A 64,049-nucleotide genomic window follows, 5' to 3' on the forward strand; every position below is an offset into this window, starting at 1 on the left:
GTGTGTGTGTGTGTGTGTGTGTGTGTGTGTGTGTATATTGACATTAATTTAGCTGACACTTTTCTCCAAACTGAGTTACAGTGTTAAGCTACTTACAATTATTTACCCATTTATACAGCTGGGTATTTTTACTGGAACAATTTAGGGTAAGTACCTTGCTCTAGAGTCTGACAGCTGGAGGGGGGGGGATTTGAACCTGCGACCTTTGGGTCCAGCTCCTGTGCTACCAGCTGACCACTATATATAGTATACGCTATACACACACATAAACACACATATATAACTCTGAAAGAGTCAAAGAGATGGTGTATTTATGTGGTATACAGCAGATACCGTGTTCTGTACTGTTCTGCTAAGCGTCTGAAGCCAGAGCAGCTCTAAAAGGATGTTTTTTTCTCGAAGTTTAGCCGTTCCTCTTTAATCATTCAAATTCCGTCTGTGTGGTTTGGGGCAAAAATAAGTTTTTGCTTTTGAGATCATTAGTCGGACATAAAAATGTTTCGAGCATCAGTCTGGATCCAGGGAAACGTGTGGACGCCGCACCGTTCGGGACCTATTCAGAAAGCGTCGGCGATGCGGTCGCGGTGACTAGGAGCCTTACCCTACCGGCGTCAGACACGAGGACCTTCCGTCCTACACTGGTGGAGCACTCAGTCATCATCCCTCCGCTATCCACTTCCACAGAGAACAAGCAACGACTAGACCTCAGCTGCGTACGACTAGACAGAAAAACAGAAACACACTGAATAATACAATCACTCAGCATATGCGCACACACACACACACACACACACACACACACACACACACACTTAGACACTCGGATACTTTTACAACAATATACTCCCCATATTCTTGGCAAAATACATGAAAACAGTTTGGACGAACAGGTGTGCACCTACTGCATATCGATAAAATAGATGTCTTTTGTTTTAACAATGCATTGCACCCACCATCGACGAAATAAACCAAAATATATACATATATCATATATAAATCTAATCGTCCGGCTACGGTGTTACATAAACTAAAACGGAGTTTTATTTCATCATTTTTAGATGTTTATTCTTATTTTTCAAATGGCTAAATCAACTGGTTTCACAACTATAACACCACTTTCAGGGTTTCTTCTGTATGTATGCATTTTTTCTATATATAATATAGTACAGTGTGTTTTAAAAAGACCAAAGTTAGACGTGTGGAATTTGCCTGGACTGTGCTGTGCTTTGCTTGCTCTGCGGGACACCTGAAGTGGGGGGTCATTTGTGCAGGTGGCGATTTGTGAAACAGGGCTGTGGGGGTGGGGGTGGGGGTGGGGTCGGGGTCGGGCATACTGCTGTTCACACACTTTACACCGGTGACATCAAGAGAAGAGAGGAAGACGAAGATGAACATGGGAATGAGGAAGAAACACAGTGGTGAGGATGGAGACACCCAGGAGGTGTAAAAGGGGGTTTTGGGCAGGAGCTTGAGGACTGCACATGTGTGTAAGCAACACACACACACACACACACACACACACACACACACACACACACACACACACACACACACACCTCAGTCCTCCTGCAAACACAGCATGGACACACACACAGAAGTAGGCTGAAGATCCAGATCACGGTACACAGCTACAGGGAGGACATGTTCTTTACCGCAGTATGCATTCCTACACGAGAGCCACACTGAATGAATAAATGTAAAAGACTGTACAGCTCAGACACTGAAATTCCCTTAATTTTAAGTTTCATGTAAAAGGCTGCTAACTGTATGTAATTAATTATACTTATGATTCCATGAATTACACAAATGGCCTTGTACTTCGCAGGACGCGCTGTTCTCGACACACGCGACATTATTTGTCCATTATTTGAACGTGTGCCGGAGCTCAAGGTTCGCTCGGAATGTAACGACACCCCCCCTTCCCCTGAAGATCGTTAAGGGACGCTTTGACGTGGCAGTGAGCGGCCGGAACACTTCAACCAAAGAACCCCTAGTCCAAGACGGCAGAAAATGGCTTGGCGAAGAGCTGGACGAATGTCACACGGAGGCTCGGCGACACTTCGGTTTGTCACCGCCTGCCTCTATAAGCACTTCCGGAACCCTCAGCGACCAGAGAAATGATTTCGGCGACGTACAAACCCTTCGGGGCCTCTAAAACGACTTCGCCCTCTCTGCTGCCCTTTTTGTGGTTCGGTTCGAAGGAAATCCATTGACGTGAAAACTACTATTTACACCCACGCCCTGATGGAAGCAGAGCTGGAATGTTCTAGATCTATCAAATGGCAGTATTTGTATTGTCACTTATTCTAGTGTGTACACAGTATTTATTTCTTTACCCTGGTGCAGAGGGGATGGGCTGGGAAAGGTGGGTTTGGACCTAGTCTCAGATCAGTCAGCTTGGCCCCGCGAAGGACATAGACCTTCAACACCCTACAGTCAAGGCCAACCACGATACAAGGGGACTGTCGACTCAGTCTTGAAAGACTACTTTAAATTCCCAAAAGCTGAGGAAAGGGGTGTCCACAGACTCGTTGGTCAAAGACATACTGTATATGGCGCTTTCTTTAGGTAGCTCTCCCAGGTGAAGGGAAGTGTGTTTGTCAAGAAAGTCAAGCTTGCATGGCTTGAGTTGAGGCCACCAACCCCAGGCCATAGTTCCAGAGACCATGTCTGCTTGCGTCTCCCCGAAGGGCGCTTACATATTTAAATGACGCGGCGGATTTGCAGCGACTCTCAATGGCTACAGAAGACTGGTGACTTTCCCACCTGAAGCTTTGTGCACCATCTCGTTGTTAACGGGAGACCCTGAACAGAACATGGAGACGTAACTTAATAATGGAGCTCTAACGGGGGCACAGAGAGACTAAAATGGGCAACGAAGGTCTGACTAGAGCGAGACGTCTGACGAAACAAGTGGAGAACCTTTCGGACCTCGGACGTGGGGTGGCTTCCACGTCCAGACGCAGTGCAGCGAACCTGCAGATCTCACATAACCGATAACAGGGTTCTGAACACGAGAAGACGCCCAAATTCAAGGGTGATTTCAGATTTGAAGCCGCGAATACAGGATTGTCACCATTATTAAATACGATAGGGGATGTTTGCGTTTGGTTCGAGGAAGGCCTTGCTACGAGCTCCCTCTTTTGGTCACCTGGGATTACGGGGTTGGGGTTGAACTGGCCCTGGTCACAGTGCGGCCGCTCTGGCTCCGCTCTGCTGGCGGAGGGGCGCTACTGCAGCACCTGGCCCCGTGTTTCGGGCAGCTTGAGGGCCAGGAAGCTGCCGGCGGCCAACGCCCCCGAGGCGAAGAGGATGGGCACGGCCTTGGTGATCCCCACGAAGGAGGTGAAGATGCTGATGCCGAGGACGGCCGCCAGCTTGCAGAGTGCGTTGAGGAAGCCAAACGCCGTAGTGCTGCAGGGACACAAAAGGTTACGTGTCACTTTACATCGTCAAGGGAGCTTTACTCACAGTGAGACATAAAACAATTAACGTAGGAAAAAAGAGGGAAAAAAGCAGGAATGGATGGAGAGAGAGGGGGGGCGCGGTGGTGCAGTGGGTTGGACCACAGTCCTGCTCTCCGGTGCGTCTGGGGTTCGAGTCCCGCTTGGGGTGCCTTGCGACGGACTGGCGTCCCGTCCTGGGTGTGTCCCCTTCCCCCTCCGGCCTTACGCCCTGTGTTGCCGGGTAGGCTCCGGTTCCCCGTGACCCCGTATGGGACAAGCGGTTCTGAAAATGTGTGTGTGTGTGTGTGTGTGTGTGTGTGTGTGTGTGTGTGTGGATGGAGAGAGGCAGAAATAAAGGGGACGGGTTGCAACATGACGGTCGTCACTCACTTTTACTGTGTTTTTTGTCATATAAAAGGTCCTGGAAAAATACGAGTCCTGCCAGTTTTGAACAGAATCTCTTCCTGTGGCAGTCCTGCATCCATTAGTTGCAGGAAACATACTGTATGCAGCCACCAGGTGGTGATGTGACAACCCCCACCCCAACATGTGGCTGCTGTCGTGACAAGCATGCAGTGTTGCTACACAGTGTTCTCTGCAAATGCCTACAGCTAAACACGCCCCCCTGCCTGCCGCTCCCGTGTCCTCAGCGCGACGATGGCCAAACTGGGGCTCAGGACTAAAGGACGGGAGGAATACAGTGCTGCTCGAAAGCGTGTGAGCCCCTAGCGTCCCTTAGTTTTACCACAAAACGGTTATTGAATGAGAATCAGTGTTTCTCATATGACACAATAGGTGTGCAATGACCAGTTCCATATGTTACTTTACAGGAAATCATGTTTGTAGTAGAAACATGGTAGTAGAGCAGGTGGAAAAATAAGTGAAGCCCAAGTTTCACTGGTTAAACCAAGTAGGTAAGTAGGATCAGGTGTGTAAATCATAGTCATTCATTCATTACTTATTTTATACAGGAATAATGACCATCCCTAGAGGGTTCACATACTTTCAAGCAGTACTGCACATATCCAGTTGTCAGTATTTCGTGCACACATGTAAAAGTGGATATACGAGAGACATATTTGACACATGCTTTTCCTTGAGGTGTAATACAAGCATATAGAGTCTGCTGTGTTATTTTTAATTAAGTCATGTTGTACAACTCAGGCCCTAAGCCGCTTTGTGACCAAGACGGAGCCTAAGGCGCGGCGGAGTCCGGCGGGGTTACCGTTTGTCCGAGGGGTACAGCTCCACCGTCAGCACATCCAGGGAGTTCCAGGACGCAATGCTGATGCCTCCAAAGAGGCAGAGCAGGGCGATCATGGCCGACTCGTTGCTACCGAAGGACAGGAAGAAGCAGCTGATGCACGACATCACGCTGGAGCCCGCTGCAGTGAGGAGAAGGAGGAGGAGGAAGATGGAGGATGGAGGAGAGACGGAAGGTCAGCGATGTTAAGGGTGGTAATGACTTATAGCTTGTTTTCACAGAGGACAGGATGGACCTGTTCAGGAACACCTGGCTGACTGTGCTCACGGTACTCAGTGGCGCTCATGAAGGAGAGAAACTGCACCCTGATGGAGATCCGTGCAACACACTTAGTCCTAACGCTATTTGTGGATGGGCAACGGATGTACCAGGAGGTAGTAGCAAAACCGCTGCGTTGATCTCCAAGGCGGAAGCTATGACTCATCAGAATAACCGAGAGAACGTTGGTGGGACAGGTTACGGCTTCTCAGCGCGGATGGGAATCGTGGGCCAGCAGCAGCATCACCTAGCATCCGCAGACGTCCAATCTTGTCCATGAGCAGCGCAGACACGATGTTGCCGGGCAGCACGGCGAGTGTGCCCAGGAAGCTCACGAAGTAGATCATGTAGGCATTGTTGTCATCACTGAAGTCCAAGATGCAGCCCTCCTTGTTGTGCAGGAAGGTGCTGTTGACCAGTTTGCTGTTGATCAACCTGTACTTGAACAGATCTGCAGTTGTACACATGGATAGGGAGAGTGAGAGAAAGCAGCGTGAAAATAAGGGCAACAGGGGCTACAACCTCAAAACTGGTTGTGGAACAGCAGAAGTGGAGATCTCAATGGCTTCTAGCACCTCTGAAAGCTCCCAAGGAGGCTGGATGAGAACGTGAAATCAAACATCATGAGCATGTCCAACAAACCTGTGTTATAGAAGAGGGTGGAGATGAAGGTGCAGTTTCTGAAGAAGGTATTGCTGGAGGTGATGTCCTCGAAGTAGCACTCCTCAAACATAGAGTCCTCAAACACCATAGATTTCATCTTCAGGTTGATGAACCTTCAAAAGACAGGAAGCGCACGCTGCAGGTGTTCGGAGCAAAAAACCAACTCCGTATCTCCACAACATTTTGAGAACTGGGGCTGAGAACATCACATAGCTGATTTTAGATTGTACTGCCCTGGTTCACGCGGAGAGTGTCATCTACTCACTTGTCATTGAAATACAGGCCGTTGCGGTGAACCTGGTTCTCCAGGGTGAAGTTGAAGGTGACGTGTTCCACCCGTTCCTTGATGAAGACTTTGGTGCGGCTGGCATATTCCTGCTTCTGCAAGTACTTGATCATGTCGGGGAACCACACCGTGAGTCCATAGTAACTGGGAGAAGATGGGGACGGAATCCCATGTGACACAAGTGACAAAGTTGTGTTCACACACAACACACCGTGCAAGTACAGCAGATTCTGTTCTCCAAGTCGACTTACCATGACCGATATGTAGTATTTCGCCGACAATTTCCATCCAAGGTGACTTACACTGCTAAGTACACTATGGTACAGTACCTTCAGTAAGTCACTCATCAATACGCCAGGGCGATGTAACACACTCTCACACAAACACACACTCTATGGGCAACTTTGAGTCAGCACTTCACCCGAAACTCATCTTTGGATGGCGGGAGGAAACCCTTGCGAACAAAGGGAGAACATGCAAACTCAACAAGGTATTGTTCAACCTCTTCTCTGCAGCTGGTCAACATCATCCTTCATACCTCTACAAGTTAGGAGCGCAGAAAGGAAAGTGCAGTAGTTATGGAATCCAACTGGCTTTAGACCCATGAGCTGCCAGCAGTGTCCTGGTCTCTCTCACCTGAAGGACATGGTGAACCACACGGCCATCATCATCAGGGTGGTTCGCCGGTACTCGGGGGAGAAGCAGGCCTGGAAGTTGCTCCACACCTGCAGTGGAAGAAGACGTCTGCTGCTCAGGATGCTCAACGTGCGGCACTTGCCATGAGCTCATCGCCCAGCTGAGTGCGACATCCCAGCATCGCCGTGACTCCATCGTCCCTTAGTGACCTGATCACCTGCGGCTACTCGACTGGTACAGCCACCACGAACCTCTCTCGACCGCAACACTCGCCGAGACTGACGGCTCCCGCCCCACCCCCGTGCCCCCTCCACCCCGCCCCCGCACTCTACCTGCTGAAACAGGTTCACCAGCTTTATCTTCCAGCGTTTGTGCCAAGCAGCCGTGCTGTCGCCCATGTCCACCAGCTCATCCACTGGCTTCACGGTCTTGATGGAGGTGACCTGGGGTACAAGAGATACCGTAGTACAGCGGACGGTGGTCAGCGGGGGCCGAGCTCAACTCCCGCAAACGCTTCAAGTGAGCCCGGTGCTCAGCAATCCTCGAGAGCCTTCTCTCACAAGATGCAGCAAAATAACACTGTGCGTCGATTCATCTTGTCCCACAAACCAAAGCAGGCAAAGTTAACAGAGAAAATGAAGGAAATTCCAAAGCAGAAAAGCTGTCATTTCAATTCCTCCTCAGAAATAAAAGGTTAAAGGGCTAAAGGAGGTATTGCAGCAAACAGAAATTAATTTCGTTACAGAATAATGGAATTTCTTGCTGCTCTACTCTACAGCTGCAGGACTGATGACGGAAAAAGACGAAAGACTCCCGAGCCGTTCGGGAGCTCGGCGCGTTCGCCGGAGCGTTTGGGCGCACTCACAGAGAACACTCTCTCCGGGTATCCCTTAGCCCTCATGTTGGTGTCGTGGACCTGTTTCAGGATCATCCAGGCCTCGTCGTGCTTCCCGTTCTGCGAAAACACACTGTGGTCAGCAGCGTGGACGCAAGTTCACACCTCACACACGGTCAAGAGAGTAAAAACTGGGCTTCATTCACAACAACAAAGTGTCTCAGACTGGCACTGTAACAGCACGCGCGCACACACACACACACACACAGCTGCTCTTTACTCAACTTTCTCTGTGGTTCACATTAATTTGATAATCATAATACTAATAAAAACAATTATAATAAAATTCATTCAATATCTCAGCTGATGCTTTCTCTGAGTGATCTATTATACCCTAGTTATTCCAGGTAAGAACCATACTAAATCATAACCTAAATCATATTACCTCCAGTTGCTTAAACACACATCCTCTGTCACTGGACCTCCTTCACACACACACACACACACACACACACACACACACACACACCAAGTGAAAGCCCAGCTTGCTCATTCCCTGCGCCTGCTACCGGACACCTGCCTCCCCCCAAGTCTCGGGGAGCTGCCCGACAGAGGCCGTTAAACGTCCCGTTAGTGACCGCAGGTCTTTTTCTGGCCCTTCGCCCCCTCCGTCTTATTAGGAGCACTTCTGAGAGCAGCCAGGAAGCGTCAGTTCATTACACACACCGGCGTGCGGCGTGAGGTTTGCACAGCTGATTAGGAAAAGGAACACACTCATTAGGACGTCTGAGAACTGGGGCCAGCATCGCATGAATAAAAGATACCTAATTAAGTGACATTAGTCTGGGTAATTAGGGCTCCGGTGGAGGGGGAGCCGGTACAACGAAGTCACCGCGGAGGGTTTGCGGAACGAGGCCCACCGTCAAACACGACGCGGCCGATCCGACCTCGGGATCAATGTCGCGGGGACGCCGGCGATCTCGGAGCGAGTCCGTCCCCAGCATCCCGGTGCAGGATGGGGGGGGGGGGGGGGAGTGCGATCTTAAAGCGGCGGCTCACGTTCGCCCACCTCCAGGAAGAAGCGCGGGCTCTCCGGCATGGTGGTGAGCGCAGCGATGGCGGCGACGGACGGGAAGGCGCACACCAGCACAAACACGCGCCAGCTGTGGAACTGGTACGCGGAACCCATCTGGAAGCTCCAACCTGGGGGTGGGAGCGAGAGGCAGGATGGGAGGGATTCATTTCACACATATTAACATTAACACATTGCTTTACTCTACAATTTTACCAAGGTAAATTATGTGGACTGTAATGAACAAAACTACTTCTAACTTACCATATTAACAAATGTAATATGGCTTGGGGGGGCAGCCTTCACTGGATTTATATAAGAACTATGTTCATCCCTTCAAGGTAAATGACACACAGGGGTGGGAGGGGGCTCCTACCGTAGTGAGGGATGATGGCCCAGGCCATGGCCGAGGCATAGATGCCCCCAATCATCCAGAACATGCAGAGCCAGCTGAGGTGCTCCCCCCGCTTCTCCTGGGCCAGGAACTCCGAGTAGTAGGAGAAGACGATGGGGATGGAGCCGCCAATCCTGGAGAGTGCGATACAGGGAGGTGGGGGTTTGCGAGATTCACAGCGACTGGGTGGGTCTCACTCTGAATTTGCCCTCAAGCCTGTTCTTAATCCCCTCCCACCAGCCTGACTGACACAGTCTCCGCCCACAAGATGAATCACTGCTGACGCCTGGTACCCTGCAAAAGCTCCAAGACAAATGAGAATGACACAGGAGCAGAGCCGCACCACCACAGCCCCACGCTGAAGAATAACTGGGCTCGGGTTCCTGCAACAGACCGGTACTTACACCAGTTCCGACCGGTCATCTGCCTTGTATGGTGATGTATATACAGTAATCCTCCAGAATGCGTTACTGCTACCTGACCAGTTCCACTAACCGTTAACTGTAACTAAGTCATCTTGCTGTACAGCGATTGGCTGTTGAAGGCGTCCGCTCTTACCCAACCCCCGAGAGCAGGCGGCAGAAGAGGAACGTGCTGTAGCCCTGGACGAAGGAGGAGAAGAAGGCGAAGACGCTGTTGATGGACAGGGAAATCAGCAGGCACTGCCGGCGGCCGATCCTGTCGGCGAGTCCGCCCCATACGAATGCCCCCACCATCATCCCCAGGTACACAATGAGCCCTGTGGGAGGTGCGCACAGGAAGGCGAGGGGCATCACGGAGAGAGCACACGTCCTGAAGGAGCTGGAACGTCAGTACATTTCACATTACGGTGGCTTCCGAGCGAATGCGGTACATGTAGCATTTCCTTATACCATCTTGGTAAAGACACGGTACTTTCTATGTAGCGCCTTGGTAAATATCCATCTTATTAAAAGACATAATTATTTGAGTATCAACCATAGGAAACAAGTTATTAATCCGTTATTTAGCTGCTGCTTTTGCTGACAGTCCACCAGCTGAATATTTGGACAAATTAGGCTGATTCTGATGGGTGCAACAACGGGACCCCAGTTAAATGCTGCAGCCAGGAACCTTGAGGTGCCAAGTTTGTGTTGGGAATCAACAAACTGCCTGCTGTGCTGGGATGGGAGGAAGATCGGGAGATGAGACCTGTCCCTACATCGCATGTGCGCTGCAGGTTCCGAGAACCCAGGTGCAGCAGCCAGAGGACCTGCGGCGATCTGCTGCGGCACTGCTGTAGCGTGGCGTGAACCCTTGTACAACAGCACAGGGGGCTCGAGATGTTCCTGCCAGCGCCGTCATGGCAATGTGTCCCACCTGACACCCGCTGCCTCCTCTCGAATCGGGGGGGGGTTCACAGCCGGTCCTGACTTCCTGGCGCTGTGATCACACACTCGGTGCATACTTAATGAGGTGGGATAAAGTCTACTGCTGTCTCTATACCGGATCTGCAACAGGGTTCACAACGTCCATCTCCAGGGCTGCAGGGGCTGCTGCTTTTTTTAAATTCAGTCTCCGTGCATTAATTACTCTACTGAAGTTGACTGGATCTGGCCATCATCTATTGGTTAGAAGATGATAAATTTATAGAGCTGATTCAGTCTTGACCGCATCGTCAGCGGTCGATAAGATTTACTTTCTACAATGTAACCACAATAATAAAAACTGTGCGCTGTGTTTTCCACTGATGCACTAAAGAGGGGCTACTCTGCACTTCCGATGGCTATGAAATGGCTTTGTGATGCCATCCAAAGGGTGCACATCACCGAAAGACCATGCTCTACGTTCCTTTACGGCTTCCGTCTATTCACGGCACCCCTCCCAGCAGGTTTTTTCCATATTGCACATGGAAGACGCTGCGTATCAAGGGGGTTTTGATTGTACCCTGTTGTGAGTAACTACCATCAAGTACTTGATCAAGAATACTTGGTACGAATGCAAAGAATATTAGCACCCAGCAGACCGCAAGGAAAGATCCAGGAAAGGTCCTTGCACGTGCTGGTGTTTCTACAAGAATGGAAGTATTAAAGACACGGAATCAACAGTACTTTCTGTAACACAAGATTGGAAGTGAAAACTGGACGTTGAAGAAACAGGAGTGGAAAAACGCGGGCTCACTTGAACTGGGGGCTGAAAGAGACTTTTAAGGACACTTTGGACAGCCAGGACAACAAACAGATGGAAAATAAATCAAACAAGAACTCTCACTGGATGCACAAATGATGAGACCCAGGTCGCCATACTTCGGACACATCTCGAGCAGGTTGGGTTCTCTTTAGAACATGGCAATGATTGCGAAAGCTGGAGGAAAAAAGGACGAGCAACAGCCACAAAGATGGACTCGGTCACAGAGACAGCGGACACAACCCATTCAGCATTAAGAACGCAAATGAAGAACAGAACATCTTGGATGGACTCTATCCATGTGGTCTCCAAGAGTTAGCATCAGCTTGACAGAGCTTAACAACAATAACAAAATCACTGAGAAAACAGCCTTGCAGATGGTCCCCGTGACGACCTGCCGATTGGTCAAATTCTAATGCCAAAAACTAGTCTGGTCTTGTTCTTCTCCAACCTGCTGGACTGCGTTTCAGAGATTTGATCTCAGGATGACTGAGATATGAAAACTGACTAAGAGGGAGGGACCACTTAACACCATTTTGTCCAGTTATCAGGTCCACCAGGTACGCAAAGGCTCGAGGGACTCAGAACACAGCCGCATGGTAAGTTGTGCTTCGCTACTCGACGCTAACGGGCATTCCATCGAAAGTAGAGGAACACGTCAGGAGAACCGGGGCAGGTGAAAATCCCGGGGGGGAACGGTAAGCGACAGCCGCAGAGGAAGACGCTCGAAGTTCTGATCCCTAATCCAATGTGTCAGTGTCACCTGTCATCAGACCACCATTCGGTCCTGTGGGACTCGTAAGTGCAACTCCACAGCTCAGCCCTCCATCAGGTCCGCGTGAAAATGCCCGGTTCTGCAACTCACAGCTCCGCAGCGGCGTGTCGACTCAGCACACCATGTTGAACCATTTCAGTCTGTGGTCTTTCATATGCGCTGAAGCCAGTGCTTGTAAGGTTCAAAACCAAGCCGGGGGAGGGGAGAGAGAGCACAGAGCCCACTGTACAACAGAGTCCCTGCGATGGCAGAGTGGGGGAAGGGGGGCAGAAATTGAGATCCAGCGCTGTGATGGAGCTGGGAGGCTCCAGGGCTTGGGGGAGGGAAGCGGCCAAGGCTATTTATAGGCGGTTTCCCCGTTTCTGTCTGAGAGATCGTCCTACGCTATTGCCAGAGAGAGAGAGAGAGAGAGAGAGAGAGAGAGAGCGTCCCACCGCCCTGCCACACCTGGCTCCTCACCCCGAGAGGCCAGCAGTCAACGGACAGCTGGAGATGGACACCCACTCAGCTAGATCTGTTTGGCTGCGGCGAAGGAACTGGGCTTGTAACCAAAACATTGCATATTCAAATCCCACCAGGGCTTGCTGTCGTACCCTCATTAGAATAAACTTAGTAAATAAATAGTAAATATGTTGTCTCATGAACACTTGAACACAATGCAGACTGCTCAGAATACTGGCATAGGGAGAAAATACTGTACGGTGATTTTTGTGAGCTCCGTCAGGCAGGAACACGACTCTTTGGAATTTTATATCCTTGGTCATCGAGTTTCCCTTCTGTTTAGCAAACCTGCGGTGCAGCAGCCAATCAGAGCAGCTCACGGTTCGCCGCCCGTGACGGAGGAAAGATCAGAGGGAACGCGGCTGATCGGACTACGCGTCCCACACGGGGTCTCTAAGACACGCTGCCAGAATGCAGTGGGGACGGGCAAGGGACCAATCACAGCGCGCTTTCATGCCCCGCCCATAACGCATGCAGTATGGGCTCCACCCCCTCCTCACTCACTATGGCCATGTCAGCTTGCTTTGCCTGTCAGTGCAGAGCGGGTGTTTCCACCTCGGTTGACCAATACAGACGTACGAAAACATTGAGATGTAGACACGTGCTTCGCAGGATCGTGTTCTTCCTCCGTATCACACACACAACCTGGTCCTCATTCCTTCCAACCAATTTCACACTGACATCTCTCAGATCCCTACAGCAGCTCTGCACTCGTGATGCTGCAGCAGTCATCTCTGAGGCGATGCAGCGTGACCCTGCGAACACATCCGAGCGGTTCTCCTCGCGGTGGCATTGCGGAACGACGCGTCCCACTTCCGCGTCAATGTCAGTCGCTCTGCTAGAGGTCAACGCCCAACTCGCTGCGGACAGAGGCGAGAGCCTTCAGCTCCCAGTCAAACACAGCTGAGCCTGTCCCTGGCTATGGCGTGAAGCGAAATACAGGCATGCACCATAAACACTACGAACATAATCATACACACAGGAATGCAGGCACAAAAATAAATTAATTGTGTGCGTGCTGTGTATGACCATGTGTTGCCAGATGAAGAGAAGAAGGTTTGTACCACTTTTCTCCCATCTTCTCAGCTCCTGCCTCTGTGTCACCTCCCGAAAGCGAAGCGAAGCGCTTCAGCCTTTATTCGCACACCTTCCACAGGGTTCATGTTGAACTCCCCCACCGTGCGGGGCGTGTGCTAGGACCCTGCAGGCTCGCACTCGACCACGTGTGTGCGCGAGGCCCTCCGAGGCCAAGTCTGTCATGTTGCGTAATGGGGCCGCTGACATCACAGGCGGGCTGAACGGCTGTCACGCACATGCACTTATGGGTGCGTACACCCACACGCACAAGCTATAGATGTACTGAAACAGTATCAGTTTTACATGTATTCATTTTGCTGACACTTTTCCCCAAGGGACTCGGAATGCCAAGCTACTCACAATAATTTACCCATTTATAGAGCTGGGAGCAAATTTTACTGTATCAATTCAGCATAAATACCTTGATCAAGAATACTACGGCAGAAAGTGGGATTTGAACCCAGGTCCTTAGGATCCAAAGGTTGAGGCTATAACCATTAGGAAACCTGCTGCCTGCCTTTCACATAAAAAAAAAAGTGATTTTACCCCATATCTGAAACTGACACGTGTGAATAAACCACCTAAGACTCCTAAGAGTTTCAAAAGGGAAAACCTAAAGGTGCTGAGGGGACTGCACACAGGTCATCGACAGATTCCAGCATCAGTGTTTTTTTAGAAAATCTCACAAAGGCTGCAGTGGAATTAAGAATTCAGATCGAATGTGACAGAAGGATCATAAAAGGCACTCATGAGGAATGAATCATTGCTCACTTTCTCCTAAAAAAGGAAAGGCTACAATCCTGACTGTCCCGTTAGCAGGCTTGTTAAAGGGACAATTATCGGAAAGGGATGCTTATTAATGATTCGTCCAGAGAGCCCCCCCGTGCCACAGCGTTGACCTTTGTGATTGCAACATCACCGCTCGAACCATCCTCACGCCGCCCTGCGGCTCCACTTCCAACACTTATCGTCCCATTATCAAAGTAGAAGACAATAAGTCAACGCGCCGTATTCAGCTGCTTTTTATAGGTGATTTATATGAGCGCTGGGGTGTGATGTGGAACGCTGCCAGCAGGACGGCTGCTAACAGCTTCCTCGCTCAGCTCAAGGTGATGCATTGTGTTGTGACCTGGGAGCATTCGTTAGCTGCCAAGATGTTACTGGAAGGCGAGCTGCACAAACGGAATGTGCTACCCTATGGTTTGCACCGTGCCCCGTTTGGCTGATCCACTCAACACGAATGAGAAAATATGAGAGACTCAATGACTACACGATGAGACCTCTTTATCTGACCTTTAGGGGATGTCTCGGGTGTCAGGGAACGCTCTGTGAAATCAAGGAACTCTGGAGTGACTTATTGTGTCTGTTTCTCATTTAAGGAAATGAGCCACAGGTGAAACGTTACACTGCCCAGAAAAACCGGGAAGCTCCTCCATACCGAGTGTCAGTGTATTAATAGCAGCCTCTAGCTTCCATCAGACCTAAGGCTGACGCACTTGTAGTTCGTGTACATTCATTCATTTTGCTGCTGCTTTTTTCTTCCGATGTTTTTAGCTACTTAGAACAATTTACCCATTTTTACAGCTGGTCAATTTTTACTAGGACATTACAGGATAGATATGTTGCTCAACGGTACTACAGTACAAGGGTGGAACTGAACCAAGGTCTTTTTGGCCCAAAGGCGGCAGCCGTAACGCTACACGAGACTAGTGGTTGGTCCTCCGTAGCACTAAGATTCTGTGGCAGAAATGGGGCAGAAAATAGCGAACGTGACTTATAGATAACGATTCAGCACCCAAGAGTGTCTACTGTTGTTTGAATATCCATGCACAATAACAACACTTCTTCACTGCCATATTTTGTTCAGTCAAGAAGATATGCACGTTAAAATTAACAAATTTAACTGGTTGTTACTATAAATGTATTCAGGAGCACGGTATCTTATCTATTCAATGTTTCATGGCTTAGGCTGTGGAGTTTCATGGCTTAGATCGCCAGAAACAGGGTTTCAAATGAATAAGTGGCTGAGAGTGGACAGGATTCTTACCCAGCATGCCCTTGTTGGGTTCGGAGAGACACATGTCCTTCTCAGCGCTGGGCAGCACAAATCCTACCACAAAGATCTCCACGCCATCGGCCATGAGCGCCAAGCCCAGCACAAAGTAGAGGGTCCACTGGAAGCGTCCGTGGCCACACTCCTGCAGGATGGTCTCGTACTGCTGTGCCAGTTCCTCGCGGTCCTTCCGCCGCTCTCCGGCCAGCTCGCCGAAGTCACGGAACTGTGCCCCTGTCGGCACTGGCCCACTGCCCAGCTGCCCGTCGGCCTTGCTCGAGTCGGCCCGGGGGATGCCTTGGTACTCGCCCTCGTAGATCTCGTCATCTTCGTCATGACCCTCGGTGGAGTCACTGTGGGCGCCCTCGTCATCGTTGGCCCGGCTGTCACTGCGGTAGTAGCCACCATCCTGGCCCTGCACGGGGAAGTCATCGTCGTCGTCCTCCTCGAAGCGGGTGTACGAGCGCTTCGTGTACTCGTCTGACATTCTGTCCATGCCCCGACCCACCTTCTTAGCTGCCTGCCTCTTCACCTCCTTGGCAATGTCCTTGGCGCCTCGTATGAAGGCGGTCCGGTCTCTATAACCATCATCCATATCGAAAGACGGATAGAAAGCCTCACCTCAGGGAATGCACCTTAAGAGCTGTGGTGGCCGTGGACCAGAGGAGCTCCGAAAGCACGTGTATCTGGCTGGAGTCCCCTCAGAGCGCGGCCGCCACGTTCAGCACCTTGGAGAGTGACCAGAGGATCAATACCAGCCTCAGTGAGAAGGGGGCCTGGGAAGAGAAAACACAGACTTTGTGAGACTGCTGTTTCCAAGGGTGACGTTCAACAAACTCAGAGAAACAACAGCAGCTTCATTACTCTGCAGGCAACAATCCAAACCCAAATTTTCTTGCAGTGTTGTTCTTTATGTGACTACAACTTTGTCAGATCCCTGCAAACAACAGCAAAGAGCTGGGAATAAGTTCCACTGAAATTAGTGTGGGAGGTGGGATGTGTGTGACTAGGTGAACAAAATGAGGACCAGCCAGGAGGAGGAATAAAAGGAAAGTATTGCTCCGGGAGTGTAAGAGATTGATGGTTTGTGGATGAAAAGGTCAGACTGAGGAGAAGATGGAACTTGTGTTTATGCCTCTCCTGCCTTGACAAGAAATAAAAACTGTGATTTATCTTGAGAAGAGAGTAACCTTTCTGAGATTACGTTTTGTGCTGTAACTGCTGACCGCAGTTGGAGTTTGTTAATCGTATCGTCCTCTTCTGGAAGGATAAATGGATGTGAACTCTGTGCCAGATGTCCAACCCTGCACACATACTGAAATAAAGACTCAAACAGGAAGTACTACTGCGTTTTCTTCTAAACTGGCATCTATCAAAGCTGTTAGTTCAGAACCAGAACGAAAATAACTGAAAACCTGAGAGAAAATTAAAAAATAATAAAGTCTCCCAGACAAAGTCCTTTCTGTGGCAAACTTTTTGAGGACTTCCATCCTTCAGTACGACCATCTCCTAAACACCCTGAAGTTCTCGTATCAACCAGCTCTAGACCTCTCCCTGGCCTAGAACCCGTCACTTGAGTTGGAAGTGGATGTTAAGGGATCCAGGATGGGCGTGAGGGCAAGTGACAGTTCTATGAATGGGTGAAACGAGTCTTGACATACGACTCCCTCGGCAGGTTTTCCAAGCACATGAATGGCTATCGTAAGCACTGTGGCTGTGGCCAGAAAGATGGACGACCCTTGTGCCGAGCCCCTCTAATGGGCCCTTTGTCCCACCTCAGAGAAATGTACTGTGGCGTGAGCAGCACACCGCCACTACACATCTCTCACAAATCCCTCGGGGACATCGGGGGTCTTTTATTAGACTCCTCTTAAGAAAGCAGTGCATATTATCAAGCTGTATATAAAATGTATCCGAGTCTGAAATAACAACCATGCTCTCCTTTGGCCTCACATTTCCGACCTTATCCAATATTGGATCGGTGTTGCCACCAAAACGACCATGCGAACTCAGGAGATCTCCAAAAAAACCCAGTTTTGGCACCATAATCCTCACCTGACTGCATGCGGCGAGTGTTTAACATTCCTGAACAATCACCACTCAACTGCAGACCCCCACAGCTGACAATATAAATCCAGCTGAAGCCCCTTTGTGAGCAGCCTGCAGGAGCTCTGAATGTCCTTCCCGAGGAAGAGACGGGATGGACGCTCTTTACCGACGCAAGGTTAATGAACCGTGAGGAGACAAGCCTCCCTCCTGCTCCCCACGCTGAGAGCATCCTGCTCCCGAAGAGCCGGGTGGGAGGGGTTCCGTTTGGACACAGCGGGGGTCCGTCTAGCGCTCGTCCAACCCAACACCCAACCCCCGCTTCACTCGGTGCCACTACGTCAGCAAGCTGCTGGAGATTCCCATCTACACCCTGTTCTTCTGCCGTCCCCTGCTGCCTGTGACAGTCGAGTGCTGTCACAGCATCCCCGGGAAGGGACGGGAGAAATGACGGAGCACATTGGAAAACAGCAGCAGAGCACACAACAGGGTAAACATTATGTTCCTGTGATTTTGTTTGCACTCATAAGCAGCGCACAGTGGAGATGAAGAGACTGAAACCGGTCCTCCCGTCACGTTTTCTCAGCATCGCCTCACCTGTTCTTGCTGTCCCTCTGTGCTCGGCGTACCCCCCGGTCCACAGATCCAGTGTCGGTGGAACTACTCACGTGAAAAATGGTCTGCGTGTCTCTGCATTGTGGACAGGAGGCTGCGTACTGGTTAGAGATGCCGCCTCCTGCAGCAGTACCCTTGATCGAGGTGCTTACCATAAATTGATATTGTAAAAATTCACCACCTGAATAAAGGGGTAAATCACTGGAAATGGCTTAGTGTGTAAACCTTACATCACAAGTTACCACAGACAAAGGTGTCTGCTTTATAATAATAATAATAATAATAATAATAATAATAATAATAATAATAATAATAATGTAGATGATGTACTAGCAAGTTCCAAAATGGTTCAGCACATGAAGACCTGAGAGACAGAAATAGCATTTCATTCAGTTTGCTCAGCATCCACTGGACACCTGTCCATGTCCATCCACTCAGCCCTTCACATGCCCTCTGCCCCAGCTCACCTGTGTCCTACTGGCTCTGTCCTTCCATATTTCCGCATCCAGGATGCTGAGATGCCACAACGAGCGCAATTTTCTCTAAGCTCATAAAAAGGGCTCGGCTGAGGATATCCAGAGCGTGAGACGGGTTTCGAGCCTTGCTTTCTCAGGACCCAGCTGGAGGATGATGACTGACCGCTGCCGGCAGCTCCGGCTGGGTCTAGCCCATGCGGTTAATCTGTCGGAACGCATGCCATCTCACGCTCGTACCGACATTTCGCCGCGGCCGTCCTCCATCCCGCCCACGTCAGCCGCTCCCATTGGCCACGGACACACATACGGCTAAACCAGTGACTCAGACGGCTCAGCTCTGCGAGAGCGAAGGAAGGCTCTTTGTAGAGGACACGCTCGCTCCTGTTAGTCCCGTGAAGAGGTCACACAGACACACACAGCGATAAGTTCAGTTTACTGATCGCCACAGACAGGGGCAGAGGAGATACAAGATTCAGCTAAATGAATTAAAGCCATTTGAAACATATCAAAGGGCGTAGGCTACATTAATTCATTTAGCCAATGCTTTTCTCCAAAGCAACGATGTACCATTTATACAGCGGGGGGTTTTCTAGCGGACATCTCCAGCGGTTAAGTGCTTTACTCACGAGAGGATTTGAACCTGGGCCGTCCGTGCCCAAAGAGGCGTCTCTAACCGATTCGCGACCTGCCATCCTGACAACAAACCTCTTTCGGAAAAAGGCACTACAGAGATCAGGGCTTTAATATTGACAATGCGGGAACTGCTGGCTGCTGGTCGTGAACGAAACAGAAGCCTATCAGACCTATCAGACCTGTCGAAACGGGGCTGGAAATTATGCTCAGCTCCTTTTCAACATGAAGAACACGCCACCGTTTAGCCACAGCCAAATAAAAGACCCCCGAGCGCCGGCGCTCCCATCGGATCTCCCAGAACGCGTGTTTTCTGGGCTCTTCTACTGAAGACAGGCATGACGGCACAGTCAGCCTCCTCCGTCGGAGGGAGGAGATGTAGGAACAAGCCGGCGGTGGCATTTCTCCACTCCATCCCCCATCCAGCCGTTGTCCTCGCGCCCCAAACCGCCACCAGCAGATGTGGGGGAGGCTCTATTTTTAGAGGCGGGCACCATGGCCCCCGCTGACGCATTTTCCATCGGGAAGGCGTTGGAGGCGCTGGGGGGCGGGGCTGGCCAGGCCTGGCTCATGCGTGACTGTGAGCCAACGCAATGTGCGAACGCTGACGTCAGCAGCTCGTCTTTCTGCATTGCGTGGGCTCCCGGACGCGGTGCTACTACACTTCGGATGCATGGGCTTGAGACAGTGAACAGGATTTCTGAGATGTGCTTTCGGCGGTAGGGTAAAAAAAACACTGCGGGACACACCCCATTGGGTCCTGAGGCTGTGAAGCAGCCTTTCTGGACAGGAAGTGATCAGTTTTTGCAAATCAAAGCATCATGATGCAATGGCAATGCAAATGCTAATGCTTCTGAATGGAGATCATGCAATATTGACACAGTAATAGAGAAACTGCAGGGCGGGGACAGCCATTTGGGCTCTGGCAGTAGCCATTTTGGCTCTGGGTTCAGCCATTCGGGCTCTGGGGTTGCAGAAGTCCAGGATGTAATGTAGGTGTGATGTGGTCCACGAGCATCATACTCCTCGACACAGTGAGCCGTTTGACACGTGCCCACAGGCTCCTCGATGCCGCTCTGAATGACTAGCAATTGTAACCGATATGATGAGTTGTATAATCCATCCAGGAAGTGAGAAATAGGGGCTGCCGGGTAAATCAATAATAGAGACGCTGACAGCCCTGGTTCTCGGTGTGTTTGTAAAAACCTGCTTGCGTCCCCAGTGCTTTCCCGGGTCCCCAGACTAACTGAGATGTCAGCCCGACATAGACTGTGTGCCTTGAATAATTATTCCGACAGATCGTCATCCTTCCACACGACGGCATTTCAACCTGTCTGCCTCATCTGCTGCTTAATGTCACAGAAATCAAAATGAAAATGACCATATGAGACAATTTCCAGGCCCATTTCGACTGGCCAAGTCCTCTTAAGGGAGCCCCAAAGACAGTAAATCCCGCTAATTCAATATATGACTCAGGTTCAAATACTGCTCATCGCTGTGGTACCCATGATCATACTTACTCCGAATCGCTCACCTAAAGGTTGCCCCTCTGTAAAAATGAGAGAATAATTGTGAGCAACGTAACAGTGTAAGCTGCCTTGGAGAAAGGCATCAGCAAAATAAGTAAATTATCGATGAATTTATCTAGCGGCGCAAAACAGCTCACTGATTTTACCGGGCTTTTCTCAAGATCCAGTACCTCCACGTCAGCTTGTGCCATGTCATCGCCACGAACAGGATGGAGTTGTAAAAAGGCAGAGAGATCGTTGCGTGTGATGATGTTATCAAGGCTTGAAGGGCAACTTCTGCAGTGACCTTTTCGGGTTTCTCTCGTTGTTTCGGATCAGTGTACAGAGGCATGGAAACCGACCTGTCTGCTGCTTGTGGCAGTAGGAGCCCCCGTTCAAGTCCTGCTCATAGCCTAGGATGTGACGTGACACTTGGATGGCATGGGACTCCACTTCCTCAGCACAAAACCACCTGTCAGCAGGATCCCATATCGGCAAAGCCGCGTTTTTAACTCTCACCCAGTTCCTTATATCCGCCGGACTGCACCCCCATTAACATTCCTTCTCCGCCAGCCCAGCTAATGACGGCGAGGGCCACGGTGCTGCCGTAATTGCAGGTGCTCCATCTTCTTCGCTGTGTCGATAAACACCCACCCAGCCCTGCCCGTGCGAAGCAAAAGCTCTGAAATACGAGGACAGGTGAGAAAAGATGACAGTGACATCGAGAAGACTCTCTGATAACACTACATCGGGAGGGCGGGTTTGGTCCCCGGAAACCCCGTGACGTTCGGGGGTTGTGTGTTTGGAGACCGGGGTGCTGGGCGGACCGCGGCGTCAGAGCAGCCTTTCTTCCCGGAACGTGAGCGAGCAGGTGGCCACGGCGCCTGGGTAATTAAGAGGACAAAGGCGAGAGCGGCGCCGGCTAATGTGCGAGCCGCTGATAAGTCAATCAATCGGCATGTGCCCAAAAAACATTTGCAGCAGGACAAATAGCAGCACAATGCTTGGTGTGTTGCCCTGAAGCTCGTTTTAAAGCGTCAGCACTAATCGCTTGGCCACTGCGGTGTTTACTCAAAGACACTGCTTATGGTAGATACCCTATATACACACCCTACCTGCGACTGACACTATGTGTTACACAACACGACACTACCAGACACTAGCAGTCCACTATGTCCAAATACTGACAGGCCATTCGAATATTTATGGACACTAATATTTCCCTGGCCTGTTTTTGCAGATACGGTATTTCATGCTTGCTATGAAGTTACGCATCGTGGCAACAACTCTGTAGGAGCTGAACGAGAATGAGTTTTTAACAGCGAACAGGAGGGACAGAAGCTGGTGGAGAAAGCATTGGGTCATCGATGAACTGTCGATAGAATGGTAACACCCCCCTCGAGAGCAAGAAAAATTATAGGTCTGTGAAGGGTTACATGGTGAACACCTAAGGATGCAGGTTCTGTTCCCAAAAGGAAATCATCAGTCATCATGCTCAGCAAGGTGCCTGAACCACGTTCGGTCTAGTAGACATTCGGCTGTCCAGGACTATGAGCTACACAAGTCTGGCCAGCAGCTCTCGTGAATTAGATCTCTCACACACACACACACACACACACACACACCATCTGAACCACTTGTCCCATACGGGGTCGCGGGGAACCGGAGCCTAACCCGGCAACACAGAGCGTAAGGCTGGAGGGGGAGGGGACACACCCAGGACGGGACGCCAGTCCGTCGCGAGGCACCCCAAGCGGGACTCGAACCCCAGACCCGCTAGACAGCAGGACCCAGCCAAACCCGCTGTGCCCCCGCACCCCCCTTTTTAAGTTGAGTACCGATTTAATTTCTTATCGATGCAAAATTAACCAGTCCGCTTGGCTCCGCTGACGTTTTAAATTCATTCGGTTATTCAGGTGACGCCTGGTTAATGTATGAGATGCGAATCTGCAGATGGGAGCTGGTCTGTAAATGAAGGAATTTCGCTGCTTTTTCCAATCAGTTTGGTACAGGTGCCAATGGCGATAAGGCTTTCCTTAGAAACAGCCCATGAACACATCTTCCTTGGCAGCGCCGGTGGTTACCTTCTCTCCTCGGCCGTCAGTTTACATTATGCAAATATTTAATTACTTTTCAGGGGCTAATATCATGTTATTAGCTTGATAAAATAATAGGTTGCCAAACAGCGCTTTCAGGTTCCCATAGCAACTCGGAACCTGGTCAACAGGTTGTGTAGATTGTGTTTCTTCCCCACAGAGGAGATAAAGAGTTTGCCCACGTAAAAATAAATGAGGTTATCTTTAGCAGTGCTTTCATGCTCGGAATTTTAAGTGTGTTGAATTCTGAAAAAAAATGTTACTATATAAAGCTATATAAAAATTGTGGAAAATTGTATCGCACTGAAATGTGTTCATTACTCTCAATGGAATTGTTACAGTGCTTCTAAAAATGAGCTATTTTATAACAAAAAGGCAAAATATTAACGACATAGATGTGTCTAAGAAAGTGAGCAGGAGGTTACAAATAAAATATTATGTTAATATACGTACAGTATGTATAGTACTGGTGGGTGGCATTGTGTTGCAGCAGGGAGCACATGTGCCTGGATTGTGCGATACATGTTTAATCTCTGTTCAGCCTGTGTGGAATTTGATTGTTCATGTGGGTTACATCTGGGTGCTCTTGTTTCCTCCCACAGTCCAAAAACATGTGTTTCGGGTGAACTGGTAATTCTAACTTGCCCATAGTATACATGTATGTGAGTGGATGAATCTGTTTCCAGGCGTTTTGACATATCATAACTTAATATACTCAATCCTCAACATATTTTACTTATTCTTAAGGTCTCGACATCCAGAAACAGAATTTAGGGCTCCCACCACAGGGTAGATTTGAAAAACCACTACAGTTACCATAACCGCTGAAACGTTTGGAAGGATATTTCCAAAGCATGCACAGATAAGTCATGGACTAAATGTCGCTATGTCATTCTGGAACCATCTGCTCTGTCTTGTAGGGGAAATTCTCTATAAGTCCCGGGGGGGGCGGTTTACAACATCAAATGGGGCCACCGGCATGATCCAAGAAAACAGCCAAGAGATGCTTGGCAGGCATTTCTTAATCTGTCAGTAAGAGAGCTAAATTCCTTCTCCTTTTTCAACGACTCACAGCACTGCAAGGTGCTCCATCTCCCTGCTGGTCCGCTTTATCTCGCTGTCCCAACAGCGCGGACTCTGAGGTCCACACAGACACATCTTTTGGCAGCCACAAAATGCCACAGAGCACCTTGGCCTGGGGTCATGTCCTAAAAAAGGTTCAACAGCATCATGTGGCGTAGAGCCAGGGGAGCAAGAAGCTTGAGGGGGTTGGGATGGTGTCAGAAACCCAGCAATTACACAGCAGCCGGACTGCGATAGAAGAAAAGGTGGGCATGACCATCCCGCTGAAGCGGTATCGAGAGGAAAAGTACCAGTGTGACGGCAGAGCAGGCATGCGGTGAACTGCTGCTGCGACACCAACATGGATCCAAGAGCCAGAATGCAGATGTGAAGCCAGCGACTCAAGATGTTCATCACACACCATCACAGCCGCAGTTCCTCCGGAAATCTGCTGTCTGCTGCTGGGAGGTGACTTAATTTGTCTTTTCCTGGACTACACGGCTGAGTAAAAAGGCCCGTTTCAAGCACACGGGCATGAATAAGAACCTCTTTACGTTTGCCGCGTTCAGCCACAGCAGCGTTCGGCCGAGATCAGCGATAAGCAGATAACTTTTATTTATGTGTTATGCAGCTTTTACAGGGTCTTATTTGGCAGCCACATAAAGTAGCTAATCTGAAGACATAATCCTGATGGAGGGTGCTGGGATTATGGTATCAGGGGTCAGACAGTGGATGGGATTGGGCAGTTTTGTACAGCATCAGTTTAAATGGTTTATTAGAGAAAGTAAGAGCAGATGGAGGAGAGTGAAAGAGAGCGAGAGAGCGAGAGAGAGAGAGAGAGAGAGAAGCAGGGCTGTGATGTGCACCTCGAGGGATTCCGTCCAAATACGAAAAGGAAGGGGGTATGACAGAAAGGACAGAAACAGATTGGGCCATTAGCTGGCAACTGAGCGAGCCCATTAGCTTGGCAGGAGAGCTGATGCACCTGAGTCCCACCTCCACGGTGCTATGGAGACAGCCAGCCAATCTCAGGTTAAAGGGGGGTGGGGTCTGAGCCGTCAGGAATCCCGACGTCGCTTTCATGTGCGCGTAACCTGATGTCTCGGTCACCGCCCTCCTGAACCTCTTCTTCTGCAAGAAGCCTGCCTGCTGTTTCATTAATGAGAGTGCTGCCTTCAGATCCTTCCATACACACTCCAGTCTTTTTAATTGCTCCATAATAAGCCTCTAGTGTGTATTTCTGAGTGTATGCTTGTGGGTTGGGATGGAAGGCCTAATATGCGTACTGGAAGGCATAGCCTATGCAAACAAACTCCTGTATGACACCTGCACATTTAATTATCACTTGTTAAATACTTCCTGAATATGAAACATATCTAAGAAGTGCAGGAAAACACACAAACATTCAGGCAGGGTGGGACTGGAGGAAGGAAGAGAGGAGTAGTGTGAAATGCTCAGGTCTGCACCCCAGCCACCCCACCTTGGCTCAAGCCTATCTCAGTGGTGCAGAATTAACAGTGGGGGGAAAAAACCCTCAGGAGGAGAGCAGTGACGTGAGCTGACTGCTGAGCCGAGAAGAAGCAGCATTCTGGTTGTCAAAATCCCGACTTGCTGACAGGGACCACGGCTCTGGGAGCCCACCTGCATTCCCATCATTATTACTCATTGCTAGTACACCTAACCAGACCTTGAGAGCACCCTTTACATGAAGCATCGACGGTTCACCGGGCCCTGGATGCGGGGATGGCCACGAGGAGCATCAAGCAACCCAAACGGGAGGATGCCGAACACCATCAGACAGCAAGGAAATCACTGAACCGTCGAGACTCTGGAACAGGCAAACCAGAACAATGACCGGGGTACAAAGGCAACGGGACACAAGGTGAATCCTCAGCAACTGAAGGTCATGATTTAAACAAGTCACCGGTGGAGGGTTCCCAATGAGCCTGAGTGCGAGAGCTGTGCGGTAAGCATGGGAGAGCCCAACTAGGTGCACTCTTTTCAAGACAAAACTGTTATTTCTGGCTCTGGCTGCTCAGTCTTCCAGATCGCTGACCCCAGTGGCATGCTGGACACATGCCCCGGCACGGTGTGGTCCGAGCACGCAGACACATAGCTTGTCATAAGGACCTTCTATCACTCCACACAAAAGCCAATGGGAAAAACTCGATTTTTGACCCCAGCTGATGAAGTTTTTGTCCCATATGGCAGAATTTAAGTGCCCATGAGAACAGAACCAGCGCAGTAATGAGCCGAGCGTCCCGACCCCTGTGGACCGGTGTTAATGTCAAATTAGCTTTGAGTAAATATTTCCTGTTTCATCACATGCAGGGTTAAAAGGACAAGGAGAAGACGTGGAATTTTCCATATAGACACGATCAGTTTCAAAAAAGCCTCTGCACATGAGCAGATGAGTGAAGGTAGCAGGTAGAGTTGTGGTTAACAAGCTTCCTGCAGGAGGGATAAAGACAAAAAACATTGTTTACCCTACAACTGTACCCTTCAACAGAGGTTATTCTCTTACCACAGAAAGAGGACTATTCGCTGCTGCTGTCATTCACTTCGACAGTCGTCCGTGTTCAATATTTACTTGGTTGCAGCACTTGATTTTGAAAGCGCAATGTTTCCTTTTCAGAGTTGCTCAAATTTGCTGTGTCTTCCATCTAGGGTGGGGGGTCTTTAGCTTCTTCTCCTTCAGCTGGACCAGTCTGTCACTGAGGTTCAGGCAAAGTTTCCACTTGCAGAGACAACGTGGACAGCGGCAAGGGGTCCTTCATCACGATCAGCAAACATGGAAGGATTAAACCTTTGTACAACCGCAACGGGACGGAAGTCAGAGACAGCGAGCAGCAACGCTGGTGGCCAAATGGAAAAAACACTACCCCCCCTTGAATAAACAGAGTTAGCCATAGTTAACATGTCCAACCCTTTCACCAATGGGTATGACAGACAGTCAGCAGTGTTGCTACAACAATAACTCAGAATTCTGCGTAGTGTATCCTGCTCAAGAGTACAACACTACAATTCCCTCGGTGGATCTGAGCGAACCGTGTTCCGGTACAAAGTACTTGTGGTGACAACTACTTATGATGCACACAGAGGAGGACAATGGAAAGGGCGTAAAGTAGTAGGTGGGGGGGAGTTTTCATTACCACTCACTGTACGTGGCTTCTGCAGCTTGTCTCCAGTTGGCAGCGGTACCCACAGCCAAGGCGGTGGCTTCCCATCATCAACGTGGACGAAAAAAAAAAGAGTGTATTCCTCTATCCCAACATCCCTCCCCCTGAAGAAACACACGATGGGAGCAGCCCGAGATGATATGAAGGATTTAACCAAACACTGGATGGTGCAGAGTAAAGCGAGCATGAGTCACTCGGCACCCAGTTTGATGGCTTAATTATACATACGTCTGAAGAGCACTGGATTTGTAGGTTGTCGTGACTACAAAGCGAGCACTTTAAGATCCTGACCCACTACAATTTTCTGTATTCTGCAGGAACTGAGCTGTGGCTTCCGGAACAATGTTTCCATCTGATTTTTTGCAGAAGCTTCACATTTCCATGTTGTGTTGTGCAATGTACACATATTTATCACGTCATATTAACAGCTAGAAATTATGAGAAAAGCCACGGTTACATGGAGAGTGTGAATGCAGCTATAAACAGCACAAACTCAATTTTTTAAGACAGCTGCTCAATGAGGAAAAAAAAAACGCTGTGGACCGTACCATTTTTGGGGACAGAGGGACCGGATGGGTTTACCCAGAGGCAGACAGCGGAGCAAGCGAGCTCCAAAAAAATCAATGCACCAACAAAAACATGTCAACAAACATACTGCTTGTTCTTTTCACAGGCTGATCGATGCAGTGACGCAAATTAAATTAAATTCTAACAGTGCATCTTCTCACGCGATTCGTCACGAATTGGGAAAATGCGTTTGACCACGCTCTGCCGGCCGCCACGAAAAAGGCATCGCAGAGAGGTAGTACCTGAAGACTACAGGACTGATCTCATGGAAAAGTCACGGGTTAAAATGTAAATGAGTGTCAGCGCTCTACTGCGGAGACAAGAACACCCTGGACTGTTATTCCACTGCGTTGCTTCTCTGGAGGTTCAGCTGAAGCCCCACTGAGATGAAGGAGACTCGAAAGCACATCCCAATCTCACTCCATTCCTGTCTGTTGCTCTGTGCTCTTTTACCGCATTAAAGCAGCCATTTATTTCTAATATCCACCATCCACTCTTCCAGGGCACCACATGCAGCATCTCACGGAAAGTTCATACTTTCGTGTTACAAATACAAAGCGGGGGAGTTACAGTTCACCTTAGCTTCCTCCTCAAATGCCGTCCTTGGTTCATTCAGCATTGCGGCGGCGAACAGGAATTGCATTTTACATGAGTGCATGAACAAATATCAGAGGATGGGCGACTATGCGCACCTTGATCGCCATTCGTGTGGAGAACACAGGTAAAGCTGGGTCTGTAAATTGTGACTGAGTAAAGTGCAACACTGGTGCCTCGACATTAACCTTTGAGCCAAGCAGGGAACGGAGAAGTTGGAACACGAGAGCTATGCCATATGACTGCAGAACATAAAGTCACCCAGGCTACACTGTCGGAGCTGCTCACCCCATCATACCGCAGCTCTAAGTCCTTTTCACCGTCAACCGCACTCCTTTACCAATGCACCACCTACCCGAGACTGCCTGGCACATCAAGCACAGAAGGGTTTTCCCCAAGCTGGATCGGAAGAGGTCTAACGTTTCTCAGATTCCGTGGTGATCGGGTTTCTCCATTGTGCTCAGTTCCACAGTTCTGGCACGATGCGATGCGAATACATAGAAGGAGTGAGGACGAGGAAGGACTAGCCCTGGGATGGCGGAGAGGTCGCAAGATTTGAGGGACCAGTCTGTCGCTCGGGGGATCAGCGTTGCAAACAAACAGCACGATGTGCCACTATAACGCACTGCACAGGCACCGCTAAGAGATGCGGTGACGATGACACTCTGTCTGTCCTCAGCAAATGATCTACCCGGTCGCGCCGCGCAGCAGGTTGTGCCAGGGATTGAGGTGGAGATCACTGCGAGTCCTCGATCCCAGATACGCCGATAGAAGTGCAATGAAAGTCAGAGCCGGGTGGGCCGCGGGCCGGAGGCGCTGAGTGACGCGTGTTTTACGGCCGCCTCCCGTCGTGCCTGTCCTCTTGAAAAAAGGACAATTATCCCTGGGTGCTGTGCGGTCGGAAGGCTAACGCATCTCTGAGGGATGAGCAAACGGGACTTTGGCTGTTTGCACTGCTGCGGAAGCTTATAGGAGGGAAACCGTTGAAGCGAGGCTGTCGAACTGGTTTGACATGGAGAGACCCACCTGGGACCTCGACCGGACCTTTGGGGATTCCCCACACTGGATGAGGATCAGCTTTCCATGTCGAACAGAAAGGAAGTGATAGGTCGTAGACTCTAATTGCGAAAAACCACCGTCTCTTGTTGGAAAAGACGTGGTGTCAGCAGTGGGATCCGTAAATGAACCAGGTTCGTGTGCAATTCGTCAACCTTTTCATGGCTATAAGGAGAAAATGTGTTTATCACCAGTCGCTGTTATTATTACCACCCACACAACAATATTTGTAGCCCTGAGAATATGTGTTAAGGTGATGCAGTTCAACTAAGTGACCTTAAAAGAAATGTATCGCACCCTTGCATTTAACTTACAGGAAAAAAAAAAAAAAATTCATTATATAAAAACCATACGGGAGCAGAAATACCATAAATCAAATGCAAAAATGGCCCAGTAGCTGACTTTGGCTGTTAGTGTATCACCATTTAGCTGTACTTGTCAACACCTATCGGTATATTAGCCATGTGTCTCTACCAGTTGAGCTATTTATTCTGCCTTTAAAGTGTAAACATGAAAGAAACATATTTCTCGCTTTGTAGAGAAACATTAAATAAGCCTGCTTTGAAAAACTGGGCGCCGTTCCTAAATCGCTCCATCCTGGATTTAGAATTTATGTTTTTTAAAGGCTGCATACTGCGGCTGCCCAAATATGCGATATCTGGACATTAACTTGCTGAGGGCGATCCAGAAATCCTACCACATTTGAATGAATTAAAAAAAAACTCATGTATATTTGTATAAATGGAATTAAAAAGTTGCCACCGAGGCAATGACTCATTAAGTAAATAGACACTGCAGTCGTAGGTCACTGCTTGCTTGAGAACAAGTCTGATTTAACGCAACAAAAAGGACGGGTCACTATGTTCTGCAAATTACCTGTCGGCCATCAAGGTCATCTAAGTGTGACGCAACCTGAGAGCCTGGAATAAAACCGTCCCTGCAAAAAGATCCCCCACAGGGGACGAGATGAACCATAAGGGGCGCTACTGAGCACTGGGGGATCTCCAGTGACCAGCGGGTAGAGAGGAGACTGTCAGGAGCGACGGACGTCTCACCATCGAAATCACCACCGACACCTCCAACACCACCAGCGGGTGGATTGGAGTGGACGCCTGAGCACGATCGGTCCCGTCACATCGACACGCGCAGACGCCCTTCAAGCTTGCTGTTCCATGCTGCCCCCCCTCCATCTTGCTTGATCTACAGCAGTGACCTCACACCACACACCAATCGACAGCATTAACAGGCCTAGCGCCAATGATCCTGTGACTGCCGGGAGGGATCGATAAGCACCGCAAGCCCGTCAGCCGTCACCTTTCGCAGCCTCTCCCGCCTCGCGGCGTTGCGCTCACGACTGCGCCCAAAAAAAGGCACCATGCACGGGAGGGGCTGCTGCTGCCGATCGACAGGGAGATGATGGAGACGATGAGGCGAGAGCCCCATACGAACCCCGTGTGTAAACAACCGAATGACCCGGTCAAGCTGCTGGGGGCCAGAAGGCCACAGCTTTTGGTCTATTCTCGTGGTCCAGGAGGTAGAAAAGCTGGGGCGGATCTCACCGGGCTGGAACGAGGCGGCGAGCTCACAGTTTGCACCTGGGATCGTTTAGAGAACGGGGCTCGACTTCCTGCACAAACCGGGACTCGAGCGAACCAGAAAGCGATTCGTCGTTGATTAGAGCGCAAACACCACATCGCACCTCGCTACACCACAGCACCAAGAGTTAGGGCTCGGAGATCCATCCAGGGTCACAAGTTCTCCTTCTCGGCAGCTTGCAACATCTCCCAGAGTTTCACCTAGAGGTTCATCACATTGGATCATCGATGTTCTCGCCCCGTTTTCCTCCCGGAATGGGGTCACGCTCGTGAGCCTGGCTGGAGCGGAACAGCCTTGAGGAAGCCGAAGATGAAGCAAAATGTTTGCGTGAGCCCAATGGGAGGACTTGAGTTCAAGAGGTTTCGCTAGTACAGGAAGGTCTGGGATGAGGAAAGGCAGGGAGACAGAGCCACACTGCCACATCTGAGGACTGAAGATCTACGTGTAGAGGCACAGCTGTGCGAGACGCATGGGCCTCCATCATGTAGGCAGGAGAAATACAGTTAACCCATTTCCTGCCAAGAGCCAACACTAAGCTGCTGGAACCCATCAGCTGTGGCTATCTGCATGTATAGCACCGTACTCCAGCACTGATCGCCACGTCTACCTTGAATTTTTGTCTTCAAACGAGTCTCAACTAGAATGTGACTGTGCACTTGACCAAATAATACAGCATCACAATGGTCAGCTGTATTCACGACACGCTTCACTAGGCAGCAGCTTGTCAATTCATGAGCTGCAAGACCCAGAAGTGACATTCTTTACATGGAGCCTTGGTGGGGTGAGGCTGTTGGATGTAGCCCTCGCGAAGCTGAAGGACACAGCATTTCCCATCAGCACCGAGTGACTCGGAGTGAAGTGTCTTCTGATGGCTAAATCAGCTCAGCTCCGGACAGGGACCTGGTTCAGCGGAGTCTCACGAGGACCGCAGCTTTAAGCATCATAACCACGATCATCTCGGCCTTCTAAGGCCTTCATGATGTTCTATGATCATCTCAGGCTTCACTTCAGGCTTCAGCACCATCACTACTATCACCATCATCTCAGCCTTCCGCACCATCACCGCACCCTTCAGCATCATCTCAGCCTTCTCCACCATTCCCATCATCTCATCAGCATCGGGAGGTCCTGCCAAGGTCAAACGGACCACCAAGAAGGCTCAACTCGCGCGAGCATCATCATGGCGAATGTGTGATGACGGTCGTATCGCGCTGAAAGCGCACGAGCCACTCCGGAAACCCTGGCTGTTTTTGTCGTTCTCCCCACGGAAAGAACCGAGAACTGGCGTCTCGCGCACCCGGCGCCGCAGCGCGCGCAATACGGGAGGGTGTCGAAATACCACGGCACGCGCGCGTTCATTAGCGAATAAAATGAACGGCACGAAGCAAAAGGGAGAAGGACGAAGGTGCGCGCGGAGGGGACTCTGTGTCTCGCACAGCGGCGCACGGGATTTTCATCATATCGTCACATTTCACATCATCATGTCATGATCGCCTCACACACACACACACACACGGTCAGTGGCACTAACTTGGTCCAGAGCCGGACACACACACACACACACACACGTCGGAGAGGCGAAACGCGGTGTTTTGAATTGAAGCCGCCGGCGGTGTGTGTTTTGTTCGAGTGTGTGTGTGTGTGTGTGTGTTGTCAGGAGCTCCTTCTGCCCTTTACGCGCGTTCGGCTTCGTGAAAAGCGGTCACTCAGAACGACTCTCGTCTCGTCTCTCACACACACACACACACACAACACACACTCCACCTTACCTTCTTCTTCTTCTCCTCTGCGCCAGGGATGCTGCGCGATGCCGGCGGTTGTGTGTGTGTGTGTGTGTCGGGGGGAGAAGCAAGGCGGCACTGCGCGAGCATCCGCCGTGTGTGAGCGGCGCTCCGTCCTGGGGAGGAACACACCACTGTAGCTCGGAACGGAGGGGCTCGAGCTGCTCTCCCCCCACCCCCCCGGGAGGGGGAACTACCCGCGTTCGTCGACGGACCCGAGTTTATTATCGCACCTGATTCATGAGCATCTCCGCCACCTTAAGGTCACTTGCGCTGAAAAACGTAATAATTGGAAAAAAAAAAAAAAAAATCATCATCATACCGACAAATGTTTGGATGCCTGATGGGGCAGAAAAAAATGAATCACCCTGAAAGATGTGGCTCGTGTTGTGTGTGTGTGTAAAAAGGGTAAAAGTGAATTTTGCAGCAGTGTGTTTGGGTCTTTTCCAGTTCTGGTTGTTCATATAGACCCATGAAACAGAGGTTGAGAGGCACTGGGGTGGGGGGTGACTCCCTCATTCTTCATGCCCCTCATTTCTAATACCCAAGGCTAATCTGCGCAAATACAGGGGCATCTGAGAGCAAAACATAGTAAAATCGCAGGAACCCAGTCAGTGTGTTACTGGGAGTTCAAACCTGCTGCTTTTGCTCTGAATTTTATGCAGAATTTTCTACAATCAGTCATGCAGATCTAACATGTTAAATGCACATTTGTTTACTCATCTATTTATTGATTTGCTAGTTTTTTTTTGTTTTTCACTTATCTCCTTATTTTCTGATTTCCGACTTATTTATCCTTCCTTCTTTTCTTTGATGTGTCACTGACCCTGCAGGGCAGAGCTGCTGCGATGCAAAACCAATTGCAGGGAAATGTGACAATGAAGTTCAGTCCTACGGTAACACACCGCACGGCTTGGAGAACATCAGTCTCACACACGAAATGCAGTAATGCATGTCAGTGACAGAAATAAAGAAATAAACATCTTCCAAAAGGGAAAAAGACAAATATTATGTGATATTACTTGATGTCTTAGGACTTTTCCAAGAACGTGAATCAGCGCTCAGTAAATACGTTCTGTGTGCAGAGCGATACCTCATTTATAGACATTTATTAGTTTGCTCTGAACAGACAAAGCCCCTCCCCCTCTGTTATTTCCTTTCACACATACACAGGCACCTGGCTTTGTTGTCATGCCAACCTGAAGCCCCTCCCATGGCCGATGACATCATCAGGCCAAATGCAGGAGGCAGCATGTGGGAGAGGGTGCGAGAAGCAGCGAGAAGGAAGGCAGGGAGGCGGGTGATGGGAGGAAGGAGGAGAGAGGGAACCGTGGGATGGGTTGTCTCACGCTCAGGAGTTATTAGGCAGACATGCAGATCTGACTCTAATCCGCTTTGGCAGGCAGCTCCTCGCAGGGCCGGCGATGCCGAGGACGAGCGACCCGGAGCACCGGGAGTGTGGGTGGACCAAGGCCGAGAAGAGGGGGCGCACGTGCACGGCCAAACGGAAAGCACCGGAAAGAGCTCCCCTCTCCTGCTGGTGGAGGCCCACATCAGCACTTGATGGTCCAACACGTAAATCACACTTCTAGACAAAGGCCACCGAGAGAACATTACTTTTAAAATGATGCACATTAAACAGCCGAGCGATCGTAAATAAAGCAGAGCAATTCAACGACGCTGTCGGGACGCTGCCGCTCGGCTCCGGGCCAGCTGACATTACCGCACCGTTTGACGCCGAGATCGTAAAATTTCAGGTCGTGTGGGGGTTTATAACGGCTGCTTCACGGCCCGCGTTTACCTCTTAGAGCACACCTTTCAGTTAATAGGCAGTACAAAGTTACAGCCCATTGTGAAGTGTGTCAAGCGCCGTGTGTCCTTTGTACCGTGCCTGTCGCTGTCGTATGAAGGCCAATTGTGGACCAACTCTCAGCGTGGACATACCCCCCTCAAACCAGGTGTAAATACCATTTTTATGACCCCAGCCCATCTTAAGGTAATGTCACACACTTACCGGTCATTTGGAAAGTGTAGGAAACCCATTCATTCTTTCACTTGTTGGTACCAAGTGCTTGAATGTCATACAACTGTTGTTACGACCAAATTCATACCGTCTTGTCAGAGTCATTATACTGTTCTGTACTTGAAATATGGCATTAAACAATTCATATTTAAGAAATAGGTTGGAAACATACTGGTGTTTTCTCCAAAGGGAGTTTTTCTTCCTAATAAATGAAGAGTAAAAAATTCACGTAAGCCCTAGCTGCTGTTCTGGTCTGTTTTAACCACCCTCCATGCGGAAGAACCTCCGGGAAGCAGAAAAACTGGATTTTATACATCTCAGCCTTTCACCCTGCAGAGGGGACGGGCACATGTTCGTTCTTTCTAACACAAGTCACATTCATCAAAATAGCCCCAGCGCTCAGCAGTTATGAAGACAAAGATGTCCTGTAACACTTAGAAAAATGCAAATCTCAGACCACTCGGGCATTCCTGCATACCATACAAACCTAACATTGTACGTTGCCTTGGGAAGAGATGATGAAAATGCAGAACGAGAATATTTAACATTACAAATCTGTTACTTAGAGAGCAAAGGAGAAACTCTGAGGAAACTGAAGTAAATTTACATTGTGTGTTTACATGGTTCCACACCGATACGCAGCTAATTACTACATCACTATCATTACCCATAGTGGCTGCATAGATCTCTCCCCCCGGACAACACAATGAGGAACATTTCATACCTCTAGCACATAGCCAAGCAAAAGGTTACTTACTTTGACAGGAACAAGTTACGAAATAGCAAAAATTTCCGTAAATTTCCTGCAATACGATGCAAAAAAAAAAAAAAAACCTAACACCACAGTCCAAACTCTGCCAGTACTGAAAACGCAGGAGATTCAAAGATGCCGTAACAGCGAAGGCCTAAAAACACACTTAACAGTTCAAAGCAGTCAACATCAGCCCTGTTGTTTAAAACAGCATCACTGGTTGTATTAAAACCTTTATTAGTCACGTTTTGAGCACTGTACAATGGCAAACAACAAAAACATCTGAATCGCCTATGTAGGCATGGGGGCCCTCATAGGGCCGCGAGGTGGAGCAGGAGGGGGCCGGGGGGGCATGGGGGGTCCTCTCTGAAATCCAAATGGAGGCGGGCGTGGCGGACCGCCGCCGTAGCCTGGAGGAGGCATCGGAGGGGGGCCCCGCATGCCAGGAGGCATGGGTGGACCTGAAGGAAGGTGGGAGAGAGATCAGGTCAAGACAGCAGTGAAAATGGAGTAACATACCACAGTAACGCGCATCGCAACACGTCAACATGCTGAGCCAGAGCCTTTAATGTGATGGTCCTCATCTGCTAAGGTAAACACTGAAAATGATTGAATTTAGCAACTTTGGCAGAATTATATGTCCGTAAATGTCGCCTGCTCCAGCAACAGCAGGACTCACCCATGGGGGGACCGAACGGGCCCCTCGGAGGCATTCCCATGGGTGGGGGAGGGGGCATGCCCGGTGGAGGTGGAGCACGACTCTGGTTGGAGCCGGGGGGGCCCGGTGGAGGGGGCACCATTCCAGGTGGGCCAGGAGGTGGCATGGGCATCTGAGGCATCCCTGCATGGTGTGAGGAGACACGAGAACATGGACATGTAGAGGACAACACTCCAGTCTCCAGGGACAGACACAGCGCCCAAACTTGCGTTTTGCAAGGAAAAGCCACAAAAAAAGGCGGGTCGTCACCAGTATCCACATACACATCATACCTTAAGGTTCCTCTTAAATGTGAAGAAATAGTGAGACAACATACAAACGTAATTTGTTTACTTTTCCCCTAGACTGGTCAGCGTATTTAGGATTAGTTTGATTTTTAATTTTTTTGAAAACCAGAATCATTATTTGATATCAAAACACTCATTAAGAAAAGCAGAAGTGAGGATGGATTACCTGGGGGGTGCATGCCAGCGGGTGGGAATGGTGGCGGTCCAGGGGGTGGACCTCCCGCTGCTCCCTGAGGTCCTGGAGTGCCTGGAGCTGGAGGCATTGGCATTCCAGGAGGCATTCCTGGGGGCATGGAGCCTGGTGGGGGCACTGGGGGGAACGCGCCAGGTGGCGGCAGGCCTTCGAGAAAAAAAGTCAAAACGGAAGTCAGTGAGATGTGGAGGAGACTGACGTCCAGCATCACTCTTGAGCTGTAATGGCTCCCTGACCTCAAACAACCCGAAAAGGAAAAGTCACGACAAATTCAGGCTAGTGAAAAACACATGGGAAGTATGTGAGGAAAAAAACGCATAAAAGATGGAAAAAGTCATGTGAGGCACACGATAGTAAATTCACAACATTAAGAGAAAAAGACACAGGAAGTGAGAGGGAGAAAAAAAAAAAAAAAAAAAAACCATGATTGAGTCGCAAGAGGGACACTGAACACTAACCAGGCATGGGGATCCCAGGCCCCAGCGTGGTGAGCACAGGGGTGGGCGCAGAGGGAGGAGGGGGCGCGTCGGCAAACAGCTGGTGAGGCCGATCCGCCTGCGACAGTGGGTTCTGAGCGGCCAGCAGGCGTTCGGCAGCCGAACCGTGTCGCTCGCCCTTAGAGTCCTTCTTGAAGGCGTAGGAAACTGTGATGGGCCGGTTGCACAGGTACTGGCCGTTCATGGCCTCGATGGCGGCGTCCGAGGCGTCAAAGCTGGCGAAGTTGATGAAAGCGTAGCCCTTGGAGTTACCGGTGTCAGGGTCCCGCATGATCTTGGGGGTCTGCAAGATGACGCCGAAGGCGCTGAAGGTATCGTAGAGGAGCTTCTCGTCGATCTCAGGGTCCAGGTTGCCGATGAAGATGTTGGCGCCCACATCCAGGTTTTTGTTGTGGGCAGAGGCCTTGTTGACGCGAATAGGTTTGCCATACAGCTTGATCATGTTCATGATCTTTATAGCGTAGTCAGCATCCTCCTCACTCAGGAACTCCACAAACCCATAGCCTAGGTGAGAAATGGATGCAGCAACATCATTGTGGACTGTTCAGAAAGTACACGAATACATTCTCTTAAGACCCAGCCTTTCATTTCTGTCCACTTTAGAGGACAGTTTTTTTAAACTATCTCCTGCAGATGCTAAAAAGCTGGGTTCAAATCCATTTTATAGACGATGTTTCATCCTTTAAAATCTTTTCACAGGTGTGGACATGGAGCTTGGACAACTTCACGAAAAGAAAAAAGAACCAAAAACATTTTTGTCTGGATCTTAGCAGATGTTTAGTGCAGAGCAATTTTTCACCCCCAAATCACTAACATTTTACCTCAGACAAACACCATGCAAATTAAAAATATTTCCCCTTTTAAAGAGGAAAATCACAATTGCAGTTCCAGAGGCATTTGAGCCGTTTTCCAAATCTGATCGCGAGCACATTCAACGCAACGCCGGATCCGTTCATCTCCACGCGACCCAGGAAGAGCACGGTTTCCAGCTGCTCGTGTCCAACTCACCCTGGTGCTGACCCGTCACCCTGTCCTTGGGCATGTGCGTGTTCACCACTGGGCCGGCCTGCAGAAAGAGCTCCCACAGCAGCGGCTCGGACACCTTCTCATCCAGGCCACCCACGTAAACCGTGGCATCTGCACAGGGGTCACACAGAAGGAAGATGAGATGTAGAATTGACATGTTGTATCAACCTGGCTGATCATGTTTTTCTTCAGAACGATGAATGTTAAACCACTTACACCTATTTGAAGAGCTGGGTCATTTTTACTGTACTATTTCAGCTTAAGTATCTTGACCAATGGTGCCGCACCAGGATAATTTTAAGGCTACGAACAGCATTAAATTAATTAAAAGTAAACGCGACGGATATGCACAGAAATAAGAGCAAGCCTGAAGCTGCACAAAATATTTCATTTATCGTTAAAACCAGAAACATATCTACGAACCAGTAATAAATCTGAAACACGGATGGATTTATGTTCCAAACAATGCGAAGCATAGAAAACACTAATGTAAGGTAGTGCTCTTCCGAATTTACAAAACAGTTAGCTTAAGGCTAAGAGCTCAGCTAGCTTATTTGTTTGAGTTCCGGGTTGAGGCTCTCGTTCTGAACACATTCGCTCTTTCAAACTAGCAAAGCTGCAACGGAAGTACTTGCGGCTAAACGGGGAATTTAATTTTCCTCGATTTAAGCCAAGTTTTCATTCAGGTTTTAGATGAGCTGCACAAATCCTACCTTGATTGCGCTCCGAAATTGGTCCTGCCGCCATGTCGAAAACGGCGTGCAGACGACTTCCGCCGGAAGCTTTCTCCCTCGTGAACCACGGCACTATCAGGAGTCCGCAGGACAAAACACAAGTGCGTCGCCCCCTGTCGGCCGGGAAGCCCCTCTTCAATTAAAGCTGGTTGGAAACATAAGAAATATATTTGGTGATCCCCTCCTATACACTGAGCGCGCGCATTAAATGTACCAGTTTCGATTATGACTTTATTTTCTCACGCCAGCAGTCGGTTCAGCCCTGAATTAGACTAGAGTGGAGTGGAGTGGAGTGCGACTAAGCCTTGGACGGATAACTCGATTACAGGAGTTAAGTTTTCCACAAAAGTCCGCCCGAGTGTGTTTTGCAGACACTAAGCGGGACGCGAGGGCCCTGCACGCGCAGAGCGTCGCACGGTCCACTGACCTCTGACCCCGCGCGAGGCCACCCCAATTATTTCCAAAATAATTTCGTCCCCGTCCAGGAGCCGCGAGCTGTTTTCGCCACAGAAACACGCGCGTCACCTGTGGCGAGCAGAAAGCGACAGAAATCCAGTCGCACCGGTTTTGGAACGAGTTCTCAATCCCGGCCCCCACTCCTCCTCTTCCCCCACCCCGGGCCGAGAGCGCGCTCCGCCTGTTCGCGCGCCTCCCGCCGCCGCCGCTGCTCAAAGGTGCGCCGCGCGCACGTCCCACACCGCACACCTGTCTGCTCTCGAGACCCTCGCGCCGAGCGCTCGAGCTGCGACGCACGCGCACCCGCCGCGGCCGGACAGCCCCAGCGCGTGACATGTGCCCAGCAGCGGTGCCCTGCGGAGGACAGAGCCGCGTGCCGCACCGGAACAGGTGAGACGCGCGCCATGGAGCTCCTGCGGCGGATCTTGTCGGCGGTGGGATTGGACTGCATGCGGGGGGCGCCGGCCAGTCCGCAGAGGTGCGTGTCCGCGGGGTTGGGGGGCGTGACGGCAGCCGCGAGCCTCAGTCTAGTGAGTCGGAGCTGCGCTTTTTGCGCAGTGAAAGCAGCGCGAAAGCTTAATCCCCTCCTCCTGTTAAGAGCACGAAGTCAAAGTTGATGTGATGGAATATGAACCTGCGCCAGCAGGTGCCGTAATAGTTAGAGCTGCTGCTCTCGGACTTAGAGGTTGTAGGTTCGAATCCCACCTTCTGCTGTTGTAGTCTGGTCAAGGTACTTCCCCTAAATTTCTGCAGTCAAAAAGACCGATTCATATGAAAGGGTAAACCGGGTAAAACGGTGTGTTAACAGTGTAAAAGGCTTCGGGGGAACAGGTGAGCCGAACGAACGGTGAGGTGTGTTTCGGTGTCTCGGAGACACGTCCCTCGCTGTCCAGCGCTCAGTCAGTGGTTTGAGCTCACACTGGTACACAGAAACACACCGCAGTACTCATGGCGCGTGTGTGTCCCCGTGTGTGTGTGCGTCCGTGCCGTTTTCGTCGTCGCACCTCCGCTCTGTCTCCAGGCTGAGGTACGAGACGAGGAGGAAACGCAGATAAGGATTTCTGCCTCCTCACAATGACACCTGCACCTCCACATACTTTCCTTGATCATCGCCTGATTCCAGAGATTTGGGCAGAAGGTTGCGGGGTCGTGGGCCTGGGGGGGGGTTCGAATTTTTCACGAACCCGTGCGAACGTGCTTTCGGAGCATTCGTGCCCCTCTTTTTTCAAATCCAACCCATGTTACGCGGGATGCCGGATCGGCTGGCCCCGAAGGTCCGGCTGGGATTCGAACCTACGACCTTCCCGTCGCACAAGTCCATTTCGCGACGGCGTTCTGGAGGAGCGATGAGGGAGCTGGCAGGCTCACGCTGTCCACTCTGTTTCACTGTGCTTTTACTTGCCGTGTGACGCCCGTTGCGCCGCACGTCCGCCGTCAGTCCAGTGACGGCGTTGTTGTGATTGGCAGCTTGTCCCCCAGCAAGCGCTCGGGGAGCCACGAGGGCAGCCTGGAGAGCAGCTCATCCGGCGCCAGGACGTCTCAGGGCTCCGAACCCCCCCACTGCCAGGGCTGCATCTCCTACGACGGCCACATGAAGCGACTGAGCTGCGGTCACACGTTCTGCGACTCCTGCACCGACCGCATCGTCAACCAGGCCTTCCTGGACATCGAGGGTCTCTGCAACTTCCCCTGCCCTATGTGCAAGTCCCTGCGTGAGCTGGGCCTCCTCGACGGGGGGGAGCGGCAGCCAACCGCCCCTGGCAACACCTCCCACAGTGCCCTGCACCTGGAGGTCATAAAGGAGGAGGAGGAGGAGGTCGCGGGCGACTGAACCCTGGAGGGGTCCGCATTGGACTTTCGAAGGAGTGCGTGTCATGTGAACGTGTCCGTCGCTGCCGAACTGAGCAAAGCACGAGGGGGTTAACCACGGAGGTCCTACCTGATGTCTCCACGGTCCCCTTAACTGCATTGTGTCCGGGGGGGGGGGGTGTCGCACCGATTCGTACTGTTCCCCCTGGGAAAGGGCAGTGTGGCAGAACCCCACGAGCGGTCAGTGCACGACCGGACACTGAGCTCCAGCTTGTGGTCACGTGAAGCTGGTGGTTTGAACGCGATCTCAAACCAGCAGTTCACCCTCAAACCACACTTTGAACTTCTTTTCAGAGCCACGTTTGGCACACCTTGTTAGTGTTACCGTATTACCCTGTTTGTAGGGGCGGTTGATCGAAACCCTCGGAGTCTCGTCATAGCTGCTCTGCTGAAGCCAAAGGAGCTCTTGTGAGCCGCTGAGCCACGTGAGGTAAAACACTGTGAAGTGCAGTACGCGATGATGCCGCAACGGACTTGCAGGGCATTTTGTCCTACAGTGACGTCACTTGGATGACACTCTTTACGGGGGGGGGGGGAGAAACACTGAGGTGCTACAAAAATGAATCCCGCCATAATTGTACGGAATTTAATAGTGGGCTTTGAACCCAACTCCTTCAGGTTGAGTGCAGGGTATCGATGTTCAGCTAGAAAGACAGTATTATGGTGTGTTAATGAAAGAAGAGTGTGTTGCCCTGGGGGTCAGGGGGGGGCTGTGCTCCACCTGTCTTGCACCTACCTGAAGAGACAGATGGGACCTCCCCCCCCACCCCACTTCCTGCCAAAAATGACCAGTTCCCAACCGACTGTATTATGTTAAGTGACATTTGTCCTGTTCGTTGGAAACTTTCCCATGTAAAACCAGGGTATTGTGGGTTCTTGAGTAACACATTTTGGTGTCATTGCATTTATATATTTTTTTACATTTGTATTACATTGATTAAATAAAGTAACTTAAAAAATATATCGACAAGGTGTTTTAAGGAAAACGTATTTTCGCTGGATTGATAAATGTAACAAGCGTTAACTTTGCTCAGTCAGTAAGAGCAAAGGCCACTGACCCAAAAGACGAGTGGATTTAATATAGAGAATAAACAAGACAAACATCCCTTTGTTGAGTCAGTACTTGGATTTTACTCGTCTTTGTCATTAAATAAGTACAAAAACTGTACGTACAGTACAAGTGGCAAAAAACGCTCATCCTTCGTACCCAAACAACCTGTGTATAAACAGCCTCTATAACACTGTGGCCCCTTCTGGGTGCTGCTGGTGGGGGAAGGGGATTGTTCAGCGGTTTGGGTTTTCAGCACCTTGTCGGACCAGCTGGGTTCTTAAGTAAAAAAAAAAAAAAATTTAAATAAAATAAAAAACAACAGGCTGGAAAAGGCATCTCGTGTGGAGCTGCAGAAGAGAGCAACACTAGTTTTGGTTTCGACACGCGGTGTTGAAGAGGTCCAGTGAGGGAGGTTCTGTGCACCCCCATGACAACATGGTTTGGCACCCAGCAACAACACAAGCTGCTCATAAGGTCCACTCCCAGCCACCCAGTCAAGGCTCAAACCTGTCAGCCATAAAGACGTCTTTGCTCGTAAAGTGAACTGTGTACAAACAACAAAGTTGACTTTAGCTCCGATGTCACAATACGCCTGTGCGGCTGTGAGCCTGAGATGAAATCGTGGTAAACATCCCCCAGATTAAGTGTTTTTAAGCCACTCGAGGTTTCAAAACAGGGAAATGACTCATCACCATCCCAGGAAACGCTCTCATCCTCGCCACTGACCACGGCGAAGCCATCGTCGTCGTGCCAGGCGCCTGGGCTGCAGGTCTCAACCGGGTTTTCCAGTTCAGAAGGAAGATGTTCAGTGAAGAAACGCAGTAAAACACTACATGTTAGAGAAACGCATCACAAGGTGATGGCTTCCGTGAGACGAGGGCGAATGAAACCAGCGGCTGTGCAGCGTGCACTCAGGTGCGCTGGCGCTTTACAGCGTTGTTTACATGGCGTCATCAGCCGCATGCACTGTCTCCCTGGACACCTAAGAGACACACGTTTACCCTCTCTCACCACAGGACGCCACTCGGGCTATAACGCAAAAAAAAAAAAAAACTTTGCTAAAGCAACCAGTATTGCTTAACAGTTCTACCCATTTAAATGGAGTGGAGAAACTCAAGCTGAGTGTCTCCCTCAAGGGTTCAATAACAGGGCCCTCCAGGCGGATGCAAACGGGCAATGTTTGGGTTTTCAAATCTTCAGCCAAGTTTTTTTTTTTTTTTTTTTTTTCTTTTTTTTACTGCACAGCACATATACAAAATGTTTTTTTTAGGAAAAGAAAACACACAAGATGATGATGATGATAATAATGATAATGATAATAAATATAGACTTATCTGGACTCTGACTGCACACGCTTGCACTGAGTAGTTTGAGAATATTGTGCAGGGGTTTTTAGGGTGACCCACACACTGGATTTGGTCTCTGTAAAGATACTGACACTGGTTTTTTTTTTAAAAGAAAAAAAAAAGATGCACCATGACCGTAAGTGACTGTGCTCGAAACACTGCGCTCAGTGTGAAATGTCTTCCGAAAGCACACACACTTCACACACCTGAACGAGAAGGAAGATGCTCTTAAATTGGTGTGGGCCATAACAGCAAACTTGGGTTCCGTCACACCTGTTCCGATGAATCGCATACAAGTACGCAACTTAAACGCAACGAGAAAGCTTTCAACACACTTGATTAAAAGCAGAGATGACATATAGGACACCTTATTTGGAAATAAGAGAAACTTCATGAAATTCAGTACACTTCTGCATTTTGCTTTTTTAAGTTGAATGCAACATAAGCCTTCGCTCCTCTCTGGGTCACGTCACCGATCGCATCAATAGCGCTGAACCCCAGGTTTCGTCAACGGAATTTCTGCTTTGTCCACGCTTGACGCGCCTCTAAGGGCCAGTGGGACAGGAGTTGTTATAGCAGTGTTTGTGTAGCCTGCGTCTGATTGGACGTTCAGAGAAGAGGACTCCGCTCACCAGCACTCTCTACTGACGTGTTAAGGTTTTATTCAGGTCCTTGGCTGTGCCTGGAAAGGAGAGGTGGTGTCGACAGGTTGGACCGGAGGATGGTCCTGGCGCCAATGTTCCAGCAGGGTTTGGCATGTGGCCTACTGGACCCTCCGCTCTCCTCCAGAATCGGCAGCTTTAGGGGCCGATGGCGGCGCCAGCGCTTCCTTGAGCCGCTGAACCTCCTGGCTCAGCTGCTCCACCAGGTGGCAAGATGTGAGCTCGGGCTGGCAGCAGGCCTGTGGGGACAACAGACTCTGCTCACTCCAACGTGAACACGAGAGCAGTACGGCTGACTCGGGACCGGAAACCGCTAGCGGGAATGTTCATCACCGCTGCCAAACACAGCGGCACGGCGTTCTCAATGGCGCTCGGCTGTTTCCCACAGGACACTGGGACATGCAGTTGAAAGAAGACGTGTTACCTGTAATTAGTGTGTGTGAGACGCAGTTGGGATGGGCACTACAGGAACACAAAGTGAACGCTACATTTTACTTAAATTCCTGATAAAAAGCTCATGTAACCTCTCCGTTTTCATTTACTTCCACCACCGTTAAAATATTCAGCGCTTCGAACAGGTGGGTACCTGGGCTTGGAGCGCCCCCCGCAAGTAGCACTCCTTCCACAGGCCCACACAGGGTGCCAGCAGGAGGGGCAGCAGCGGCTCCCAAGGGTCCTGGTGCGGTGTGGGGGCCGAGGCGTCCGTCAGGTTCCAGGCCCTGAGCAGTCGCTCCGGAGCCGGGGACTCTTCGGCGGAGGGGGCGCGTCGGTGGCTCTTCCTGTAGGGGGTCGCCCCCCCGCCTGCCCTCCAGGGCAGGAGCTGAGGGGGGCAGGAGAACGTTCCGTGGGACAGCAGGAAGACGGACCCCAAGGCTCTGTCTGTGACCTGCGGGGGGGAGACACTCATCATTATTTCATCCTTGGTCCAATAACCGCCCATAATACAGGGTCATGGTGGTCCAGAGCTTATCCTGAAAGCATAGGTTGTGAGGCAGGACACACCCCCAACAGGACACCGGGCCATCGCAAAGCTATCGCGCACACCCCAGTTCACTCACACACACTGAGAGCAATTTAGAGTCACCAGTTGACCTGAAACACATCGTTGGACTGTGGGAGGAAACCAGAGTACCTGAAGGAAACCCGCACGAAGATGGGGAGAACATACAAACTCCACACAGACTGAGGCAAAGTCAAACCTATACCCGAACCCGCAGCGCGGGAGCTGTGAAATCCCAGGGCTGCACACCGTGCTGCCGGTGATGAGGTAAAATATTAAAAATAGCAGTAATGAACAGAGTTGCTATGCTCAGGACGAGACTCTGGGTGACGCCGTAGGTTAAATATTAAATTACAGACGAAGCTACAGCAGCACTTAGCTGTGGGGGGGGGGGGGGGGTGTTCTACTGCTTGACACCATGTACTTAAAAGAGAGGAAGTCAATGTTCTGCAGCAGATTTACTGAAAATGTCCCTCCCCAAACTGGTTCATCTGCCTTACCCCCACCCCCACCCCCACCGCATGATTTCAAGGGATCTTTCCAGTTTTACGTCTTTGCTGGAGTCAGATTTTCCGGTGCTCGACTGTCCCCGCAGCAGCGCTCTAATCACCAGTCACGAGAAGTGTGTGTAGCACGCATTCCTCACACACATCCATATGACACACGTACTGCTTTTGATTATTTTTTACAACCTTGTTTCTTCTGTCATTTCCTTTATTTCCTTACTGCACTGTTTTCAAGTGCTTTTATACTTCTTTTTGTTTAGACTGAAATATCGCGAGTAGCTCGGGCTGCTGTGTTGGATTCATCCCGATCAGAGATCAGTGCGCGATCAGTGACGAGTAGAAAAACGGCAAACGCACACAAAGCCAGAGTTATGTGGGCGAGGAACTCGGCCCCGGGAGAGCAGATCCGAGCTGCGTTCTCACGTCTGATCTCTGCGGTCCAGCTCCGCGGAAAGAAGCGCTTTTGGGGACGGTCACGTGTTCCCGTGACGCCACAGTGGAGCTGCAACAGCAAATTCTCAGTTCCGCCATCCGGCACGCAGCCACATCGCATCAGCATCCCAGGCAGACCGAGAAACCGCAGATGTGGGATGATGACATCTGGACTGCACATGGGGCTGGCCGCTCTGCTCCGCACTCTGTGCTGTGTATGTGTGCGCTGTGTGTGCGTGCGCTAGCCAGGTTACCCAGGCCTATGAGTCACAGTCAAACGCTACTGTGTTTTACTGCAGGTTTACTAGCAACGCCTCCTTAGGGGCTCCAAACAGTGGTGTTTCTCAACACCGCTCTGGAGCTGGGCGGGGGACTCATCCAACAGGTTTCATACCTGTATTTACATGTGAAGCGGTTAAGGAGCAGGAGCATTTCTGATACCTATCCAGTAAAGCAAAACACTGATTTGATTACTAGGTACTTAGCGCGATTTGGGAGGCAAGAGCCAAAACCTTCAAGTGCGGCACTGAGGGGCCAGAACAGGCCTTCGTTCATTAATCAGATCAAACCGCTGCGCAAACACTTCCTGCAAAGCCCAGTGGTTTTGCAGCTGCGTGTTTTCACTGGAGGAACCAGGGGTGGCAGTGGGGAGCGGGGTAGGGCAGAAAGGAGACACACTCACCTTACTCAGGTTGAGGTTCCCATTGAGGACGGGCGGACGTGGGGCAGCAGGGGGTCTGGGCTGTATGAAGCAGGCCCTCTTGCAGATGCTGTACTGCAGGGCCCAGTCCCACACAGGGGGCAGTGGGGGGTCCAGCAGGCTGTTGGGGCCGGGGGGCAGCAGCCCTTCCCTCCAGCCGTTCACAGGGGTGTAACACTGTGGCAGGTGCTGGGTGAGCAGCGAGACGTGGAGGCACTTAGACACACTCAGCCACCCCAAGCAGAAGCAGTCGTGCTCAGAAAGGAGCCAATAAACACAGGAAGGCACAAGGAGTGTGTGTTCCACCTTGGTGTGTCGACTCCTCTCCAGCTCGCAGTTGGCCAGGAAGGTGCTGAAGAGCGGCAGGTGGACGCTGTCGTGGAGTGCCAGCAGGTAGTCCACCGTCAGCTGGAACTGGGAGGGAAACTGGGCCCACAGCTGCCACACACAGTCCAGGAAGAGCAGGAACACTGGAGCCTGGAAGGACAGAGGTGTGTGCAGGTTGAGGAGGGCATGCACGTGCACAAACAGACACACACACACACACACACACACAAACACACACACACACGCACACTTACACGCTGGTTAGATGGTCAAACAGGAACAGGAACAGAGAAGCCTTAGGAGGCAACGGAATGCTATAAATACCAACGCCTACGTGGACACACGCCCGGAACTGTTGCAAGAGTGTGAAACGGTCTGTCCGACACCCACGTGCACCGTTAGTCAGCGTGTGTCACAAACGGGGCGACGCCCTCACCTCTTCCTTGTCGCGGTCGCGGTGATAGTTGAATCGGTTGAGGAAGCGGTGCCCGGCCATGACCCACTCCTTCTGGACCAGGCCCTGGAAGCCCGTCACGGTCCTGCAGTGCGGATCACACATGACCTGTACCAGACTGGTCACCACACAGTTCAAATCCCGGTCGTCCGCTTCTGCAAATGGAAAGAGCTCCGTGAACACAGCGAGGTCCAGCGCTGCAGCATGATGGAGTTAAACATCATGCCATATAAAAAGAGCTAAATATTGTACAGTTGGTTGCGGTTTGAGGCATTGCTTTGCAATCAGATGACCCAGGTTCGAACTACCACTCAGGCTGTAATACCCTTAGTCAAAGTACTTATTCTGAACTGATGCAGTGAAATTACCCAGCAGTATAAATGTGTAAATCAATGGAAGTAGCTCAGCGATCACACATAATACTATCAGTCACCTTGAAATAAAGACATCATGGTTAATAAAGATCAGTTCAGTGTGTCATGATTTAAGTGAACTGAAAAAGTAAGGGGGGGCGTGGTGGGGCAGTAAGTTTGGCTGGGTCCTGTTCTCTGGCAGGTCTGGGGTTCAAGTCCTGCTTGGGGTGCCTTGGGACGGACTGGCGTCCCATCCTGGGTGTCCCCAGCCTTGCAGCCTGTCACCAGGTTAGGCTCCGGTTCGCCGTGACCCCGATCGGGACAAGCAGTTTCAGACAGTGTGTGTGTGGAAAAAGCAAGGAAAACAACGCCTCCCAGTGGCAGCACTCCTCAGCTCTGCGGCAGTACAGGTAAGGAGTCGCTGACCCGGCGAATCTCGGTTTTCTCTCTGGCTGCAATTAATCAGCAGACGAGGGAAGAGGAATGAGCGCAGTACATGTCCCAAAGGGAAGAACAGCAGCGTGTGTTCTGCGGTGTCTGCAAACGCAGCTGATTACTCACAGTAACGGCTACTACACATCTAGTGGGAGCCCTTGTTTGAATCGCTGAGAGGAAATGTTTTAATTATATGAATGAATCTTCTGTCTTTACACACTCGGCTGTATTTCAGACATCTGTACACTTTCCCTGGCTGTTGGGACTGTGAGAGCGCATCCCAGCTCCATGCGGTGTTGGGGTTGCTTCCCGATTATGTGACTCACCCTGCAGGATGACCGTGAGGTGACCCTCTCTGAGAAGACGGGACACTTCGGCAGCCTTTCTCAAGCAGCACCTGGGGGTAGAGAACAAGGGCACGCTGACCTCTGGCTGGCGACACCGAGGACCTCCCAGCACCCCCAGCTTCCACAAAGTGGCGCATGGCCGAAAGTATAAGCGGGGGGAACAGAAAGCAGCAGACACCGAGGGTTCAAATGACCTGATTTACTGAGGTTAGTACCATGTGTGAACGAGTACTCAGTTCCTTCTTAGGGACCGACTCCACTTATTCAACTACAACTCAACAGCTGTCACTTTCCAGAGGCTTTAAAAACATGTATAAAAGTGGAGCACTAATATGGCACTTATAGGTATTGTTACACAACACAGAAGAAGTACTAGGCACTTTTCAACACTTGGCTACTCGTTTAAAAATACGGGAATATTATCCGATCAGATCATTAATGGTTCAGGCTGGGCTTTTCTTACGCTCCTTCCAGACGACATCACCAGGTTAGGCTGCCAATCTGGAGGTGCCAATCTTACCTGACGTGGTCCAACCAATGAGTTCCTTCTAGAGTGGACAACCATTTGTCATCTGGCACAGCGACCGGCAAGGAAACATCTGGGTAAGACAATGATGACACATATAATGCCTGGGTCCGAAATGTGAATATCAGCCCCAGATGTGAACACCACTGTAGTAGTAAAGGACTTGGACCTGAAGGTTTCTGATTCAAGCTCCGCTCCTCACTACTGCTGCAGTACCCTTTAGCAAAGTACTAAATTCCTTCAATAAGAATAGAGGACATGAGAAGCAAAATAAGAGTATTTGTGCTTCTAGCAATAGGGAGGTGCGGTGGCACGGTGGGTTGGACCAGGTCCTGCTCTCCAGTGGGTCTGGGGCTCGAGTCCCACTTGGGGTGCCTTGCGACAGACTGGCGTCCCGTCCTGGGTGTGTCCCCTCCCCCTCCGGCCTTAGCCCTGTGTTGCCGGGTAGGCTCCGGTTCCCCGCGACCCCGTATGGGACAAGTGGTTCCGAAGATATGTGTGTGTGTGTGTGTGTGTGTGTGTGTGTGTGTGTGTGTGTGTGTGTGTGTGTGTGTGCGCGCGCTTCTAGCAGTGACAAAGAGCTAATCCTGTACAGTACTGCTGACCCCCTGAATGAGTACAGTGAGTATTTTGTTCTTGCTGCTGTTTTAAAGCCATGTGTCACAGACTAAACAGGGTAAATATAAATTTTAAAAACCTGCAAGTACACAGAACACACAGTTCGCCCATCACAGATACTTTGTGCATTCTTGCGTTTTTTTCCTCCCGTTTCCATTGTACTTTTTCACCCCCAGGGCCCCGGGGCAGAGCTTGTGGTCAACCACTGGGAGATTTCTGGGATTTGATGAATTCCGATGAGCTCCAAAGAAGTGCGGCACAATGACTTGAACTATGCAAACTATTTATGAGCAAAGCGGGGAGAAAGAACACAAAGCAACGCAAGGCTGGTATGTCTGAAATGCCTTGTAGAAAGTCAACAATGGTCACTTTGGTCAATCCATGGTTAATCCATGGTCAATGCCAGATGGGCGAACAGCTCTTTCTAACACAGAGGATGTGTTTAGCTGTTTTTGACATGGTGGCTCAGCTTCCTTTTCACTCTAACAGGATGCCAGTTTATTGACTAGCATAGCCCTCCCCAGGCAGACAGGTACCTACCCCCCAGACACAGTGCTCGCAGGCGGGTTCGAGCCACGTGGATGTCTGCTGGCGTAGGCATCTCCTCTACCAACTCCACTATCACGCACTGGCGCTGTCCCCCGAACACCAGGGCCTCCAGGTTCCTGCGCCCAAGGACAGAACCAAGAATTTCGACAAATCAGTGTTGAAACATGACTAGATGCAGGACTGCAGTGTTACTGCTGGATACACTCTTTGTCTCTTTGCTTCACATGACTGTAAGACCAGGCAAAGAGGCATTAATAACAGTAAACGCTGCTCTGGATCATGTCTCCCAGAGGCTCAGCTACATGCTGTGATTGCTCAGCCTCATCCACCTTCTCACCTGACGTCGTCCCTCTCGTGGTAGATGTCATTCTGGAAGCTGGCCATCCGCAGGAGGTCTGCCCCACTGGGGTGGCGCCAGCACCAGCGCTAGTGGACAGGGGGTCAGATGAGGTGCAACACTGAGACAACATTACAACAGCATTCATAAAACATGGCTGTTGTGGAGAAAAGGAGAACATGTGTGAGGTAGTAGCTGTGTTTGTGACCTCAGCAGTATAGGTACTATCAGAGTGACTCACAGGAATGCGTCCATCACTGAAATGAGCAAAGGTGTTCTTCAGCTCAGTATCCAGAACCTTCTGAGGGACCACATTAAACCTGGGCAAGCTGGAGTGAAGGTACAGCCCACATTACTCCACAAATAAAACACAAATGAAGTACAGTTTTACGTCAAGGACAGCAGCTGAAATATGCGAAGTCTACGGCCAATCGGATCATTCGATAACACGAAAAGTTGTTGGCGAGAACCTGGGGCTGACTTCGATATTCATTGACAAGGATCTCAATCAGATCACATGTGATGAAATGAGGAGGAGGGAACTGGCACCTGGCCGCCATCTCAAAGCGCTCGTTGATCCCGCTGACCCTCCAGCCGACGGCCCCCGTCCGCTCCAGCTCCGCCTCCCAGTCGGCTGCTGCCTCAAACCAGTTCATGCTTGTGTCCCGCTGGCGGTTGCTGAGGAACTGCTTCATCTCTGAGGGGGGGACAGCATTAAGGAGGCAACTAACTAGGCTCCCCTGCCCCAAAACATACTAACAACTAACATACTAAAAGACCAATTTAAAAGGTACAGTACATTAGTGAGCAGCGTCATCAAAGTGTGAAATGGTATGAGCGACTTAAAGAAGATTGATACAGTGAGATGTGGAGAATTATGGGCATTATGGGATTCAGAGTCACTGACCCACACTTCCCATGGCAGAGTTCTGAAAGGCAAGGACAGCTCCGGGCCGTGGCGGCTGGTAGGCTCTGGCAATGGCACAGGTCATCTGTGGGAAACAGGAAATGCAGTTCTGGGATCCAGGAAGGTTCAAATAAAGCAGCTCCTGGGACACCAACCAAGGGACTCCTTATGTCCCCCTGTATGCAGTTTAGAAAGTGTTTCAAGTGTGGTTTGAAAGTTTTGATCTCATGCAATGCCTTTGAAGAAGAGGAAGTGACCTAAAGTGCAGAAGAGACAAGTGGACCAAAGTACGGAGAACAAAGGGAAGAGGAGGAATAATGGAGTGATTGTGAAGGCTACATCAGTCTGGCCAAGTCCCTGCGAGTGGAAAATCCGGCAGGAGAACAGAGCGGCTGGGCTTCTACACTCACCTCCATGACCTGTGTGTCGGGGGTCAGCCGGTCAAACAGGAAGCAGAAGACCTGAAAGTCTTTGCAGTAGAGCAGCAGCTCCTCGGGGGCGAACTTCAGGGTGGAGTTTGCCGTCACGACTTTGGTCCGAGAGGCTCCCACTGTACCACGTATGGCATTGACGTGCGTTTAACCTTTGCCATTAGCGACATCGCTAAAGTGAAGTGTGAGAAACGGCACGTACCAGCCACCACCTTCTCGATGGAGGCCAGAGCCACGTCATGGTCCTCAAGAAAGACAAGGTCTGTGTTTTCCTGGGCAGATGAGTACAGAGTCTACAAATGACCCATCTACACGCACATATGACTGCTCATCATCTACATTTTAAAAGGTTTACATACAGGTAGGCTGTCAAACTATATTACTGGAAGGTTGAGCCGAACAAATATGGTCAAAGGAGGTTAGCATCGAACCCAGAAACGTAACAGCCCCGTTCCAGCTCTCATCTACAAAGAGTTTCACAAACAACTGACAGACCTGGCACTTACGTCACGCTTCGGGCTATCCTTGGGCACAAAGGCCACCCGGAAGTGGGTGCAGAAGAGAGTGCCGGACCGCCAGCCGCCTCCTCCTCTGACCGAGAGCTTCTTCCTGACGAGCGTAGCCCTCTGCAAGACACATTCCCCTGGGGAACAGACATGTTGTCATTGGTCTTTTAGTATGTTAAATTGGTCTTTTAGTATGTTAGTTGTTAGTATGTTTTGGGGCAGGTGAGCCTACTTAGTTGCCTCCTTAATGCTGTCCCCCCCCAGAGATGAAAACATCCAGTTAGCACCCAGCACTTTCCATTGTAGAATTAAACTGCCATCAGAACTCACTGAGACTTTATTAATAACCGCACAATTATCACCTTTATTTAGTCATGAACGTGCTCTTAATGTGGGGCGTTAGATGCTGTAATTCAGACTACCGGACCTACATTCACATTTCTGCAGGACAACTATGGGGTGGCCCCTATCCATGGGTCACAGTGGTCACGAGGCACAATCTTCAACATCCATGACAAATGACAAGTCATCAACATGAATGTTCAGTGAGAAACCTCGAAAAAACAAAGCACATTAACATGCCTGGTGGATGTACATTGAACCCTGTGGAGACTTCTTTTGTATTTCTCAAAGGAGAGGTGGGTCAAACATCAGACAATACATACAAAGGGCATCGCAAAGAGACAAGTGTTTGGGGGTGACCCGGTGGCACAGTGAGTAGTGCTGCTATTTCACAGCGCCTGGGTGATGCGAGAGGACATGGGTTTGATTCCCAGTCTGTGTGGAATTTGCATATTCTCGGGGTGCTCTGGCTTCCTCCCACAGTCCAAAGACATGCTACTCAGGTTCACCCACAGTGTGCGAGTGATAGAGAGAGTATGTTACACTGGTGTATGGATGAGTGACCCAGTGGAAGTAGTGTATCTAGCAGTGTAAGTCACCGCAGTGAATAAGGTGTGTGGGCTGATAACACTACATAGAGTTCACTGGAAGTTGCTCTGGAGAAAAGTATCTACTAAGTAAATGTTTGCTATACTCTCAGACACACCTGACCAAGTTAAAAACCTTTTCATTTATTGTGTACTACAGGGCACAGCTATATATTTTTTGTACATTCAACCACAACGTGGCAAATTTTGATACTCAAACCCAAAACAGTCCAAATACTACTTTTGAAGCAAATCCCTGCTTGTTCAGACAGACAGAATGAAATCAAATAGCACTTCTGAAGCTAATCCAGTTAGCAATTAGCCCCTGGTTTTGTTTCTTTACTTTTCAATGTGCATGGTAAGCACACGGTAATTTGCAGCGCTGATTAAACGCGGGTTAACAAAAGTGAGGCAATATCTCTTTTAATCAAAGCCACACGAGTGAGTTTCCACATTGTGAGATATTGAAACCGCTGCACTTTTTGCCCCGGATATCCATCGCTCTCGTACTGGCAACGAACACACACTCTGCCCTTTTAATGACAACTCCAAGTTCTTCAGTAATGACAGAGAGCGCTAAATAAAAACTGAAGTTAGCTCTGCCTATGTTACCACACTCAACAGAGCAAACAGTCTGATAAACACTGCAAAGGAGTGGAAACTAAAAGCAGAAAACACAACGTTACGTAACACTTGGATGGACAGGTAGAGGTAAATAAAGGTTAACGTGGCAGAACTGGCTTCATGCTTACAAATGATGGGCCTCCTATTTACCCAACTGAATTTGCATTATGTGTGATGACCACCTCTCCACCCCCAACCCCTGGAGATGATTCGGTTTCAGCCGACCCGTGCGCGAGGGTCATTTGAGAATGAAATGGATGCGTTTGAACAGACAGCACGTATGGCGCTCTGAGTGACACCGCTCAAGTTGTCCGTCTCCACGTACCAGCATGTAAAAAAGTAACACGATGGAGAACTGAAAACCTGCAACTTCTTCCCAAGCCCCGTTCTCCTTTCTCAGCTCCTTGTGTTTTGCGTCACTCAAACCAGGCCCAGGGTGCTTGTGGCACGAAAACTCCACTGAGAGGAAAAACCACTCTGGAGGAGACCACAAAAGCGCTTTCTCTGTGTTTATGTTTCAAAGGGCAGCCCAACTTGGGTTTTGAACCCGTGAGCAAATACTTCTCTGGGACGGAGATGTAGGGTGCAATGAAGGCATGGAACGAAAGAGGGAAAGAAAGAAAACAGTGGAAATGCCAAGTGCAACCATGCAGCAGCACAACCAGAGAGCTGCGGGTTCACATCCCAGGGGTGGCCATGGTGCTGCCCTAGGAAAGGCGGTAAAGCCACACAATACATGCACAGCTGCAGACAAGGTCACCGAGCTCAGGTTCGCAGCACAACCACCTCATCCTATATCACGCTTTATGTAGTGCACCGTACCACGAAGACACAAAGAGTGGTGATAGAGAGGAGCGCTCCTTGGGTAACTGGACCCCCTGCTGCCCCTGTGTCTCTCATATAAATTACCTATTCCAGCCTTGAAATTGGGGGAATAAACATACAATGGCCTTGTCCGATCAATTAATCCAATTTCAATAACTGCTTGTCCTGAGCAGGGTCCAAGGGAACCGGAGCCTATCCTGGAAGCACTGGGTGCAAGGCTAAGGGGGGTACATCCTGGACAGGACGCCAGTCCATCGCAGTGTACAATGGCCTTGTCTTCCATTATATTAATTTCTATATGGGAACAATATTAACATATCTTTCACAAAATGCAAGACATGTTAACACATGCAAAATATTACAAATATTACAGAATACATAATAAAAACATGCAATAAAAACAAATATTATACAATATATAATATAAATGCTATGTATAAAAATACAATAAAATCCAAAAGATAAAAATAAATTTCTCAAAATGTACGCCTCATGAAATTGAAACAAATTTCAGCGTACCCACAGAAAAAAATAAACTGATATTTTTACACAAGATCATGCCTCAGGCATGCAAACCACAGATGGATCACTGCGCTTTCTAAAATACCCTCCTGTTGAGCACCAGCAGATGTCATACATACGTCAACAGTGTGTTAAGCTGTGTAAAAATGATGTGCAAAAAGTCTTTAACCAGTTAAGGTGTATTCAGCACAATCAGAAACCCATGATGTGGATGAGTGTGTACTTGATGGACAGCTGGGCTCTGTGGTGCTGCTGGAAATCTCTTGAGACTCACCTGGTAAGGTGTGCAGGCTGACCGCGCTTTTGCCTTCCGGGTCGACCACTCCATACCTCAGTATTCTGTCCTGAGGGCGTCAGAGAAGAGACGGATGAAGGAGGGAGCACAAAACAATTCCCAGATATTCTCACAGAACGGAGGTGCACTCAGACCTGTCACTTGTAAAAGAGGCTGAGCAGAACAGAGGCAATGTGCAATGATAACAAAACTGGAAGGAGAGCGTAAAGGGACACGTGGGATGGATGGCGAGGGAGGGGGACGGACGGTAAAAGGCTGGAGACATAACAGACGGGGCGAGAACAGGAAAACAGATAGGGTGCGAGTGAGAGTGAGCCACCTGCAGAGTTGGGAAAAGTGAAAGCAGGATGGGCTGAAAACCTAGTGCTTCCTCTGGGCACGGGCGCTGCAGGTATACCAGCAGTATGAAGACAGGGACGCTCTCGGCAAACAACTGGGGGACCGAAAGAGGAAGGATGATGATCACAGATTGGTGGGTTAGAGATCAGCTACTACAGAAAAACAAATTCACTTTATCATAAGCAAGCAAGGGACGTCGTATACGTGTGATAAGTGCAACTCGAAGATGGACCATGCTCTCACGGTAATTCCTGAGCGCTCCATCCTGCCCAGAACATTCCAGACGAAATTGTCCGCCTCCCCTTCTAAAGCCCTTCCACACCCACAAAAAGGAGCTCTGATGTCTATAAATATGAAATCTTTGAAGTGTTCCCTCCCCCTCTGGAACCGACTTACGGGAATCCGTTTTTCCCTCCTTAATAAATGAAGAGTCTGAAATCACAGCAAATTTTCATGACGGCAAAGCCACAAGCTTGTAATCTGAGCTACAGTGCTGCAAGATAAAAGAAAACAAGCAAATAAAACCTGAAACCCTTGTCTACAGAGACTGACAAATAAATTCAACAAATTCATTTTAGTAGGAACATGCTATTTTAGGAGGAATAAAGACAAGAAATTAGGAAAAAATGTAGTAGCTTGAATTCTACTATGTTTACCACAATGTACCACTATTCCGTTAGTGGGACGCAGACATTAGATGTTTAAGATGTACTTAGATGAGTTCCAGTGAGGTTACTGGACCTCTGTGTGGATGTTTGGCTGTTGCACCAGTGGAGAAAAGCAGGAGCCTAAAGAGAAAATCTATGCGAACAGATGATGGGAATCGCCAGAGAGTAATTAAATATATATTTGAGTGACTTGCGCCTCGCTGTCATGAATGTTTAATGTGAAAATTATACTTCAGAGCTGGCTGCACAACTTCGTAGCATCACACTGCACTGCGGCTCCCCTGGGGAACCACCTGCACAAATTCAGCCAGTCTGTAGAAAACACACAACGTGTAACGGAGGACGTCTCCGCTTCCCTCTGTGGTTTACAACACAAAAGTAACTGTATACAATCTTATAGACCAACTTGACTATGAATTTTATCTAATATGGGCCAGTAGATGGCGTAGCGGTTAGAGACATCACCGTAAAGTCTGAAGACTGGGATCGGATCCCTTCTCCTGCCATGGTACCCTTCGGTACTTACTGCAAACTGATACAGTAAGAAAACCCAGTGATATAAAGAGCAAATCACTGCAAAGTTGACTATCTAATGTCACAAGTCACCTTGGACAAAGCTGTCAGCAAAATAAATTATTAATACTGTATAACAGGGGCTCCTGTCTCTAAAATTCATCTTTTATCTGTTATTCAGTCAGTTTTGACTGGTGTAAAACCGTGCAGGACTCACCCCTCCAGAATGGAAGCTGAAGAAACTTGGCTTTAATCCATGCTGGCACTGCATTACTACAGGCATCAATGCATGGCAGGGAAATTCTGCTGATCTTTAACCACACACAGCAGGTAGTGCTGCTGCCTCAGTTCCTGGACTGGGGAGTTTGAATGCCAGTCTCAATATCTCTCAGTCTGTGTGAAGTCTGCAAGCGTTAACTTGGGGTGCTCTGGTTTCCTCCCACAATCCCAAGACATGTTTCAGGTGGACTGGTGACTCTGCTTTGCCCGTAGTATGTGTGTCTGCGATCGCCCTACATTGGGCTGCTGTCCCGTCCAGGATGTACCCCGTTTCACACTATGTGACACTCTGACAGCTTCTGGGCTGCAGCCACTCAGCCTTTCAGAAGCAGTTATTGATGATAGACGGATGGACAGATTTAACCACACAACACTGTTAAAGTCCTCGAAGAGCTCTCTCGTCCTTGTAGATAAACCCTGCTTTTGATTACTGGGTGAAAGCAAATGTGAACTTCCCCCCATTTACATGTATTCATTTAGCAGACGTTTTTCTCCAAAGCGACGTACACTGTTTCTTTCCAACGTATGAAAACCAATTTTCATCACGTGTAGCTGCATGAAACTTTTGTTAGAATATCCACGATTCCAAATCACCTTCCCAGTAATTTTTTTTTTGAGATATACAGTATATAAACAAATATGTTAGATTACAGGAATAGCTGTGTAAAGGTTTATCCGGGAATGATCCTCACACTGGTGATTTATAGAGACCTTGGAGCACAGAGGACTACGAGCCCGTCTCCTCCGTGTTTGGACACACAAGGCCCATGTTTCTCCCAGGCACCGGCTGTTTGATATGCGCAAACAACGACTGCCATCTCAAAGGTCGGCCTGAGTCTTGCTATTTAAAAAGTTACACCACGGTCCCTGCCGGGCCACCCGCCGCGCCACCTGCCGCGATAGTAAATGGATGCTGCGTTTTCAAAATAAATTGTTTGCCGAGACTCACCATTCAGGATTCTGGTACCAGCACTCGGTACTTACAGCGCAGAGGTGGTGTGAGAGGACGTGGGTTCCATCCCCGTCCAGTCTGTGTGCAGTTTGTATGTTCTCCCTGTGTTTGCATGGGTTTCCTCCAGCAGTCCAAAGACAAGCTTTCCAGCGAACCGGTGACTCTAAATTGCCCAAGGGGTTTGCGTGTGTGAGAGTGTGTTTCACCGGCACAAAAATGAGTTAGGTAGCGGGTGAAAGGGTGTGTGCGGGGTAAAGTTCATTGGAAACTGCTCTGAAGAAGAGTCTGCCAAGTGAACAAATGTAAAGAAAAGATGAATATTTGAGAATGCCACCGCGTTGCGATTCAGAACGAGCAGACCATCATCCCTGATCGAAAACAACGAAAATATAAATGCATATCATATGACTATCTGACAACAGGCAATTTTTAGGCCATTCTTGAGCATCACGGGGTGAGGTGAGCACAAGACCAAACCACAGAGGAGACTGGTGGGGGATGGGATCCTTCAGAGAATATCAAAGAGCTGTTTGTGTGATTCTGCCGGAGGCATGAGACCTGTCTGTGAGGAGGTGACCTTCGCACCCTTGGTCTTTCTGGGAAGGATCAGGCCTCTCTGCCCCCAGTGACATACAACTACACATGGATGGAGCAATGGCACACGTGGATTTTTTTCATTGTCTTTTTAAAATAAACTGAATTATGAAAGCCCCTCTTGACTGTCAGAACTTTTTTTTTTTCGAATCCCCCACGGCAATCACACTCATTTTAAATAAATGTTTTGTTTAAAATCGTGCAGAAAACGCCGGCGCGACAACCGGCGCGTTGCATTTCTCACCATTTTCCTTCACTTCGAGTCGACTCGCCGTATCAACAATAATGCGTGTTTAAAAATACATCGCGAGCCCCCGCGCGCACGGCGTCTCCATGACGACCCCCGCTTCCCGCCGCCGCCCCCCCGCGGTACTCAAGGCTCGCGCGCAGCGTATCCTGCGATAAGTGTTAAAAACGCACCGTTTCGAGGCACCAAAACAAGTGGCTGAAAGAAAACGGACGAAACATTTGCGAACAAAAATATGAATTTAACGTCCACTTGACGTCACCGCTCTTGTTATCAAAACGGAACTTTATCTATAAATTTGACACACAGCTCGCCTCGTGCCCCGAAAAATCGCTTCAGTTTTACCAGGCGAAATAAATCGTCGTGACAGTTGAGAGATAGGTCAAATAAATAACAAGATTTCCATGCAATTCTTACAAAAGAATAAGTCTGCCAGTCGCCCGGTAACTCATACGATACAGTACTTTAACGACATTTTTGTGTGTATTCAACGAATTAAAAACTTGTCAGGTACCGACTGAGGCAAAGCAATACACTCACTCTCTGGAGTTAGATACTGCTGGCGTATTGATTAGAATTATTATATTAACGAAAAACTTTGCGGGCACCTGTCCTACTACACGCCTTAAGTTATATATATAAGGGAAAACTCGGAAATAATTACCGGTAATTTCACTCATATTCGACGCAGGAGTCTTTAGGTTGTCTGTCTGTGTCACACTGACCCAGTGACTGTGGCAGGCATGTATTGTTTGTAAACACCGGATACCTTCACGTCCGGGACGCTCTGTCGCACTCTGAAGAAGGTTTTGGACCCCGTCAGCATGATGTCGACGTCTCCGGAGCGAACTTGACGATGCAAAATAAGGACGATGTGCTTCCGCGGGAGCGCGCCTCTCACTTATTCTGGCGCCGGACCCGCCGCCGCCGCTGCTGCTGCTTTCGGAGGTCGCGCGCCGTCATCATCGCTCGGGGCATCTCGTGCTGCGGGTTCCCGTCGCGTCCTCGGCGCGTTCGCGGCTCCCCGCTTCGCATTCTCTTCACCCGGGCCGAAAGGCCGGTCCATGCGCGCGCTCACGGCGCCGCACGACCCGCGCCGCTAAACGCTCCAAACGTTTTCGGACTTGACGGAGTTGCACGTGCGCTCCCGTCTGCGCTGCGCTGCAGGCCGACGCGCAGCCCGACGCCCACAGACGAGCGAAGGTGGTCCGCAGAGGAACAGCGGCTGCTGTCGCCTCTTAAAGGGACAGTGCACCCATTTCCAAGGCGCCGCCACTCCGAACTTAGGAGCTGGCTCACTTTAGTCCAGTTGAGCGGCGCAAACTGGAGCAAAAAATCCGTCTTTTGGCGAAACGAAACATTGCGGGATCAGCTTTTCTCCGAGAAGTAATATAAACCCCACATGTGGGCTGAGCGTCTGACAGCACGCGTCGTTATCAATCGCAATCTAATTACAAAACTTGTTTAAAGCGCTATCACTTATTTTAATGAACGAAGTATAAATAAAATCTAGCGCGGCCTAACAGAGGTGATGCGTTAAAATGAGGGCTTGAGATTCTGAAGCTTGAGAGTAAATAACCGCTATACCTTTGTATTATAGATAAGATTTATCTTTGCTGGTTGCCAAGCAGACCAGTCCTGTGCGACTCCAGGAAAATCGGCTGAGTCAAGTTGTTTCTGAGGAGACCTCAACATTTTAGCCTTTGGCTTGTGTGATTTATTACTTCTACAGGCCGAAGTTAGTCCCTGCTGGTCATGATCAGCCCAGTTTTGGCAGGACTGAAGGCTGGACCCATTCCCTGCTGCGTGTGTACGTGTAACATCACTCAGTGCGATGGGCCGATGACACATCAGGGGACGTGCCCCCCCCCAGCACATGCGGTCCTTGTGCTCCACCCCAGCTGCCGTCACATCTCACTGCATTCATTTGTTCATTCATCTGCCACTTTTTTCCCCCCCAAGGTATCTTACACTGATTTACCCATTTATACAACTGGGTGATTTTACTAGAACAATTTTTAGGGTTAGGACCTTACTCCAGGATACTACAGCTGGAGGTGGGATTGAAACCTACATCCTTTGGCTCCAAAGGCAGCAGCTCCAACCATCACACCACCAGCATCGAGATACGTTCTGCAAATCACCAACAATGTTCCTTCACAGCTTAGCAAAAAAGTGTGTCCGTGCGGCCGCCTACACAAAACCAGCTATGCTTTGCTCTTCCTGGAGAACCGTGCACACTTCTCACCTCCACCACTCAGCCAATTTCACTAATTTATGGGCAGACGAGCTTCTTTTTTTTTAAAAAAACAAAAAAAAAAAAAAAAAAAAAAAAAAAAAAAAAAAAAAAAATCACTGATCGCCACCCTGTCCACTGTTCTCCGTTGGGTAGGAAGGTTCACTGTGAACCGTTTCCTGCCAATTTTGCATGATTAACGTCGAGAGGAGGACGTGACTGAAGACCTGTTTACTAGCACACAGCTGAAAAAGGAAACGCTGTGGATGTTATCGAGGCTTCTCTCACTCGCGCACACACACACTTTCCATTCTTGGCGTAGACGGGTATCACCAGAGCATGAAAGTTAAACACATGAGCAGAGTCTTCCGAGGACCACCCCCGCAGAGGCACGCGCTTCACTGCCCTCTTCGTTACTAACAGGAGGCCTTCGGCTGAACTCGTGCCGTTTCCCCGAGATCATTTTAATCCTTTAAAGTGCAACTGTGTCAACTGTGATTAAACTTCATATTTATAAGCTTCATCGCAGTCCCAGTTGATAGGTCAGAGAGCAACCTGCCGTGTATCTAAAACCACTGCAGACACCCAACTATTTACCCCATTGTTTTTGGTGAAAAAATTACCAAGACACATACACTTTCCACCATGAGGGAAAAAAAAAGGCACAGCACTACTGAATAAATTCTCATTTTATTTCAAACGGTGCAAAAACACTTGAGGACGCGTACAAGGTGTTCTTTCCCCTCCGAAGCCATCGCCTCACAGGTCCAACACTCCCACTGCAGGAGAGCAACGGCCAATTCTCCTGAAAGTCATATTGCGTGTACAGACAACACTGATTTACTGTTCTTAACTGTTATGAAACAAAGCTTTTTAATGCTTAAAAAGCCATGACTTCCTATGTTGCATGGGGTAAAACATAAGAAAACTATAATAAAATCAGCAGAATTACACAGGGGGGAATAATAAAAAACCCAACCACTCCAGTAAGGAAGTGAACTGCATAAAGAGCTGGGGTTGTACTTTTGTAGAGTTATGCATTTGAAGAATTGTGGATGGCTTAACTGTTAAGGGGGGGATCTATGGTCTGTTTGACAATGACTCGCACAGGAAAGAACACCCTAATTTTGTTAACCAAAAACTTTGAAAAGTCTGACTATCTCAAACCAGTTCAGCGAGCCAGATTATTGATGAGCACATGAGTTTGTTCACTGGAAACTCTGGTTTAAAGAAACTCCTGTTAGACATTTGACAGGCCCAAAAAAAAAAAAAAAGAAAAAAAAAAGAAAAAAAAAAATCATCCCAAAGAACACATTTTTCTTCCACTTCAAGTCCAAGATACCAAAACACAAACTTGCTTTGTCTTTTTTTAATGTCCAACAATATACATTCTAATCAATCTTTAAAAACATTGTAAAACTTTTTTTAAAAAAATAAGTTGAAGATACAGATTTGTACAACTTCCCTCCTTTTTAAATTACAAAAAAGTTAGCATTATTACCGAAGCGCTGAAACAATCTTGATTTCTCTCTCATCTGAGTGAAACGGAGAGGTTTCTGCTGTTTAATATGAAGAGAAAAGAAACATACAACAAGATGGAATTTTTAATAAGTTAAACGCTTGAAGCCCTCACGTCTCTATTTACTCTATTTGGAACGCATTTTTTGAAGCCCTCTTTTTGAAATTCATCCTGTGCTGAGTGGACCTCGCACATATAAGCTACACACACGCTTACGGGAATTATGACCATTTTACGATGCCAGTTGTGAAAGGAACTTTAGGGATAATTTCATCTCAAGATGCATTTTTTGACATAACTAACTGGAAAATAGCAGCAACTAGATATTCAAAGTGATAGTTGCAGGACTTTTTGAAAAAACGAACACTGCAGCGTAGAGAAACCTTCGGGAATTTGGGACTTGCACTTCACTCATCACTCCTCTACTCTACTCCACTCCACACAAGCCTGCCTCCTGTGGACCACAACTGGGAACTGCATACTGAAATATGACCGTACTTTTGTGCTTGAAATTCAGCTGGGAATCAACAGGCATTATCGGTCTTTCACACTGCAGCACTGACTCAAATACCAAATGCGGTGTCATCATCATCCACGTGTTACACCTTCCTAACCCCAACACACCATTTATACATCGGGATTATAACTAGATACACTGCTACACAGCAAGTTGTAACACTGAACCCAGAATATGCATAACTTTAAATATTAGGAAAGATTCACACACATTCGAAAGCAGTACACATTCATCTTAAGAAAATATATTTGTGTATCACTCCGTCTTAAGTCACTTGCTTTGCAGTAAAGGATTTCTTTGGGTTTTGTATCAGTTCCCAGTGCCCATTAGGCAACGAG

At 49.4% G+C, this 64,049-nt stretch overlaps 4 protein-coding genes across 7 annotated transcripts; 1 reads left to right on the forward strand and 3 right to left on the reverse strand.

Annotated features, from left to right (window-relative positions):
- Nucleotides 1-224: 224 nt before the first annotated feature.
- LOC108930427 (synaptic vesicle glycoprotein 2A-like) lies at nucleotides 225-32,868 on the reverse strand. 3 transcript variants are annotated; one of them, XM_029248403.1, is made up of 13 exons: nucleotides 32,600-32,868; nucleotides 15,400-16,181; nucleotides 9,413-9,593; nucleotides 8,837-8,988; nucleotides 8,458-8,591; nucleotides 7,419-7,508; nucleotides 6,886-6,996; nucleotides 6,554-6,642; nucleotides 5,897-6,061; nucleotides 5,611-5,744; nucleotides 5,216-5,419; nucleotides 4,672-4,831; nucleotides 225-3,414 (listed from the first exon to the last, which is right to left on the reverse strand). In XM_029248403.1, exons 2-13 carry the CDS (start codon nucleotides 15,998-16,000, stop codon nucleotides 3,231-3,233), a joined length of 2,205 nt encoding a protein of 734 aa, XP_029104236.1. In that variant the 5' UTR covers nucleotides 16,001-16,181; nucleotides 32,600-32,868; the 3' UTR covers nucleotides 225-3,230. The 3 variants fall into 3 exon arrangements, with proteins under 3 accessions (XP_029104236.1, XP_029104237.1, XP_029104238.1); XM_029248404.1 differs by lacking the exon at nucleotides 32,600-32,868 and adding an exon at nucleotides 18,534-18,738 and having other exon boundaries at nucleotides 3,231-3,414; XM_029248405.1 differs by lacking the exon at nucleotides 225-3,414 and having other exon boundaries at nucleotides 4,768-4,831; nucleotides 5,079-5,419.
- Nucleotides 32,869-35,605: 2,737 nt separating this feature from the next.
- Nucleotides 35,606-39,357, reverse strand: sf3b4 (splicing factor 3b, subunit 4). Its single transcript, XM_018745611.2, has 7 exons — nucleotides 39,268-39,357; nucleotides 38,820-38,985; nucleotides 38,089-38,217; nucleotides 37,042-37,584; nucleotides 36,557-36,730; nucleotides 36,065-36,226; nucleotides 35,606-35,846 (listed from the first exon to the last, which is right to left on the reverse strand). Exons 2-7 carry the CDS (start codon nucleotides 38,851-38,853, stop codon nucleotides 35,677-35,679), a joined length of 1,212 nt encoding a protein of 403 aa, XP_018601127.2. The 5' UTR covers nucleotides 38,854-38,985; nucleotides 39,268-39,357; the 3' UTR covers nucleotides 35,606-35,676.
- An 18-nt stretch (nucleotides 39,358-39,375) lies between these two features.
- On the forward strand, nucleotides 39,376-42,218 carry LOC114909380 (RING finger protein 222). 2 transcript variants are annotated; one of them, XM_029248071.1, is made up of 2 exons: nucleotides 39,376-39,686; nucleotides 40,764-42,218. In XM_029248071.1, the coding sequence occupies exons 1-2, from the start codon at nucleotides 39,631-39,633 to the stop codon at nucleotides 41,125-41,127; spliced, it is 420 nt and encodes a 139-aa protein (XP_029103904.1). In that variant the 5' UTR covers nucleotides 39,376-39,630; the 3' UTR covers nucleotides 41,128-42,218. The 2 variants fall into 2 exon arrangements, with proteins under 2 accessions (XP_029103904.1, XP_029103903.1); XM_029248070.1 differs by having other exon boundaries at nucleotides 39,455-39,774; nucleotides 40,764-42,217.
- A 1,257-nt stretch (nucleotides 42,219-43,475) lies between these two features.
- LOC108930372 (myotubularin-related protein 11-like) lies at nucleotides 43,476-60,636 on the reverse strand. Its single transcript, XM_029248541.1, has 17 exons — nucleotides 60,209-60,636; nucleotides 55,827-55,896; nucleotides 52,653-52,789; nucleotides 52,349-52,418; nucleotides 52,126-52,265; nucleotides 51,716-51,800; nucleotides 51,358-51,505; nucleotides 51,050-51,137; nucleotides 50,809-50,897; nucleotides 50,463-50,587; nucleotides 49,299-49,377; nucleotides 48,758-48,828; nucleotides 47,626-47,798; nucleotides 47,169-47,339; nucleotides 46,845-47,051; nucleotides 44,811-45,110; nucleotides 43,476-44,463 (listed from the first exon to the last, which is right to left on the reverse strand). The coding sequence occupies exons 1-17, from the start codon at nucleotides 60,263-60,265 to the stop codon at nucleotides 44,326-44,328; spliced, it is 2,148 nt and encodes a 715-aa protein (XP_029104374.1). The 5' UTR covers nucleotides 60,266-60,636; the 3' UTR covers nucleotides 43,476-44,325.
- Between the last annotated feature and the right edge of the window lie 3,413 nt (nucleotides 60,637-64,049).

This window comes from Scleropages formosus, chromosome 23 (genome assembly GCF_900964775.1).
Source record: "Scleropages formosus chromosome 23, fSclFor1.1, whole genome shotgun sequence".
Taxonomy (NCBI): Eukaryota; Metazoa; Chordata; class Actinopteri; order Osteoglossiformes; family Osteoglossidae; genus Scleropages; species Scleropages formosus.

Excerpts from the sequence above, each read along its gene's own strand:
- sf3b4 (XM_018745611.2), bottom strand. The coding sequence starts at position 38,853 with ATGGCGGCAGGACCAATTTCGGAGCGCAATCAAG. Across the intron at positions 36,227-36,556 it reads CGCTGGCATGCACCCCCCAG|GGATGCCTCAGATGCCCATG; the intron begins GTAATCCATCCT and ends CACACCATGCAG. Across the intron at positions 35,847-36,064 it reads CCCGTTCGGTCCCCCCATGG|GTCCACCCATGCCTCCTGGC; the intron begins GTGAGTCCTGCT and ends ACCTTCCTTCAG.
- LOC108930372 (XM_029248541.1), bottom strand. The coding sequence starts at position 60,265 with ATGCTGACGGGGTCCAAAACCTTCTTCAGAGTGCGACAGAGCGTCCCG. Across the intron at positions 50,588-50,808 it reads CACGAGAGGGACGACGTCAG|GAACCTGGAGGCCCTGGTGT; the intron begins GTGAGAAGGTGG and ends CCTTGGGCGCAG. Across the intron at positions 44,464-44,810 it reads GGGGGGCGCTCCAAGCCCAG|GCCTGCTGCCAGCCCGAGCT; the intron begins GTACCCACCTGT and ends TTGTCCCCACAG.
- LOC114909380 (XM_029248070.1), top strand. The coding sequence starts at position 39,701 with ATGGAGCTCCTGCGGCGGATCTTGTCGGCGGTGGGATTGGACTGCATG. Across the intron at positions 39,775-40,763 it reads GCGCCGGCCAGTCCGCAGAG|CTTGTCCCCCAGCAAGCGCT; the intron begins GTGCGTGTCCGC and ends TGTGATTGGCAG.
- LOC108930427 (XM_029248403.1), bottom strand. The coding sequence starts at position 16,000 with ATGGATGATGGTTATAGAGACCGGACCGCCTTCATACGAGGCGCCAAG. Across the intron at positions 6,643-6,885 it reads TGGTGAACCTGTTTCAGCAG|GTGTGGAGCAACTTCCAGGC; the intron begins GTAGAGTGCGGG and ends CTTCCACTGCAG. Across the intron at positions 4,832-5,215 it reads TGGACGTCTGCGGATGCTAG|CGGGCTCCAGCGTGATGTCG; the intron begins GTGATGCTGCTG and ends TCCTCACTGCAG.